A 72,089-nucleotide genomic window follows, 5' to 3' on the forward strand; every position below is an offset into this window, starting at 1 on the left:
CTGACCAGGGTTTTTCAAATGCATCATGCATTAATAAACTATTCCCCTTTTCGATGTTAGCAATAGAAAATAATGCTTTAGTGTTTGTTTTAATATTTATTTTGCTTTTGTTTGACCCTTTTTAAATTATTCTTTTAAGTTACATTTCTGAGAGTGAGATTCCTGCATTAAAAGTAAGGTTTTTATATGGTCATTGCAATGAGTTTCATATTGCATTTCTGCTTTTGTAATGTTTTGAAAAGTCTCATACAGTACAAAAAGGCACCAATTTAAGCACAGTATGACACACATTTAGAATTATCACTTTCTTTCCCCTAATTTAATGACTAAAAAATGGCATAATAATTTTTTAATCTCTTAAAGTATACCTACTCTAGCCAAATATTCTATTCAAATACCTATCATTTTTTAGCAAGACAATTTTACTGCACTACGATGGTAATGGTGTCAGCATTTGCATTTAAATAATATGATAACATTAGAAAAGATTTAATAGAGCAGTAGTTTTCATTGCAAGATTGAAAATGCTTGCTTTGTAAATATAGAAGCTCTTTTTTTTTTCTTTTACCTAAAATTCTTTCTGAGGAACATCTGTGCCCAGAACATTAGGCCAGTTGAAACTTCCTTTTTAAATTTATTATTATTTATGCATACTGAACTGGGGTACAAGCCCGAAGTGCAGAGACAGTGAGAGGATTCACCAGGGACAGAGTGGGGAACAGAGCAGCCAGATCAAGGAAGTATACTGCTGAGGGGAGCAGCAGGCCAGTCAAGAGAAGTTGCCAGCCATATAGATCACCTTGGGGGCCAGGGATCCAACTTGCACTGAAGCGGCTGCAGCTAGCTTGCAGTGCTGTGTCCTGACCTGTTGTGCCACCAGTGAGGGCCCTAAATAGAGATGCTCATTACAGGAAAAAAAAAAAAAAGCACATGAAAAACTAATGAAGTCTGCCAAAATTAAACATTGACCAGACGTACCTACGAACAAAACCCTGGAAATCTGAACATATGCTGAATAGATAAGCATACTGAGAAAGAAGATACACACTGAAATTGTTCCATGATTGCTGGACAATATTTCACTCCTATGAAAACTTATGGAGAACTCAGAGTTAAATAGTTATAATGAGCAAAGAAAAGAGAAAAATGTTGAAATAATTCTTTATAAATGTTTATGAAAATAATCATCCCTCAAACATACGATTATAGTTGATCCTATAAAATCTATAAACATATTAAGAGGGCAATAGAATTTTAAGCATTAAGCAGCATGAGGTTTATTAAGAATAGACATGCCACTGAAGCTTAATAGCTTCTTTTGATTCATTGTTAATTACAAAATTAGGGCATGCTGTGAATAAGCTCTATTTTCAATATTTGGACTTTAATAAGTACTTTAGATTACTGTTTTTAAAGTAGACTTTACCATATAATTCCTGATACATTATTGGCATAAAGCATGTTTAAAGCTAGATATTGTCATTATTTTACTGTGCAGAGACTGAGATAAAGGTTAAGTAATCTTTTATGAGACAAACCAACAATTCACTTAGGATAGAAACTAACAATGTTGTAAGTCTACTGGAGAATTTTTATTAATTTGATTATGCCTGTCATTAGTGTGAATCCACTGAAACAATTTTATTTCAATAAAATATTGTTTTGGGTCAATATGAAATAAATTAATATTGAAAATAATAATTATTTGAATAAGAGTTCACTTGTTCAGGAAAGCCAATATATATCAATATCATAAAATATTGATTAAAGGAGAGTCACATAATGAAAATCTATTTTAATATCATCTTTTCAGTTAAATTCTATAAAATTAGACAATGTTTATGAAACCATGAAGGGAGAATATACTAGTTTCACAAGCAAACTAAACAATGTTGTGTTTTTTAAGAAGGTAGGTATTGAGAAGTCCTACTATCATCCATTGCACTGGATTACCAAAATCACTGATTTTGAAAAGTTGACATTTTTGTTATATAACCCACACATGTAGGCCTGATAAACCTCAGCTATTACTCTTAAAAGAAACAATGGAAATTTACAAAAATTTTTGACTGAACATGAGAAAACTGCAAGGTCAAATTACATCAATGACTATTCAAAAGTCTTCAATAGTTTCTCCCAAAATAACCAATACCATTTTTAGTATATGGCCTCATTTTCTGTCTCTACACTCATTTTGTACTACCTTCCATGTGACATGAATCCTCTGCTATCAGCTCACAGCTTTCCTTCCAATTTGAACCTATCAAACTTACTTCCCCAGGTTATTTCCAACACAAGTTTCCTTCTGTTTCCAATCTTTCTTCAGCCATCTACATAACTCACTGCATCATTTCACTGAAGTCACCACTAATATATTTCTTTCTTCTTAACTTCTTCTCTGAGTACCATTTCTATACTCCTGTCACTCTTGACCCCATTAGCACATAGTCAATAACCCCTAAATATTTGTTGTATGAATATATGAATGAATTTCAGCTTTTCTATTATAGTGCAAATATGTTACATAGTTTTTTGCCCAGACTTCCTACTATTAATACTTATCATAAAAATAAACTCTCATTCACACTTAGTGACTACCACATGCTATATGTATTGACATTCAGTATTTACAAAAAGTTACAAGTTAAAAGGGTAGCATGGTTCAGCAAAACAACAAGCAAATAAAAGAAATGGAATTTAAATTTAAGCTTACTAGACTGTTACTGGGAATTTTAGAAACTATATTTCTTTCAAAAGACTCAGTGCAAGCTGATGTGTGCTATACTGGTCTAGTAAAATAAGGGCAGTTCTAATTGTAGTAAAGGTAGGAGACTCATAATGACTTACCCACAAATTACTTCCCTGCCCCTACAAAAGAGCTTAGAAAAAGAATTTGAAGACCAAAGCATTTCTTACCACTATATCTCAAATATTAACTAAGAAATATCAGTGACAACTATTTCCTGTAGGCTTAAGATATGTCATCTCATATTTTTCTAAGAACAATCTAGTGCCTGGGAAAAATATCTATCAGATAAGTACTGGGAGAATTTAAAAGAACCCAGATAACTGAAGAAGCAAAACATGTAAATGGATTAGAAATTTCAGCTATTAAACACACACACAGACATATTCTTACAAAGCAGCCTACTAATCCAATCAACATACTATGACCAACATTATGTTAGCAGTCCCCGTAGGGTCACAGCCAGGTCTGAGGACCTATGAAAGAGCCTGGAAATGACTTGGCCAGGGTTATGCATGATCCTCCTGCAGCAGAGGGAAGGGATTTGTTTCCTGGGCCCAAAACATCCAAGTGTCCAAAATGGGGATCCTGTCAGTCTCAGACCTACCTCTTCTCTACCTATCAGAACATCAGTGTTTGCCTTTGGCTTCATCTATATGTCCCTACCTTCACTCCAGTTCTTTCATTCTCTAACCTGAGGAAAGTTATTTGTGGAAGTAAACTTCAATAATTGCCTATATGCTCTATATTAATTAATTATTATTAATATGTTAAGAGTTCTAATGGATAAAGTAGACAGCAAACAAGAATAGATGGCAATGTAAAGAGAAAGATGGAAATTCCATGAAAAATAATACTAGAATAAAAAATACACACTGAAACAAAAATGAAGAATGCCTTTGTTAAGCTTGTTGGTATAGTGGACAGACATGACAAAAGATTTGCTGAAGTACAGGAAATATCAAAAATCTTTAAAATCAACAGCCATAAAGTAAAAAGGGGCAGAATGTCCAAGAAGTATTCGTTTACTACAAAGGTATAACATACATGTTATGGGAATACCAAGAGAAAAAAATAGGAGAAGGAATAGGAAATATTTTTGAAAGAGCACTACCTGAAATTTCTCCAAACTATTGTTATATAAATCCAGGAAGTTAAGATAACACATGTAGGAAAAATGCCAGAAAACTAAAAAACAACAAAAACAAAAACAAAACTAGACATATCATTTTCAAACTAGAAAATATCAAATAAAAAAACTTAACCAATAAAAATGTGGTATCGCCTCAGAAACCACTCAAGCGAAAGTGAAATTAAATATTTAAAGTGTTTAGAGAAAAAGAATAGCATCCTATACTGTATGAAGTTCTTCAAAAGTGACATAGAAATAAAGACTCTGAAACAAAAAGAAATTGAGGGCATTTATTTTCCATAGACCAGGTTAATAATAAATATTTAACTACTTTAGAGAGAAAGAAAATATCACAGATGAGATACTCAGATCTTCATACGGTAAGAAAGAATGATAATAGATTATGGGAAGGTAAAAATAAAACCTTATATAGATCTTGTTTTTTTTTTTTTTTCAAAGATTCATTTGCTTTTGCTTACAGAACTGGGGTACAGACCAGAGATGTTGTGGGTGAGATGATTCACCAGAGACATGGTGGGAAACAGAACAGTGTATTGAAATACACTGTTGAGGGGGACAGCGGGTGGGTAAGGAAAGGTCTGCCATGCCATGTGGGTCAGCTCCCTGGCCGGGAATTGAACTCATGCTGCAGTGACTCCTGAGAGCTTCATAATGTGGTGCTTTAACCAGGGAGAGCCCTATGGATCGTATTCTTAATAGATCTAACATCATAGAATTTAAATAATCTACCAATTATGCTTTCAATTATGTATACCTATATGTATATCTTTGCATGTAGAGTAGTTTGCTTCTTATCCACAGTTTGAATTCAGTTGCATTCAATAGTACCTGCCATCAATAATGGTCAGAAAACAATGACTACAGTAAGGTATTAAGAAAGAGAGCCTATTCACATAACTTTTATTATAATTTTACATTTGTTCTATTAGTACTCATTGATGATTTTTTTACTATACATATGTATAGAAAAACATGATACATGCATATATTTATACATATACATGCTTGTGTATATAAGATTTGCTATTATCTATGGTTTTAGGCATCTACAGGAGAACTTGGGCTGTATCTTCCATGGGTAGGGGTGAGGTATTACTATATATGTGTATAAGTACTTAAACATAATCAGAATGAAAAGTATCAGTGATACAAGGGAAAATAGAGGAGTTACAATTATTTTGTTACTATAAGGTACACAAAATAATTGAAAAGTGGTATTGTATTATTTTCAATTGAACTTGGATTAGCTAAAGACATAAATTTCAAGCTCTAGGGCAAACCCTAAAAAGAGATAAAAATGGGTATAAATAACATGCTATGATAAGACAAATCATATAAAATTGTCAACTAAAGCCTCGAAAGGCAGAAATATAATAGAAGAGGAAAATAAGGGGAAAAAAACAATGACAATAAAAATAGTAGCAAATATAGCTTATATTAACTCACATATATCAAAAATTACTTACCCTCAATACTCTAAATAAAGCAATTAATAAAGAGTTAATTGCAAACTCACCTACAAATTGTCTACAAGAAGTCCAACTTAACTATAAAAGACACACAACTGAAAATACACAGAGAGAGGTATATTTAATGTTAACATTAAGCTAAAGAAAGCAGTAATTATTAGATTAGATTTAGAGTAAACTTCAAAGGCAAGGAAAGTTATTAGTGATAAAAAAGGTCGTTACATAATTGTAAAAGAGTCAATACTCCAATATCTAAAAATTCTTAATGCAGGTGCCTTTATTGACAAAGCATCGTTATTATATGAGGTAAATTTAATAGAATTGCAAAGTGAAATGGATGAATCCATAATCCTAGTTGGAAATTTCAATATTTCTCTTGTCAGAAATTGGCAGATCTAGCAAGCAGAAAAACAATGAAAACATAACTAAATTCAATAACAATATGTATCAGCTGTACATAAATAACATCTATGGAGTATTTCACCCCAAAACAACACACGCTTCTTGGATCCACACTGAACATTCAGCAAGATACACCATGTTATACATCACAATGCACAGCTTAATGAATTTGAAAGAAAGGGATAATATAAGGGCTTCTTTAAAATCACAATGGGATTGGGCCCTCCCTGGTGGCGCAGTGGGTTAAGGCACAGCACTGAGAAGCTTAAACCACTTCTGCATGGCCAGGCAGACCTCTCCTGGCCGCCCTGCTGCTCCCCTCAGCAGTGTACTTCATCGATCTGCCTGTTCTGCTCCCCATTCTGTCTCTGGTAAATCCTCTCACCCTCCGCATCTCTGGCCTGTACCCCGGTTCTATATGAATAAATAAATCTTTAAAAAAAAATCACAATGGGATTAAATTAGAAAATGAATAGCAAAAAGATACCTAGAAAGCCCTAAAGTATGTGAAAAATAAAGAGCACACTTCTAAATAATACAAGGGATGAAAGAAATTTCAAGAAAATTTAAAACTGTTTTGAACTTAATGAAAACACAGCTTGTTACATATACATGTGGGGCAAAGCAAATGCAGGGTTTAGCAGGACTTGAAGCCAATGGCAAGGAAAATGAAAGCAAAATAACATTTGGGGTTCACTAAGTTAAAATCCAGAAAATTAAAGAAAATAGAACAAAAACATAACTAACTGAATAGGAAATACTATCTGTATATCATAAATGAAAAAAAAATGGGTTAATATCAATTTATGTAAAGAGCACATACAACAAAAATAGAAAAATAACCCAAGTAATTGTAAAAAGTGGATAGAAGTTCTGAATATACACTATTCCAAAGTTACACAGATGCCCAACAGACACATACAAAAATTCTCATTATCACTTATTACTAGAATATCACACATCAAAACCACAGTAAGATATCATCTGGTACCTGTGAGAATGCTTCATATCATAAAGACAAATATCAAATTCTATTGAAAATATGAAGATAATATAACACTCCTATATTGTTGCTGGCAATATAAATTTCTGCAATCTCTTTGGAAACACTGTGAATTTTCCTTAAAAAGGTACTAGGCTTAAAAAGGTAATATAATCCAGGGCCCTCCCTGGTGTACAGGTTAAAGCAGGTTAAAGCACAGCACTAAGAAGCTAAAGCTACTTCAGCATGAGTTCGATCCCCGTCCCGGAGATGATGTACATGGCTCGGGAAACCTCTCTTGACCCGCCTGCTATTCCCCTCAGCAGTGTACTTTGTCAGTCGGCCTATTCTGCTCCCCACTCTGTCTCTGGTGAATCGCTCACCAGCCCTGCACCTCTGGCCTATACTCCAGTTCTGTACACATAAATATTTTTTTTTTAAAGATTTATTTATTTATTCATATAGAGCTGGGGTACAGGCCAGAGATGCGGAGGGTGAGAGGATTCACCAGAGACAGAGTGGGGTGCAGAACAGGCAGATCGACGAAGTACACTGCTGAGGGGAGCAGCGGGCGGGTCAGGAGAGGTCTGCCTCGCCATGTGGATCTCCTCCGGAGCAGGCGGGAATTGAACTCATGCGTAAGTGGCTTAAGCTTCTTAGTGCTGTGCTTTAACCCGCTGAGCCACCAGGGAGGGCCCACATAAATATTTTTTTTTAAAAAAAAACAAGTAATATAATCCAACAATCCCACATTTGTATCTCTCTAAAACGAAGTGTTAAATTGAAGAGTATATGCATCATAATATTTACTGCAGCAAAGTTTGCAATAGCTTAGCTATAGAAACAATCAAGGTGTCTGTTGATAGTTGAAGGATATGTGTATACACATATATACACAGTGAATACTATTAACAATGGAATATACATAGTGGAACATTATTCAACTGTACAACAAAGACGAAATTTTGTTATTTGCAACAAAATAAAAGCAACTTGAGGGGATTATGCCAAACAATATAAATCAATTGGATAAAGACAAATATATGATTTCATCTATATATGCAAAGCATGAATGATTAGACAAAGGGAATGAGTGGAAAAAACACTTGCTAAAGTTAAACTAATTGACATTGACAATAAAACCAAAGTTAGCAGAAATGTAGGAGGATGTCCCTGGGAAATGGAGGCAAGAGTTGAAAGGTATCTATTAAGTGATGGTGTTTTGTTTAAAAATAAATAAAATGCAATAATGGAAGGAAATCACTAATATAAAAGGATAACAAAATAGTATTGCAAAAGAAAACTATAGGCACATAAGTTTGATAAACTAGATGAAATGGATCAATTCCTTCAAAGACACAATTAAGAACATATCAAAGAATGACTAAGCAAATACTAAAGAAATTAAAATAGTAAAGCTTAACTCAAACAGAGGTTTAAAAAAAGAGGGAAATACAAATATAGAATAGAAGTAAAAAATGAGGGTAAAAGATAATCCAAAATAAATAATTATGCTAAATAGAATTTATCTAAAAATATAATTTAAAGAAAACCCTAAACAAGCTGGATTGATAGCTACACACAAATGGATGTTGTCTGTAAAAAATTTATTTTAATCAGGAAGGGAAGTTAAAAAAATAAAAGCAAAGAAACTATGCTATACAAACACTATGCAAAAAATGCTGAAATGACTGTATAAGTATCAGAACTTTTAGATTTCAGAGTAAGGAAGATTTACAGATGAAGAGAAACATTTCACTTCAATTAAAGGGTCAGTTCATTTAATAATAATCCTAAACTTATAAACCTAATGAGAAATCTAAAACTGAAATACCTGAAAATGAAAATTACAAATCTACAACTATATTGACAATTTTAGTACTTCTCTCTGTTAATTTTAGAAAAGTAGAAAATTTTCTGAAGTTCAAATGGAGCATTGAGCAAGATAAATGAATGATTTATTGCATTATTAAGTAAATTTCAGTATATTTAAAATGAACTGAGATAGTATAGTATCTCTTCTTTTAAATGGAATTATAAAATCCAGAAACTCATGATATTAAATTGCTTTATTTATTTGTTTGTTTGTTTATGCAGAACTGGGGTACAGGCCAGAGGTGCAGGGGCAGTGAGAGGATTCACCAGAGACAGAGTGGGGAGCAGAACAGGCAGGTTGATGAAGTACACTGCTGAGGGGAGCAGTGGGTGGGCCAAGAGAGGTCTGCTGTGCCATGTGGATCACCTCCAGGCCGGGGATCACACATGAACTGAAGGAGCTTTGGCTCCTTGCAGAGCTGTGCTTTAACCCATTGCACCACCAGAGAGGGCTTAAAATGCATTTTAAATAATAGAGAATTTTAAAGAAAAATTAGAAAACATTTATTTTGAATGAAAATTAAAACACAAAATCCAAACTTTGAATTGCTTTCATAGTAGTGGTAAGAGGGAAAATTGCAGCCTTAAATATTTCTATTAGAGGAGAGAAAATGAACTACCAAATACCCTCACACACTAATTAGGAAGATTGGAATTAAAAACTGAAAATAGTAATTTTGTTGGGATTGTAGTTATGGGATACCTAATACATTTCTGGTGAAAAACATAAAGTTGAGCAACAGTATTTTTAAGACATTTTATAGTTTTTTATATCTGTATGTGTGGTTGTATGGGCAACTATAATAAAGCAACAATTCCAAGCCTAGTATTTATTTGCAAAAGTAAAATCATGATCTCTTAAAATTGTATATGGAATGTTTACAGGAAATATAGTCATAGCTGAAAAGTTAAGGACAGGTAGACAAAGAGGAAGACCGGGAAGAAATAAAAAAAAAAAAAAAAAAAAGCCTAGAGATTTTTGAAAGAAAATGGTATATGGGTAGACCATAAAGGGAAAAATGGAGATTTTCAGGAATGAAGTAAGTAGCATTACTACACAGAGTGAAATTCAGTCAGATAAGGATTAGAGAGTGATCTTTGGTTTTGTAACTCTGATGAAATACTGAACACAAGATTCTGAAAGATATAGTAGACATTTTATGGCAAGGTTTCTGTTGGGATTGAGGTGAAAGATTCTAGTGTTGAAATGGTGTCTTATTTAAAAGGGATGTCTTCCAAATAAATACATATGGGAAATGAATAATCACTGCAAAGAAAATAGGACTTAATTCTAAATCAGATTTTTGTAATTTATTTCTCAGTATGTTATATAATGCCTGATCAATGAAAATTCAATTTGTCATATTGAATTTTGCAATCTGAAAGCTGTCTTATATTAACTAATTTCTTAAAGAAGTACTGTCATTTAAGATATATTTCTGATATTATAAGCAAGTAATTTCAACCTACAATGCCTTCATGTCACTATACATCTCTTTCTTGAGAGTGTGACATAATTATATATATAGTATAATATGTATTTGTATTCTACTTGTTAATAACATTAACTTAGGAACAAATAAATTTCTAAGAAATTTTGAAAAAAAAATCATTAAATGAATCAAGAAAGCATCACGATTCATCTGTTTCTGGCATGCAGTTTTAACTTGTCAACAGTGCGACTGACATAGATTGTAGTTTAATGCTTCTGCTAAAGTGATGATCTGAATACCGATTGTGGATTTTGACTGCAGATGTTAGAAGCAAACCATTTCTAACAGATGTATAATCTGATTAAATATGCAATGCAATGATATTGTCAAAACCTATTAATCACTCTTTCAGGACACATTAGTGTAGGCTTTACTGACAGCTGAGAGGATTAGAATGTCTCTGCAGATACAGGTATCGTTGCTCATCCACACCACCCAATGGATCTTACAGGGAAAAATAACTTCAATAGAAAAATGCAAGTTGTATTTAAATGTTGACTATTGTGCTTTCCCATCATTTTAGGGAAGGCATACATGTATTTTTTTTTTCCTCCAATAGTATTTGTTTTACCTACATTGATTTTTCTCCTTACTAAATTTCAGTGAATGCTTTCTGTCATGCTGTGCCTGATTCAAAATGTAGACAGAGTTGTACCTCCAGCATAAATGTATTAAGATACAGACCTATGACTGATGATTGTATAATATGTGTTCACAGATAAATAGTAGTAAAACCTTACCACCCCTCTGAAAATGCTAACAAGTATTGATTCTGAGCTATTGATACAAAGAGATACTGCAATTTTATTTCTATGACTTTCAACCCCAGGTCCTAGTTCATTTTTATTGTTTGAGATTCCTGATAATATAGATGCTCATAAGTAAAACTAAATGAGTCTTTACCTATATGTAGTCCAAGTATTCTCATGTTAAAATATTCTACATTCCAGAACTTTACATCACAGCTGAATTCAAATACACAAGCTACTTCTAATCAAAATTCACACTTCTTCCAATACGCTCATATTTATATTTGGTTTTAACAAATGACCAAATTTCATATTTGGTCTTAAGAAATGACCAAAATTTTAAAAGATCATTGTGCTCAAGTAATATGAGATAAGGAAATATTACAGTGACTCTCTGAGATAGCTAGAAAAATTAAGGGAAGAAGGAGATCAGAAGTTTATTTCAGTTATCAAATCACCCATTAAATCTTAATGTGACCAATTGTCTAAAAGGAATTATAGTAGTAATAGCAGCAGTAATAGCAGTGGTAGTAACAGTAATTGTAGTAGTAGTAGAAATAATAGAAGTAAAAACAGTAGCTGTACCATAAAGGACTACCTACCAAACAGGTGGAAACTCTTATGTTACACATTTCTTCCTTAAGAGACAGATTATTGATCATAGATGTATGTTATATAACAGTTTCAAATATTATGAATTGGTTATTGTGGTCCCTACCAAAGTGTTTTACTTCTGTGGAAATACACATCTCAATTAGCTACAGGATATGTTAGAAAACAATTAAACCCTTCTGAAAAATACTCAACACCTTCATTTGTTTCTCCATAAATGTTGGTAAGGACAGAACTGTGTACTGCAAAGATTCAATCCTTAAAGATTGTTAAAACCAAAAAAGAGGTTGTGTTTTTCACTAATTTTTCAGTATGACTGTCAAGAATTTATTATGCTTAAGAAAATGTTTTTGTAAAAATATAGAAAGGGTTTTCTGTGGTCAATTAAGCAAGAATATTAAAATGGTTGATCTTTTGAAGTAGTTGACATGGAGATAAGCATTTCCTCAGGTTCTGATCACGGCAAACAACATGAGAAATCTTATTGATTGATTAGGAAGATCAATAATATCTCTGTTTCTGCAATACCATTTACAATTGTATCAATAATAGTAAAATACCTACAAATAAACTTAACAAAGGAGTTGAAAGTAATAGAAGACATGAAGAAATGGAAGGATACTTTGTGCTTTTGATTGTAGGGATTAACATCATTGAAATGGCTATTCTACCTAAGGCAATATACAGTTTTTTCAAATCCTATCAAATGTTCAATGACTTTTTTTTAATGGAAATAGGGCCATATTTATTTGGAACCACCAAAATCTCCAAATATTTGAATAGATCATGAGAAAAAAGAATACAAATATAGATGTCTTACTCCCTGACTTGCAACTATACTTCAAAGTTATAGTAACAAGAATTATATGCCATGGAATAAAATTAAACACACAGATACACTGAGTAAATTTGAGAGTTCAGAAATAATTTTAAAAATAAATGAAATACTAACTTATGATGAAGATCTAAGAGCCTACAGTGGGAAAAGAAAGTCTCTTTAACAAAGAGTATTTGGAAAACTAATTGTCACATGTAAAAGAATGAAACTAAATCACTGCCATTTTATACCATATATAAAAATTAATTCTAAATAGGTTAAAATTTTGAATGTAAGGCCTCAAGTCAAATGCTTAGAAGAAAACATACATTTAGTGATGCTGACTTTGGAGATATCATGAAGGATTCAATTCTAATATCAAGGGTATAAAAAGCAAAAGTAAACAAATGAGAATACCTGAAAGAAAAAAATCCATGCAATGAGAGAAGCCAAAAAATACAAAAATGTAAACTACTGTTTAGGAAAAAAATATTAACAATTCTTACATTCAACAATGGATTAATATCTAAAGCATGAAATTTCATATAACTAAGGAAGAAAAAAAAAAAAAAGATGAACAACACAATGAAGCAAAGATAGAAGATCTGAATAGACAATTTACCAAAGATCACATGCAGATGATCAGTAAGCACATGAAAGGATGTTTATATTCTCTTGTTATTAGACAAATATGAGTCAAAACACCAATGACATATCATCTTAAACCTGTGACAATAGCTTATCTCTAAAAGACAAAAAACAAACAAAAAAGTGTTGGCCAGGGTTTAGAGAAAAAGGAACACTCTTTCACTCAACTCTCTTTTCATTATATTCACATGAAATGTAAATTGGTGCAGTCACAATAGAAAATGAGATTTCTCAAAAGTTTAAAATAAGACTACTATATGATCCATCTATTCTATTTTTAAGTATCTCAGCAAAAGATATGAAAATTATTATTTCAAAAAAATTTGCATTTCTGCATTCATTGCAGTATTGCAAATAGTCAGCATTCATTACAGTATTGAAATTACAGCAACCTAATTGCCTTGAAGGATAGATGTAAAAAGAAATATACATATATGCACACACACATATATATATTCATAAACACTGTGGAATACTACATAGTTTTACAAATAATGAAATCTTGCCATTTGTGACAACAAGGATGGAACTTGAGGGAATATTCTAATAAATCAGGAATAGAAAGACAAATACTCACATGTGAAAAAATAAAGGAACAAAGCAAAAGAAAAAGAAAAAGAAAACAAAACATTCTGAATACAGAATGATGCTTAACAGAGAGGGAAGTTGTGGATAAAGAACAAGATGAGTACAAAGAATCCATTGAAGGATGGGGGTTGTGGGGTGTCATTATTTGATTAAGTATGAAGTTGTGCTTATGAAGCTTGTACTGTATTGTAAACCAGCAATCCCTCAATTTAAAGAAAAGAGAGAAACAACATTTGCACAACAATTTCTAGCTTGTTTCACAATTTAACCAATAGCAATGATTTGTCTTCAATGCAAAGTATTCAGTCACATATCCAGATAAATTCTGGGTTTGAATAATTGTTTTAGTGTATAGGTGTTCAGCAATTATACAAACAACTCTGAAACAATTAAGTACCAACATTTTAGAAAATGAAAGGAATATGTCTAGTCTTCCTTTACTATTTAGTTTGTTTCAAATCCTATCATCTGAAAAAAAAAAAGGCCCCATAGAACCAGCTTATATTAAAGGAATTAGAATTGGTTTCAAAATTAATACTATATAAATATCAGGAACTCCAAGAAAGCAGATATAGTGTTTATTACAAAATGAAAACTTACCACTAAGTAATGTCTCTGGAGTATTTAAATCTTCATTATTTTAGGATTTTTCCCTTATTCTCAAAGTTGAAATGGAATGATTTAAACTATAAATGATAAAATGATGATATTACAGTTTAAACTAACTTTTATATTTGGATAAAATTAAAAAGAAAATATTTTTAAAGAACTACTCCTATAGCTGTACATGATAGTGCATATACTGAAATAATATTACATTGTTTTATTTAATTGGAACTCAGGCATAATATTATCACAGATTGTATGTTTGTGTTAAAAGTCATATTTTAAATTGTAAATGGCAAGGCCAAGTCTGTTTAGTGGAAAAGCTCGCTAGGAGAACAAAAAAAACAAACAACTTCTTTTAACAAGTTCTAAGTAAGAAAAATATGATGGAATATTAATTCAAATTAAAATGAATTGTTACTTTTATCAAAGAAATGCATGCACATATTTAAAATGTCAAATATTCTACAAGGCTTAATTAAAAACATTTTCTGTTCCCAAATCCCCCATTATTAATTCCTATTCTTCAAAAGCTTTTACCTTTGGCTGTGCTTGTCTTTCCTTCTGGTATTTAATTCCATATTCTAAGTATAAATTACAGCTATTATCCCTTTTCTCCCTTTAGTTTTAGATATTATTTATTCATTTCCTATAACAGAAGCTAAAAACTGAACTCTCATTTTAATTATCACATAACCATAGGCATATCCCCTGTCAGTATCTTCATCACAACATAGACTCAAATTTCGAGTCTTCCAATATCACAATTTGGGCTTATCACAATTTTATGTCATATCCACTATATCGTGTACTGCATTCTGATTTCCTCTACACGAACAACCTTTGTTTCCTTAATTACCTTTATCTTAACTGCTAACAGAATAGATTAATTTTTCACAATTACAGAATGCTTAAATTGATCATTTATTTGGTCAGATATTTTTATATCCTTGTGCATAATACTCTCAAAGCACGTATCCTATCCATCTAAATTTAGAGAGCTAGGTATTTAGTTTTCATGCTGGTATTTCCTCCACCATCATCCTAAAAATTCTCTTTACATTTTCCGTATTTAATCTTTTTTCATGGATAACATAAATTCGGCTTTCTTTTTTTCCTTTCTTTTTTTAATAGAAACATATCTTCTAGTACGACTCAAGAATGGGTATTATGAGAAATATTGTAAAACACTAAAGATGCATGTGTGTGTACTTGTGATAAATCTATATTTGTACATGTGTGTAATCTTTATGTATCGTTTAAAATAAAATTGCATGTATACCTATCAGTTGTTAATCATTTATCATTAAATCTTGATGCTATTGTTTTATATTTCATAATATCTTTTTACATGCCCAGATCTATTCATTTTCTTACTGCTTTTTCTGGAAGCTTTTGAAATATTTATCAATATTTTTTCTTGCTTTCAATATTTTATTCTTTTTTTTATTAATTTTGCTATATATCAATGAAACCTTTAACTCAGAGACATGACCTTGAATTGTGCCAAAATTGTTATAATTCATAGTTTTTTTCTCCTCTATTTTTTAAATGCTAATTAATGTCATTTTCTCTGAGATAAAGTTCATACAACCTTTCAATTGAAATCTGCTCAATCTTCAATCTGGGAAAAACTAATTTACTTAGTAAAGTTTTCCTTTATTGGCCATAAAAATATTAGTATTTTTACAGTAAAATTGTTTTTACTATACAGGATACTTTTCTTCTATGAAATGAATATTTAAATTTATTTAAAATTGTATATCACCATGTAGACCTGTGAGGTAAAGGAATAAATTGGTCATATCAATAGTACAACATATATCTCATAGTAAATTCTCAAGTACTATCAAATGATATGATTGAATGACTAAGTTGACCACTATTGATAGGAGAAAACTAAACAAGGAGGACTTGTAAGCTGATCAGAGAATACATATTTCTGCATATCTAATACCCTTATTTTAACCCAGACTAGAATCACATTAATTGATTGACGGTTGAGAAATCTTCAACTTTCTTTTTTTCCAAAGTTAAAAGCAGATGGATTTTTAAATGCATTTCATAAATAGATGCATATATATATCATGAAAAAAATTTAAAAATTCTTATGACCAAAACTCAAGGAATATTTTAGTCTAATAGCATCATACTCATAATTCACTTTTCATCTTTACCCAAATTTTCCAGAAATGAACATCTAAGAAAAATTATGTTCATACCAGATAACAAGTCAGTTGCCACTGTAAATTTATGAGTTTTTTTTTAAGCCTTCTCTAACTACAGAATTAATGATATAACAATGAGTATCACATTTGATAAAAGGCTTGTCTTAAAGCAAATAAATATGGTTGGGAGAATTGAATTTGTACCAACTTGAACCGTATTATTGCTTAAGATGAACAAAAGATTCTCTCTTAGTATGCCCAATAACATACATTTTAAGATTTCAACTCCCATAACTTAGCATTGTGTATACAGATATATATTCAGGGACATATTCCATTTAGGGAAATAGAAGCCCCCAGTGTAACATGTTGCTGTAAGAATATTGATAAGAGTGCATTTAGGTGGACTGTAATTTTCTCAGTATTCAATGGCCACACTAGATAAAATCCTCATAGGTCTTAAAACATGAATTACAAGTTATAAATCTACATCAATTTAAGAATCTACAAGGAGTTATATAAATATTCAAATATAAGGTTACTTAGAATTCTATATTTATCTTGATTGAAGTTATCTGAGCACTTTATTTCAAAAGTAATAAAATGCTATCATGTAACAAGTGCATTTTTATTCTCAACTTCTATAATTTAGGATGTCAGAATTCAAAAACTATAATCTATAAGCCAATAAATAATGTTGTAGGGTAAGATAGTCTTGCTTATTTATTTATATATTATCTATGATAAATATACCTATGTTCCATATAAAGATTAAATGTAAGATAAATAAAACTAAAATTTTTACTATGATTCTTAACAGAAACAGAAAAACTTAGTGATCTGGTATAAGTCATTACACTTAATCTGCTCCTTGAATATAAAAATGTCAACCTTAACTGTTAATTTTTGTTAAATCACCAACCTACTTATACAAATAGTCACTGGACTAAGGTACAGACCTTACACAAATACACACTGAGCCCAGGAGGAGTACATATTCAGATTTTGGAGGAATGAAACTAAGTGAGTTCCTTCTCATTCTGGTGTCTATAAATGAAATAAATTTATAAGTAGAGGCTCTAATTTAAAGGGAGTGTTCTAATTTTCCATGAAGTTGAAGTCTCTCAGATAGATATAAATTTTATATTTTGGATAATATCAGTCTCTTGATGACTATGATTTCATAAATATAACTCTTCTAAAATCTTTACACGATTTCTGTGTATTTGATTATATTTTACCCATGTTTTAAAGTCTCACAAGTTAAGAATATCTACTAGATGGCACCTTAACTCTGAAAGGTCTTAATGAAGAATCGCATAAACCATACGGTTGATTTGATCTTTGTCCTGAATCTATGTCTTATTTTTAGAATCTTTGGCTCACTAAATAAGAGATACAGCTCTATTTTTAATCTAATAAGTCCTGATATCTGTAACTTTTTCACACTTTTAATTCCAAAATGTCCAGTTTTTAAATTTTTCTCCCCAATTTCATACATGTCTTCAGTAACAGGTAAAATGTTACTGTTAGTATTTGCTTTCTATATTTTACTGAGACAACTCTTTCCAACCCAAAACACTTCAGAGATATTTTTAAAAAGTTATGATTATTTCAAAGACACAAAACTTTTTAAAAACTTCTTTAAGTGCTTCTTTGTTATTTTTCCAGGTTTCTCTAACCATTTCCTCACTATTTTCCCAGCCTATACTAACACTTTCTTCCTACTATTCTCTAGCCCCCAAACTACCATCACATGTTTTAGGTTTCTTTTAAGGCAGTACTTTCTGGAACCAATTTCTGCATGAATTACTTATTGCCACAAAAATGCTACACAACAAATCACCTTAAATATTAATCATGTCAGCCAATGAATATTAATTTATCTCATGAAATTTGGTTCACCATTCAGGTTGAGAGGACTTCTGGCATCAATTGGGCTCACTCATATTTGAATTTTACTAGATTGTCTATTGGGAAAATGGGCTACTGGTCACCTGTGCCTCATCTTATAGACACTATTATTACTGTCAGCATGATGGTGACAGAGGACAAGAGTGAGAGTTGAAACACATGCTTTTTTCAAATCTATTCTATACATTGATTGAATCTAACATCCTTTTAGTTGAACTCAAAATTAAATAGCTAGGATATACATGTAGTCTCAGTGAACAACATGTAGTCTCAAAAAGAACAACAAAATCACATGGTGGAGAAATCAAGAATCAGTCCATTAATGCAGTCTACATACTGGTTAAAGTTCTGAGAAGAAATTATGGTTTCGCCTGTGCAAGGAATTATTTTTTCCTTTTACGTTTACCTCATGCACTCTATGAACAGTATGCAAGAATATTAGAGAGGATCTGGGTTACATCCAAATTGTAGGATCCTTCTTCCCACTGTTAAGTAGAATGAAATCCTTACATAAATAGTCACTTAACTTAATCTAAAGGTAAAGAGATCAGGAACACTAATCTGATACATGAAGAAGTATTAAGCTTATCCTATTTTAATTGTGACTTTTCTTTTCAATAATTGTAGTACTTTAGTTATCTCAGTCACTCCATCCCATTGCATGTTGCTCTGTAAGGCATTCTATTTGCTATGTCTATGTATTTTCTACCACCCTAATCTGAAGCAAACCTTTTCATCTTAAAATTTCTCTAATAGTGTGAAGAGAATATAAACTTTTGGTTAATTAATGAATCAAGTACATATTTAGAATGCAAATAGTTTTCTATATTAACAGAGACAAGCCTAAAAAGACAATGAGAACAAATCAATAGCTGGTTGGTTTGAAAGAGGCTAACTTTGCCTTGGGTTCCTCAGAAAGACACAAGATGTGGAACATACATGCAATGTTTTGTTAAATAATGAAACCCTATGAGAAGGATAAAAAAGTAATGCAAGAAGGGAGAGATGGTCCAGGAAAAGATATATTATCAAACTATACTTTGCCACTAGTATGACTGATTTTCTATGGGACTATGCACTCAAGGAGTCATATAAATTTTGTGTTACTATTGTCAGTATGAGATAGAAAAGGGGAAGAATTTATTCACTGGATCCTACATCATAATGGTCGTAGTGTAGCTCTTGGAGGTTTAACTTCTTATCATTTCAGCGGTAAGCATGGCCTCCTTTTCCACAAGGAAAGAGGTAGAGTATTATGCAGAAAAGCCCCAGGCCATGTAAGAGTTGTACACAGAAATGTAGGTTGGATCACTCATCACTCCTGCTGAGCTGGGACAAGATGCAGGTGAAGCAGAGATGATCAACAGTCACCCTAAAGAGAAATTTTTCTATCAAGTTCTTAAAAGACAAGTAAAAGGTAAAATTCACTTGACTTGTTTTTGATGAGCATTCATTTATTCATTAATTTATTAATCAATAAGCATGCATTGACTGTCTATTTTATTCCAGAGATGATTTGGTGTGAGTGGATGACTATATATCAAAGACTTCGAAATGTTACATGAAGAGAACTATGTTTTGAAGCGTGGCAACAAGTGAGTTATAACCAGTGGTGACTAAAAGGGAAGAAAAGAAACACATTTGCAGATGGTGAATGATTTCAGATAAATATGAAAAGAAGGACAGCAGAATTAATTAACATTCTGAATAAAGTGGAGCTATTATGAAAGTCTGAGAAAGACAGAACTGAAGAAATTGTCAACAATCCAACCAGGCTTTGTATGTTCAGGTGTCTAAACATAATGTCAAAGGAATGATATCAAACAATATTTCATTCATTTGCAATAAAACCTCTGACAATTAAAAAAAAACAGTTGTGAATTCTAAATACGAACCAACACATAATGCAAAACATTAAAACTGATACATTAAGTAGATGCAGCACACATCAAAAAACTATAAACTATTTGCTATAGCAAATGATTTGTTTACAGTTCATTTCTGGTTGACTTGGCCTACAATCAATTTTGATAAGTACATTTATGTAACATTGAAAAATATTCAATTATCTCTATGTTCGGATAAATGGGAAACAAAAAATAAGTTTTATTTTGTGTGTACAATTGGAAAAAAACATTGAGACTTCAAATGCAGGACACTAATGCTTAATAGCAGAGGGACTAATACAGATTTGGCATACAGAGGGCATAAAATTCATCTAAATTATTTATTTAACAAAGGTTAAAGATAAAACTGAAGTAAGAAATCAGCCTATTTGTTGTACCATTGCAAAAGGAGGCAATTCACTTGTAAGCCCTACTAATTTCAATCCCGAATTTACTGTTACAGTGAATCTATTAGGCATTTCTTCCAGCTTGTCACATATACAATATTTCAGTGGGATTTACATGTAAATTAAAATAAGTATACCCTATGCATGAAGACTTGTTCATATGATTCTCTGCACTCCACTATTTTTTCATTTTTCATTAAACATCTCAGTAAGATAATGAGGACAATACAAGCAATACATCCACAAGAAAAGTGAGGTTTTTCTTTCATATGTCTCTCCATGGTCAAATTGAAGCCCTTCCTTATGTGAAATGCATGCAGTGTTCCCAGTTCAATTTCAGTAAATGAGATCCTATCATGTGGGCACCACACACTACTTTAGTAGTTCATCTGACAGATGGTCACTCCTCAGGAACACATTTTTTTTTTTTTTTTAGATCTGACAGTACCTAGGAGTTGAATTTCTCTTATATGCTAGATTCAGCAGCAGTAAGTTTTTAAATATATATGGCAACATATGCAGCACAGGGATGGCCATCTTTTGATACTCAAGAATATAGTATGACAAAAATGATTGAACACATATTGACACCCTGTGTGACTGTAAACATTTTTATTTCTAGCATGTGAAAAGTAAATTTCCAGTCAATAAGATATATTTCAGTTGTTCAAAAATTGTTTGTCTTTGCTGGCAATTTAAATTGGAATGCAAATGTAGCAATGATATAATTTGTAATATTATATCTTTACAATAATATTAGAAATTCAAGGTTTGCAGAGAAATACCAGTATGTAGTTGGAATTTAGGTGAATACTTAATTTATCAGTACCTTTACTGTTACAAATAATAAAGCATTTATACATTCTTAATTTATTGTAATCTTCAAATAAAACACCCTGTATATAATTATACAACTCTGCTTGCACAAATATAACACTCCTTAATAGACTTGCTTTACAACAGATGAAAGTATAAAACATGCCCTAAATCTCTTGTCAATACTGTATTTTTCCCTCTACTTTCCAATTATTAAACAAAGGAAATCTTGTTATAATCTGTTCTTTGTTCTCTATGTAGTTAAGCATGGGTATTACCACTGGTTTCAGTATTGAGAAATTGAGAGCACAAAGGATTGTCAGTTCAAAGGGCTTTCAACTAGTACAGAGAACAGTTCCACTAGTTAGAAGCAGAAATGTTATATCATTAATAAGACCTTCAGAATAAACAGATAATTTAGTTTTTAAGAGAAATGAGTAGGCTTTTGTTTACAAGTTTAAAAATGTAGAATGATGATATTCTATTGCTATTAGAAATTATCAGGTCTGTCTCGTGTCACTGTAAGGATATTTGTTAAGAAGATCTTTTATATGTGTGTATATCTCTGATGATATATATTTATAGATCTTTAGTTGTTTTTTTTTTTAGTTCATTTGAGAAAGATAAAAAAAGGAAATGAGAGGAATAGCTCAAAGATGACTCTTTAAAATACTTGAATCGTCTGATAGCTAGACATAAGTGTCATCCATCTCCCTACTGGCTCACCACTAAAATCCTTAATGTAGCCTATTAGAAGTAATAGTCATAACACAGTGCATAAAAAAGACAATTCCCTATGTGCTTAAAATACCAATATTATTCTCTTCACTCTCAAAGCCAATATGAAATGTCCATAAAGTATTCATATTTGCAGGCCTCACAGATTATATATCACAATGTAATACTATGTATTCTTAGAAAATTTTATTTTATGAAGAATATATCTTTCTTATGAAATAAAATAAAATAAAAATAAAAAAACATTATAATGCAATATTCGTGATTTTCCCACATTCATTTAAAAAATTGAATTCTTGGGGCCCTCCCTAATGGTGCAGCGGGTTAAAGCACAGCACTAAGAAGCTAAAGCCACTTCAGCATGAGTTCGATCCCTGCCTGCCCCAGAGGAGCTCCACATGGCGAGGCAGACCTCTCTTGACCCTCCCGCTGCTCCCATCAGCAGTGTACTTCGTGGATCTGCCTATTCTGCTCCCCACTCTGTCTCTGGTGAATCCTCTCACCCTCTGCATCTCTGGCCTGTACTCCAGTTCTGTATGTATAAATAAATCTTTAAAAAAAATTGAATTCTTATGGTTTTTAGTTCTAAATATATATTTATTTGATTAAAATATATATTTTACTGGTTTAACTGCTCTATACATAAGCAATAAATTATTGCTGAAAGTCCTTATTGTTTCCTATTTAATCTGATTAACTCATTACTCTGTATTCCAATGTTATGAAAATACTAGTATTTACCTACTATGAGTATGGCCCTCAGACCTTTTGAAGCATTCTATTATTTTTAAAGAATGATAAGAAATGAAATGAATTAAATAAAAATAACAGAAACTGAACAAGTATAAAGTGCAAAGTAGCTGGCTGGGCAATATAGAATATAAGGAGACTGAAAAACTAAACCTTCAGACACAACACTTGAAATGATGATTTTAAAGGTGTTGACCATCTATCAACAAAGGACAATGATTACTACAGAAAGGAGAATAAATGAGATGTGTGCTCTCTAATTGCTCTAACTTAACACCAGAATAGAGTTTCTTTGTACAGCAGCCCAAAAAGGGGATGCAAGACTTAGCAGTTTTCCTAAATCAAGGATATGATGCTAGAAGTCTGATAAAACAGAGAGTGAAACAGTAAGACAGCAAGAAAGAGAGAGTAGAGTTGGGTGAGAAAGACCATGTACAGTATAACCTTGGAAGTCTCCAAGAGCTCTCTTTTGAGACCTCAACGAAACACCACGGAGAGACCATGTTTAAGAAAACTAACTGAAGTGATTAAAAAAAAATCACCTCTTTAGTGGTTCAGGGGGTTAAGTCTCAGCACTACCAAACTATTGCCAGCCATAGTAACATATCATCACACAATGAGAATGACTATTATTAAAAGATAAGAAATAACATGTGTTGGTGAGGATGTTAGGAAGAAAACCCTCTTATTCTGTTGGTGGGAATATATACTGGGAAATACATTGTGGAAAATAGTGTAGATATTCCCCCCAAAATTAAAAATCAAAATACCACATGACCCAACTATCCCAATACTGGATATTATCACAAGAATACAGAAACCCTAATTCAAAGTGGTATACCCACCCTTATGTTCATGGAAGCATTATTCACAAGAGCTAAGGACTTGAAATTCCCAAATGCTGTGGATAGAAAACTAAAGAAAGAAAAAATGGTATATTTGTGCAACAAAAATACTACTGAACTATTATTTTAAAAAAAATCCTTCATTTGCAACAAATGAGTAGACTATGATAAGTGAAATAAGTCAGGTGAAGAAAGACAAACATGATAGGATTTCACTCATATGTAGAAGATAAGGAAACAAAGAAATAAAACACATAAACAATGGCAAAACTTTTAGAATATTAGAACACTATTGTAGTTGTAGAAGGAGAAGATGTAGCTGGGGGTGGTTATTTTACATAAAAGGAGTAAATTTTATAGTGATGAAGGAAAATGTACTTTGGTTGATGAACATTAATATAGTATATGCAATTTGACTTATAATGTTATACATCTGAAATCTACAGAATTTTATTAACCAAAATTAAATTTAAAAATTTAAGTTTCAAGGGCCCTCCCTGGTGGCGCAGCTGGTTAAAGCACAGCACAGAGAATCTAAAGCCGCTTCCTCATGAGTTCGATTCCCGCCTGCCCCGGAGGTGACCACGTGGTGTGGCAGACCTCTCCTGACCCGCCCGCTGCTCCCCTCAGCAGTGTACTTTGTAGATCTGCCTGTTCTGTTCCCCACTCTGTCTCTGGTGAAGCCTCTCACCGCCCCTGAGCCTCTGGCCTGTACCCCAGTTCTGTACATACAAATAAATAAATCTAAAAAAAAAAAAAAAATTTAAGTTTCAAACTAATATTGCTCAACTATTTAAAAGTTATTCAGTGTCAGGGACCTGGAACAACACAAGTAATTATAATAACGCTAACTTACATGATTATTCTTCAAATGGAGTCTAACGACTTTACTAGAAATACCACAAACTTATGAGTATGATAACTGAAAAGAAATAAAAGATGCAAAGTTCATTCCTAAAGGATATAAGCAGGGGTAATATATTCAGAATAATATTCAGGCAACCACATATTTTTTCTAATGCCAATTCTGGTGTTCTTCCTTTCAATGAAATCACAACATACAATCCACACTTTTCCTTAAAAAGTATGCATTTATCTTGACATTTGTTTCACCATAGGTAAAGGCGTATAAAGGGCTTAAGTATAAGTAGATAACTATTCAGTATATAATTAAATTATCAAGAATAAATCTGGAGTACTTTTAGTACCTCTAACAAATCCATGAGAATTTTTTAATGTTATGTGACTCCAGAAGGCAACATACACACTCTGTTTTATAACACACATGAGTGAGAATGGCTCCCCAAAGCTATACACAGTCATGACCATAATGATGCATTGGTTAACTTAGCTATATCTTGGTCACTGTATTATACTAAGATTTACTTCCTGAGTGACTGTCACCTCAGTAGAAAAGTTACATAATCCGCATTTCAAATTCTTCATTTCTAAAATGAAGATAACAGCTTCTTACATTGTATTTTAAAAATATAATAAAGTGGCAGTAGAATGTTTACAGACTGACTAGTTGGACATTAACACAGAAATATTTATTGTTAAAATGGTTAAATGAGAATAAAATTTTTTAAATGAAAATCTTAATCTGAGAATAATCCATGGATGAATTTATATCTTTGATTCTACCTAATTCTGTGTAATATTTTATCTGTGTATCTTTTATATTTTTCTGAGAAATTATCATGGCTGTTACTACATTTTTAAAGCATTTATGGAAAGTGAACAAGCAAGCAAGCAGAAAATATTTTCAACGTGATTTCTGTTACCAGGAAGATGGACTAGATTTTTCCCCCTAGTCCTTCAGTTACAAACAATAAACATCCTAACAGTATTATATAAAACAAACATGAGAAGCCTTTGAAAGGAAGAAAGAAAATGAAGGCAGTACAGGATCCCTTGAACAAGGAATAGCAAAGTGAGTGTGGAACCTGGGAAAAGAGTGAGATCTTCCTGCATAATTTCTTAGAACTGCATGTTAACCAACAATTAAATGAAAACAAATACAAACATTATAAAATTCAATTTTATCCACTTCATTTATTTTTTTTTTTTCAGTAAATGCTGCTATAGTTAGGAATAACTGCTATCTTAGAACAAGTACCGTTATTTTCACAATGAGATTCAGTTTGAAAAACTGTATAGCAGAAATACTATCTGTAAGATCTGGTTCCTGGGTCCTCCCTGGTGGCACAGCAGGTTAAAGCACAGCACTAAGAAGCTAAAGCCACTTCAGCATGAGTTCAATCCCCACCCCAGAGGTGACCACATGGTATGGCAGACCTCTCCTGGCCTGCCGGCTGCTTCCCTCCCTCAGCAGTGTACTTCGTCAGCTGGCCTGTTCTGTTCCCCCACTCTGTCTCTACTGAATTCTCTCACTGCCCCTGCACCTCTGGCCTATACCCCAGTTCTGTATGTATAAATAAATACATCTTAAAAAAAAAAAAAAGATTTGATTCCAAACAAAACAAATAGTTCTTTGAAATCTTGACAACGCATTAGCTAAACCATAGACATAGCCAACCCATCATCAAAATCTTGGAGAAAAACATTTTATTAATTTAGGTGAAAATATAACTTACTGAATTATAGCTACCTGGGAAAATGATCCAAGGAATGAAGAAAATCTTTGGTACTGGCGGCAGATAAGACATAAACTCTTGGGCTGCCCAACCGAGCATTTTGTTAATGATTTTGAAAATAATATAGAGTGAAATAGTTCATTGTGTTTTCTCAGAAACTAATTAAATGATTGAATCTCATTCACTTTGGAGACTTAAAGTGGTCACTGCAGGTGATTCTAGGAATTTTAGAAAATTAGTCTTTAGAGCAAATGGCATCAGATTCTGGCAGCAGATACAAAGAAATGATGCCCCAGAGAGGAGGGAGTGGATGCTCTGTGATCCCTGGACAATAGAGGAAATTCCCAGATGGAGGGAGCATTAAGTAATGGTTTATCTCCCATGGTTCATGCCTCTGCTTCTACACGGTAATTTCAGTAACTCGAAGTTCTCAATATGATCTGTCAAAAGAAGGCCTTGGGAGCATATGTCTTCTCATTCTGGTTTGAATATATTTGGAGACTTTTTGAGAACGTCCTCATGATGAGTTTCAATGTGAAAGAAAATGGAGTATGCTGCTAAGCAGCCTAACTCTTTTCAAGATTGGCCCCCACACATTTTTTGTGCAAGTTTTTGCATAAAGGTTATTTAGAGTTAGAACTGTTTCTTCAGTTCTTCAGTTCTGCAGGGAACTTGGTCTGGAACTGGCAGCAGGAGCCATTACTGTTGCTGAAAGAGCATCTTTAGGCAGCCCTTCATTCGGAGGACAAAATAAGACACTTCTGCCTCCAGCAACTGTAGCACTGTCTGTGTACCGCTTCTTGTTTAATTTTAAATTTTTTGATGATAACACTGATCTGTCTTCCTTGTTTGATTATATTGAATGATTGAAAACATGAATAAACTCCAAACTCCAAGGCAGATAGAGAGCATTTAGCTGTATTATTTGGTTCTAAAATGGTTTATAAAACATAGGTAGAATTTTGAAAGAATTGACTTATTTGATTAACTTCTTTGATGTGTCAGATGGTAAAAAGCATCTAACTTTGAATGAAATTTCACTTTGTACCATTTCTAATGAAGTGTGCCTCAGTAAAGAGCTTGAACATTTATTATTAAAGTAGTGCTTTGTTTTTATTTTTGAGTTACTGACACCTTAGGAGCTTTGCTAAGAACAAACACCCAAGAATGAATCATCAGCTGTCTAGCAACTTAAATAAATCACATAAAATCAAGAAGAAGTTTGCAGAAAAAATGTCTTAAATTTCAGTTTTAGGTATACATTCTTCCAAGTGAATAATTTGTAAACTTACTCCAACAAAGAAGTTTGATTCTCACCTAAAAGCTTTGAAAAGCGTACCTTGAGTATTGCATGCTAACTGCATTTAGTATAATTTCCTTAGAAAGTTTCTTTTTTTCTCTTAATCATTTAAGCAGCATAGGTTGCCTGCATTTTTTCAGCATTCTCAGGAGCTGCATTTTCATAACAGTATCTAGCTCTGAATTCAGAATGTAGCTACTCAACGGAGCACAAAGGCAATACAATGCTTTAGAATATTCTTTAGCACAAAAGTGTTAAGATCTACACTGCAGACCCTTGATTGCTAGCCAGGCTAAGTGTCTCAAGCATGTAACTAAATTAAGATGTGATCACCTTCAACTTTAGTTTCAAATAGAGTAGATAATAGTACCATTACCGACACCATCATTAGTAACAATATACCATTACCAATATACGATTTCACGTAGTAGAACAGATATGCTTTGATGTCCTCTGCTCCAGCTTCCCTAGCTCACTACCTCATCCTCCACCCACATCCCATTCTCTATTTAAATCTGAAATCATTCATAAGCCAATTCAAAATGATAACTGTCATCAAAAAAAGAAAGTAGGTAAAAGAATATTCAAAGAATAACATTCAAAACACTGTAGTTTCATTTCCTCCACGGTAAAAATTCAGATATTCATCTTCTAGAAATTAAACTTTTCAATTATTCACATGTTCAAGAGCTAATCTGACCTTGAATCCCTTTGTTTTAGCATGAGTATTCTGTGACTGCTTTCCACAACTGCATATTTTAATCTTCTCCTCTCCATTTTAGGGGATCGACTGCAAACTTTGTATGTGAAAATAAACAAAATAAAAACAAAAACAAAACTCAAGTAGCAATTTCTGTCCTGGAACTGCAGTCTCTCAGCATATTTTTCCTTATAAGTGACATGAGTTTTTGTGCCAGATTTAGATAATTGACAGATTTATGCATGTGTGTAGTGGCTTGGTACTTTTTCTCTCATGTGAGGAAAAGCTGCTAAAATGTCTAAGGCTTAGCCAGAAGCTTTAGCACATTTGCTAAGCAGGAAGTTGGGCTCACTATAGTCTTAAGCAAGCCTGCTGGTGAATGAAGTCATAATGCTGTGGAAATGAGGCCACTGAAGGTTAAAAAAGAATAAAAAGATTGTTGCTTTGAGGCTGGCAAGCGATAGGTCATAACCACCTTGCTAAAAACAGTTCAAAACACAGCAAGAGAAGATGTAAACCTGATTGTTATTTCCAGCAAATATTCAGTTTTACAGTCTGCTTACTTAATCTCACCAGAAAGTTAAAAGAATATTGTTGTCTCTTTTATTGTGTTTTACTGAAGTAAAAAAAAAAAATAGTAGTATTTAATGACCACCAAATAAATTATATCTTGTCACTCTTAATTCAATTCCATCAGAGGAATGGTGGCAACTTAACATTTTATGTTGGTTACTAGAATGATGCAGACTTCGACTCTTTCCTACACAGTATTTCAGTGTAAATACTTAGGATAAACATAGCACAGTGTTTAACATCTGATTCATAGTAAAATAAATGTTTTGTATTAATAGTAATTTCTTTACAGTACTTGTATATTAGTAATTTTATCTTGAGTCACACTAAGCTGTTTGATAGTCTATGAACTAAGCAATTCTGCATTTTCTTAATGATACCAATGGTTATTTATTTATGCTTACAGAACTGGGGTACAGGCCAGAGTTATGGGGGGTATGAGGATTCACCAGAGACAGAGTGGGGAGCAGAACAGGCAGGAAAACAAAGTACACCACTGAGGGGAGCAGCAGGCAGGTCAAGAGGTCTGCCACGCCATGTGGTGTCAGCTCCCTGGCTGGGGGGTTTGAACTCGTTCTGCAGTGGCTTCGGAGAGCTTCATAATGCAGTGTTTTAACCCATTGTGCCACCAGGGAGAGCCCAATGATACCAATGATAATTTTAATAATCAAATGGGCTTTCTTTTGTTCTAACATAATCTCATAATTATCAAAAAAATTAAAACTAGTAAAGCAAGGGTTTTACTGAGCATCTATTACAGTCAGTAGTGTGATATGTTTCTGAGTAAATCCAAAATATCTAAGATAGATTCCCAGATTTCAGAAAGTTCAGTAATCAAAATAAGTAAAAGTAGCTAAGACGTGGTAAATAATATATTAAAGGGGAGTAGATGAAATGCAAAAAAAAGAACAGGTTTCAGTGAAAAATAATTCAGTTCCAAAATTTATTTCTTCCCACTGTGCTAACTGGTAAGGGAATTTGTAAAAAGAGTAACTCATTGTCACTGTCATGTTGTGTCTCACAGTCACAATTGACAATAACACAATTCCATGTAAATATGGAGTAAAAGTCTCATGGCCATTATAATATTACATAATTTTAAATGTATGACATTATAGTATTTCTAAAAAGGTGAGAATAATTTTGGTTGTAGAAACCATTCATTTTAAAATCTAGGTCAGATGCTAAAACATGATAAAAAGAATGAATTGGAAGAAAAAGTGGCAATCAGTAAAATAGTGTGTAAAAGACATACAGGCAAATTCAGGCATTTACAGGAAAAAAAAACAAAAATTAGCTGGGAAGAGTTTACACAATATACAGTGAAGTTCAATCATTTTTTTCAGGTTTTAGTAAAGAATATTTAAATTTTGGGATAAGGAGACCACATGTTGCCTGATGGAAATAAGTTTATGTCATTCAGTCATGGTAATTCTCTGGTGTGGTGTGGGGCCTCAGATATCCTTGACTTCAGCACAAGAAAGAATTTTAATTGGGAGTGAGAATAGTTGATTTAGAAATAAATCTGGCTCATAGGTGAGAATGATAATGCATGCTCCAGAGTGATTGTGGGCAGATTCTGAAGAGAATCCAGCCTCACTGATATAAATACTTGGTTAGTTTGAGGACCAGGCCTCATAGGTGGGATCTGAAAAACTTTTTACCAGTTTTATTTAACAGGTTTCACAGATGGGGTTTCAGACTCATTTTTGTTTAAAAAGACCAGTGGGCCTAAGCCTACTGATTAAATAAGAGGTTTTACAACAACAACAACAAAAAACCCAATCTGCAATAAAGGCTCCAACACCTTATTCTGTAATATGCATAACTTTTTTCTAGGTTATTGGATAGTGTGAGGATTAGGGGCTGCAGCTTCTTAGCTTTTACCTCTCTAAAAACAAAATTATTTCATAACTGGAATGTACTACAGTAAAAAAATGAAATAAGTAAAATGCAATCAAATATATTTTTAAAACCATATCACACAAAAATACTAAAATAATTTTGAATTACACATGATTCCAATTTAATGCATTCAAGTAGTTATAAATTCAGGAAATAGTGTCAAATGAATTTTTGAAATTTGAGAAGAAAAATTGACATTTTCCCATCTCTTATCACTTAGGTACACTGGGTACACATTTCAGTTGAAGTTCACTCATAGCATGACTGAAATGTCAGGTTTTTAATGTAAATCAAACATATGTAAGAAAAGGAAGATAACAGGAAACTTGAGACTATTTAAATGAAAAAGTCGATTCTAGACCTCCAGTTCAAACTTGTGCACATGATATAAATTTAATATTTATTTACTTTTATATCATGAAGATCTATCAGATCTGGGTGCCATGGGCATTCTTCATGGACAACTAAAATATGATATTTTCTTCCTCCAAAACTCAGCTATAGCTCTATACCCTTTATTGATCATTTGCCTTACCTGCTGAACAGTCTGAATTTTTTTTAAGAAATATGATGAGAAAATACCAATGGCCTCAAAGTACAAAGCCTTTTAACTTGAGTGACCTAATCATTACAGTGGACTTAATAGTGATCCCTTCCAAGTCCTGTTAGTTAAACAGTTGCCTATGTCTCAACAGTTAATATCATTGGTACCACTGGCAGCTTCAGTAGAGGCTATTGAGCTGCCTGCATATAAACTCCCTTGAAGAGGTGAAACTGCCCCTGTGTGCCAGTTGAACTACACAGTAAGTTTACCCAGAATATTTGATCTGCCTAACCAAGAGCTGGGTGTCTTCTACTAGTAGCATTACCTTAGCCCTGAGTATTCACAGGTCTGCCACTCAGATTGCTTAGTTATTGTGGAGGATGAACTTTGCATGAATCTGGGGCTCATTATATTGGCTCTTGTGGGACCACTCCCTACTTTACTGGGTGTTCTGCAATCTGCACCCAAGTGAAATGCAAGAAAAGGCACTTCTTATGTAGGTTTATTCATATGTGAATGTATGTTTTAATTATGTGTGTTTAATTCTTTTAAATCTTCTTTTAAATTTTAATTTATCTTGTAAATTTCTGTCTAAACAATTTACTAGCAAAATTCTCCACTAGCAACAGCTTGTTGTTTGTACCTTCCTTTCTTCCTCTCCTCTGAAAACTCCAAATCATCTACATTTTACAGTATTGTTCATCAAAAAAGCAATCAGTAGGTTGGGATTCTAAATCTTTAAAAGAGAGATTCATAGCTTTCAATGACATCAAAAAGTTAAATAAAAAGGAAAGCTACCATTCCCATGTGTCCTTATTTCCAAAGAACCAAACTTGTGCTTCCCAGTTTCATAAAAGACTATGGTTGAGTAGTTTAAGATTTTCTTTAAATTTTGTGTAGATTCACCACCAACCAATCTTTCTTCCCCAGGCCAAGACAAACTAGAACATCAAAGTAAATCTTTTGAGAACAGTGCAATCCTTCTATTTCTCCTATTTTATCCCTTCCATTTTCCAATGAATACAGTCAGAGGGTTGTTTCTTAAAAGGATTTTGGCTACTGACATGCTTCCTTATCTCAGAGCAGTTTTGACATTTAATCAGGGAAACAGAAGGGAGCCAAAAATCAAAAGCAGAAATCTTCATTTGATTAGGTATGTTGGAATCCATGTCCTGCCTCCTCTGTCCCCATAGGCGTTTCCTGCCTGACACAGGGTATGGAGGAGTGGTCTGGAAGAATCCTACCATCAAGTCTGCTACTGTCACTTGTGCATATTAATGGAACCTGATAAGGACATGTTTTTTGTTATTGTCCTTTGAAATCCAACCCTGTTGTGTTTGTCTTTTAAATTTGGACACATTTGTATAATAATAATCTGTAATTTGTTGTATTTGGTATTATTAGAGGGAAAACTTTGGATTCAGACTTTGCAATTTTTGAATCATTACTATGTTTGTTAAATTCTAGTGGTTTGGTGCAAACCTCATTATTGTTGTATAAGTAAACAGTATTTTTGTACTTGTATTATTAAAAGTGCATTTAACAAAAAAAGAAAGAAAAACTATTACTTATGAAAACATTCTTTTTTCTTAAAATTGCTTCATTGACTGTTTTGTTTTGACCTATCAAACATCTCCAATTTCTACTTAACAAGCCATACAGGCATGTTCTACTGAAAATAATTCATTTTTTTTTTTATTATGTACCTATTCAGCTAAACACATGTGGGTCCCCTTTAAAGAATGAATTCCTTTGGCAAGTAACTATTTTACCCAGTATCTGGAATAGTACCTAACCCTAAAAAAATGATTGATCATTGATCATTAAACAAATGATTCCTCAGATTCTCTGATGATTACATCAAGAACAATTACAAAGACAATTATTCTGGCAGTTGCTTAACTGAGAATCATGAATTATACAACAAGTCTTTCTTCTTTGCTTGTGTAAATGAATCTCTGAGTTAAGACATCTTTTGTTTACATAGTCTTCATTACAATGACTTAAGTTGATTAATTTGCTTACATGACTTGCATATATGTCAAATACTATCCTCAGGGGTATGGAGGATAATCTTTATCATTTTATAGCAAAACTATAGCCAAGTCACTCTAAAATAAGAAAATATAAATTATTTTCTAATACATACACTTAAATGCAGGAAAAAGACCACTAAAATTTAAACTGGAAAATATCCAAGATAAAATATATTTTACAGTCAGATCCATATATCTATATCTACCTCAAATTCTCTTTCTCTTTCTTTAGAGTTCTGTGGTTTTGAGCAACTTACTTTAACTTTCTGTATCTGTTTCATCAACTGTACAATAGAGATAAGATAGCTATTATATGAATTCATATGAAAGGGCCTTATAAAAATTCAAGATGAAAAATGAAAATATAAACCACCATTAATTACCCGGTTTAAATAATATGAGACTCTATTGTGTTGCATTATCAAATTTTGGAAGATGTTTTATCTTAAATGTACATTTCAATATCTTCAAAGAAGTGCACTTCATGGTTTTCAACATCTTTCCCTTGTCAAACACTAATTATAAATTTTATCAAATATGTAATAATGTATACTAGCTTTTAATTACTTAAATATATCACATCTCCAGATAATACAATTATACATATTATAAGTATGAAGAAAAAAATATTTGAAATTTCACATTGGGAAATCTTTAATTGCTAATTTATTGTTTTATAAATGAGAACTCCTAAATTAATAAAAGCACACCAGCAATTAAGATCTTAGTATCAAATTTACAGAGCTACATAATTTGTATTTCCTAGTAAAGAAAATAAAGAGGTTATTTTAACTTGAAGCCCTTACCGTCCTTAGAGATTCTCAGGAACTTTAGATAAGAAAGGAAAATCCACAAGATTGAAGTAATAAACAAGAAGCTAATAGTACCTGAGTATATTATTAACATTAATGTTACATATAAAAATATCATTGTTGAATACAAGTACCACATTTTGAAATTTTTTTTAATATTCAACTCAAACTAATATTATTATAATTTATGTTGATACTCAAGGTTTTATAACATTGAATACCAGTGCCAATGTGATATGGGGAGAAAAAGAGGTTGTGATCTCCATATTACAGGAGCTTTCCAGGGAAATCTGTCTCAAATGTATATAGTTTTGCCAGGTGATAAGAAACATTAAAAAAGGTATATAAGCCAAATTCAACAGGAAGGATTGTTCATTTATTATCATTTCTTTAACAATTTTAAGTTAAATTGCATTGAATACTATGCTTCAAAACTGAGATTAGAAGAAAAGATAGAGCACCCAATTTATTTATTTATGCATGTAGAACCAGGTACAGGCCAGAGAGGCAGGGGTGGTGAGAAGATTCACCAGAGACAGAGCAGGGAATAGAACAGGCAGACTGACTGAAATACACTGCTGAGTGGAGCAGTAGATGAGACTGGCGAGGTCTGCTGCACCATGTGGGTCACCTCCCTGGCTGGGGATTCAACTGGACCTGAAGTGGTTGTGGCTAGCTTTGTAGTGCTGCGCTTCAACCCCTTGAGTCACCAGGGAGGGCCCAAAGTAAACCCAATTTTGAAAAGATTTATTTTGATTGCAAACCTTTTCCACACAATAGGTGTTTAATAAGCGCTGGGATAATAAGTATGTATGACCCTTTAAAAATGCTTCCAAAATTGTGGAGATTTTTCCATTATCAACATTAATTCCCAGTGTTTATCTTTCTTAGACATGCATAAATATGTCTTAATGAAAAAATTGAATCAGTCAGTTGTGCGTCTAGGAAAATTTATAATCTGAGAATTGGGGAATGGAACAAATGTTACTAAAAACAGTATTTTTAACTGAATTTAAAGAACAGTGATGAAAAGAAACACAGGAAACTTCTATTGTAGAAAGGAGTTAAGGATGAGTATTTCAAATTGAAAAACAATATAGAATCAATAAATATAGCTAATAGAATCTAAAACACTGATAAACTTTCTTGCAAAAATATTTCCAAACACAGCAAGAAAAAACTAGGGTTTAGAATACTGTAGTCCTAGAAAGGATAACTGAAACAGTTAAGATAAGACAAAATTGAAGGATCAGTAAGACATGGGTAGAGGTAGGCATTTTCATTTATCAAATAATCTTGGCTTTATTATATTGAAAGAAAATTATCATAATTTAAAATTTTTGTTAAAATTGACAGAATTTGGCCCTCCCTGGGTGGCGCAGCGGGTTAAAGCACAGCACAAAGAAGCTTAAGCCACTTCCGCATGAGTTCGATCCCTGCCTGCCCCAGAGGTGATCCACATGGCGTGGCAGACCTCTGCTGACCCACCCACTGCTCCCCTCAGCAGTGTACTTCGTCGATCTGCCTGTTCTGTACCCCCACTCTATCTCTGGTGAAGCCTCTCACCCTCTGCATCTCTGGCCTGTACACCAGTTCTGTATGAATAAATAAATCTTTAAAATAAATAAATAAAATTGACAGAATGTTATAAATCCAATTATTCAGCTGCAGTACTTAAAGCAATGATTATGATTTACTTTAAAATCTTTGAAGAAGAATATATTTAAACATTTTATTTACTTATACTTACCACATAAGTAGATATATACATATAACATACATATTCCATAATTAAAGGAAATAAGTGCATTTAAGCATAAAAAGCCACAGATGTTGCTTTTTATTTTTATTACTAATTTATTTGTTTTACTTTTTAGATTCATTCACTTTTAGAGCATTAAGTTTTCAAAAATAAATCTAAACAGTGACATTAAAGCAGGGAAGTAGAAAAATAACAAGATCACAGATTCTGATTTGAGTAAAATTTCATTTTAATTTATATCTAATAAGGTCCTTGTGAGTTTCACTAAATTAGACCACATACACTTAGATTTTTTTTGTCAAAAATTGAAAGACCTAGTTTAATCACAATTTGTGATCTTGGTCCTTTAAGATATTTCTTTGCAAAATATTTTCTATAATATACAGTTTTTCTTGGTTTCTGGTTCATTTCAGCAGGTCATTCACTCTTAGGTAGTCTTGTTTTGGCTTTTATAAGAAAATTTTCCAGGAAGTTTTCATTTTTTCATTGTATAATTTTGGGGGTTAATGTTAGCTGTCTTTTGTTCAAGAGAAACAGACTCTTAATGCTATTTACATCCAGAGAGTTTCCAGTTCAGAGTTTCTAATAAATAAGTAACATATTTTACTCAGAAAAGTGTTGATTCACCAACTCTAATTTTTACTTGTGTCTCCACAAAATAATTGATTCAAACAAATGACAGACTCAAACAGGCCAACCTAATATGACTATGGGACCTCAACTGTGGGCTCAAGTTTCAACTGCAGGCAGACACAAAAGGGTTAATAATGGACTTATTTACAAGGGAAAAGGAAAACGAATAACTCAAGGAAAGAGAGAGAGAGAAAGTTGATTAATGCGTCCTACCTGTTCCACTGACCTGGAACCCCAATAGTATGCTGAAAGCTGGTGAAGAGCCAAGAGACAAGCCATGAGCCATGAGGACAAGAGAGACCAGGAACCCACATGCCGTGTTTTATATACAAACCTGGCTGCTTAACTCCACCCTCAGCTCCCAGCTTGCTCTGATTTGGTGTTGATGGGATTTGTAGTTGCAATGTCAGGGGTGGTCATGGAATTCACAAAACCTATGTCTGTAGAGTGCATTCAAAAAATTCTTTCCCCCTTACAAAATGAAATCTCTTTGCCCTGTTCAAAAATGAGCCCTCACTAACCCCAAAACTTTAAAGCATGCTAAAAACAAATAAATAATTTAGCAGATGTCTGCTGATTCCAGGTTGAATCTATTTCTGAAATAATGACTTAAAAAAAAAAAAAAAACTTCCGTTAAACACCCTTTTGGTTTCCTTTGGGGAAAAAAGAAATTCATTGTTCTTTGAACATACGTGGAATCAAAAATAGATGTTTTGACTTGTTGGTGTCTAAGCAAAATACTTTTCCAAATACAACTATGGAATATGATCCTGTTTGAATACAATTTACACAATTTAACATCTTCATTTCTTTTAGTAACCCCCCAAATTGCATTTTCCTCTTCTCTCCCTGAATCTTGCATAGCAAAGCACTTAGGTTTAAATTTCTACTGTCCAGCTGTGTGGAACTGAGCAAATTGATCTGTATTTGATTTCTCCAATGGTTATGGTAATAGCAATAGTTATCTACTTTATATGAATAAGTGGGTTATTTCACAAAAACATCTAGAACAGTGCCTAGGTTAGATGGATCTATCTACGTTGTTGTTAAAATGTAGATAATCTTATTTTTCAAGTATGGCAAAGAACAAGATGACTATTACAGGGCTATTTATAATAAGGCATTGCACATACTACAAGCACCTAGGCTGGCTTTGATATTTACAAAGCATAATCATTTGGACCTGATAGGTTTGCCACCAAATTATCCAGCAAACAGGTCAAAGAATGAAAGAAGGTTATACAGATTATTGGTGCCTCCATGGTCCTTCACAGTGGCTATCCCCAAGCTTCTATTGCCCTGGGGACTGAGAGTTGGGGAGTTTTGAATCACATGTCAAAAGGGTGCTTGAGAAAGCATTTAAAGTCCCTAAAACAAATAAGAAAAATAACATTAAACAGAGGAAAGTGATATGAAAAGTGTTTCAACAGGTCTAAAATGTTATCATATGATATGAACTCCTTAAATTGAGATAAAGCAATCAGGCTTATACTCCTTTTCAGTCACTATTGAAGATAAAGTCTCTAGGAGATAAGGCCTTTTTTCTGGGGGCAATACAAAAGGGATGTCATGTTGCAATGTAGACAATATTCCCACAGGGGCTGGAACATATACCTCAGCCCCAGAGAAGAGATATAGATCTGTTTCCATGAAACCCCTGATATTTGAGTTCTTAGGAAATTACCAATTAAAGAACTTAAAATACCAGCTTACTAACTTTTGTGCAATGTAAAAGGAAACCCACTCAGTGTTACTTCCAGTGTCTGAGAGTACCATGTGGTTTACAAATGGTCTATATCTTACAACAGATTAGATTTAATTCAGCAGTATTCAAACAGGACAAGAAATTTATAATTATGATGTCTACCACTAATTTAAATTAGCACAGAAAAAAGTCATTTTTATGTACAATAAGTCAACAAGAGAATGAGAGAAAATGAAATGAAGATTTTCTATTTTGACTAGTTTTCTATTTCATCTTCTGGAATAAGTGTATAAACTTTCTGATCACATTTGATGCTAAATTTGGAATTTTTGAAACAGGGATAAGTCCATTTAATACTTTCAGAAAATCACTCAGAACTCTAATAAAGCTGCAATTTATTTCTCTATAATTGATTTCTATAGGGGTTTTCGTATGAATATCTGTAGCCAGAACTTACCCCATTTCCTCATCTTTATTATGATTGAATTTACGCTTTACCAATAACTTCAGTGAAGGGTATGATTAAGAATAAATATCTTGTGTATATTTAAGTTAAGTAAAAGTTTTAGTTTTCATGCTTATGAGGCAAAACTACATCTTTGAGCCAATCTAATGCATGACAGGGGCTATTAAAATATAAAATTTATGACTTTGATAAAAAGTTTTCTTAAGCATAAAATTCAGGGAAGTTAAAGTGTTCAGAAATGTTGGGAGAGCACATAAAGGAATAAACTGCTCTATGCTACTCAAATCCCCTTCATTTGTACTTTTACATTTAGTTCATATATATACATAAAAGACAAAGGAGAGTTAATAAATGATATTTTATCAGGCAGAAATAAATAAAAAATGCCATTCCTTCATTTTTGTATAAGGTTAAATTAAACTGTTTGTTTGTTTGAATGGTAATAGGCCGTTACATACTCACATGAATTATGAAAACAGGAACTGCAAGTTCAGAGCAAGTTATTAAAACTGTATTTTGAATTATTCATAAAAAACAATATTTTTTCAATATGCTTTTTTACTTGGAAGTTGAAACAGCAGAATGAAGTGATTTGTAACTGGTACAACCTTCATAGGGAAGAAAACTGGCGTGCTCATCAAACAAGAGAATAAATGTCAAAGGCCTGGATCAGTACCCCCAGACCCCCAAAAAAGTAGTTTAAACAATGGGAGGAAAGGGCAATCAAAACCAGGGTGGCGATCACCAGTGGACTGTGTACAAAGGACAATTTTCAAAGTGGCCCAATTGCAGAATAGGGCGGCACCATCATATGTTGTAGCACCCCATCCACTTCCTACCATGGCTCCTATTCATAAAAATACACTTTTTCCCTATCTAATAGGTGCTCACTTGATGCCTCAAGATTGGATACCAATCCACTTTGTCTCAGAAAAGGTTGTGTTTTATTTATTATGCTTTCTGTTGATACTTTTTTCGGGGGCAGGGGGTGTGGGGCTCAAAGTGGGATCCTCGGGTTACCTTTGAGAAAAGTTTCATCAGAGCTCACCATTCAACGTCACACAGCAAGTCACTCCACAAGGAACAGTCTCTTGGGCAGGCTTATTATAAAAAAGAAAAAGAGAAGACACTTGCACAGACACAAGCAGGCTGGAAGAACTACCTCTGAAAAGGACAGGTTTATTTAAAGACATGGCTGCATAGATGCAAGTCGGCAGTCTTGGGAAGAGAGCTGCATCTTGCTTGTCAGGGCAGAGATTGGGAGATAAAATGTTGGGAGGGGTTTATTCCTTTATGAAATTATCTATTATAATTACTTATAGGGTATAACTAGGTTATTTTGTATGGATATGTAATTCTCTGAATGGCCCTTAATCACCACATCTCCTCTTCTGGTCTGCTCCTCCAGATATTTCTCTATTGGAGTGTGTTATTATTATGGCATTTGGGACCTACAGATCTTTAATTTCTGTAGCTGGTTTAAGGACTATGTTAATCCTTTCTAACCCCACCTCCAGTTTCTGGTCTTGTGATACCTCCAACCTCAATTTTTTCTGAGCTTCCATCAGTAGGAACAGATCAAAATGCTAAAGAAAAGGGAGAATGCAAGTGGGGGTAACATGTTTATTCCTTAGGATAATTTTTTAACTGCTAAATATCTTTACATTGAATACCTCATAATGTCTGGAGAAATAAAATCATTTCCTTTCCAAACATGATTTAGGAGTAGACTGATTCTCCTTTATTCAGAATTAGAATGACACCAACTTCAACTTCAGTTTTGTTTTTTGTTTTTTTTCCTTTTTGATACAAAAGTTTTCTCCATCAGTACAAAACAGAAAAAGAGCCTCATGAACTAAGGTGGATTTTTAGGAGTGAAGTCCACAGACCTAAATCTGATCTTTGGCCCTATCAGCTTTCTGAACCTCCTGGAGCACACAACTTGATGGCACCTTCAAATGAAACTTGACATAATTTAATCCAATTAACAAGACAAAAGAAAAAGATTTTGTTTTGTTTTTCATTATTTTGGGATTTTTTTTGGGGGGGAAGTCCTTTTTTTTTTTTTTTTTTGGCATAATATCTCCTGATTCAGCTTCCTTCTGCTTCCATGACTGCATGGCTTTCTTTGGTAGTTAATCTCCCTCTGCCTCTATACTTTAACATGAGGCTGTGTCCAGTTCTCCTTCCCAAATATTCCAGCTTTCTCTTCCCATCTCAAATCCTTACTCTCACCTGCAAAATCCCCTCAAGCAAGAAACATCCCATGGTCTGGCAGGTGAGATAGCCTTCTAGCCTTATTACCTCAGGCTAATGCTGGCAAGGTTTGTTTTTGATACAGATGTAAATGAATCTGAAAAATTCCTTTTTCTTTAAATTGAAGAGCTCTTTGTTCTCTTTTTTCCTCATAAATATTGCCCTTTTTTCTAGAGACTATTTATTTCACTGAGTTTACCAGACAGTGTTCATTTAATTATTTTCCAAACTATGGCTCTATAAGGGATAGAGAGAAGTTAGCTTTCTCTCCAACACAGCAGATGTCCATTTCTCTCAAAGATAAGTTTTAAAGTTTTTGTTGTTGCCTACATTGATTCTGTTTCCTACAAGTTCAATTTCTGTTCTATTATTTTAATCTCTTCTGTGATTCTTGTTTTTGAATTCATTTATTTCATTTTAATTATTTTATCCAATTTAAATTGTATGTACTCAAATATGGCCGTTGACTTTATTAATTAGAGATTTCAGTTTTGCTTAAAAAGATTTTCTCCATTCCCAATACTTGATAAATTTTTACTAAATATTTGTTAACATTTTTCAAATGATGCAGTAACATTTTCTTAAGTTAAATATTCCCCTTCTTTCTTTTTTTTTAATCCTCCACAAAACCACCCATACCCAAACCCCTTTTGCCACCTTCTCCCTCACTTTTACCCTTCTCTATTCTTTCTAGTAACCATTATCTTCTTTTTGCCAACTCCAAATGTTTATGCCTCCTGTTGTTTGAGTATTACTGCTATTGAAACCATATAAAGTCTGCCTTTCATTTTTTGACTGATTTCACTCAATTACCTCAACATCCATCCATTTGTCATGAACATCACCATTCCATCTTTCTTCACAGCTGCATAATATTCCATTGAATATATGCCCCAGTGTTTCTATCTTTCAGCTGTTAAGGATACTTGGGCTGGCTCAATGAGTTGGCAATTATAAACAGTGCTTCTATGTACACATGAGTAAATATATCTTTAGACATTAAATTTTTCATGTTACTTGAATAAATACCCAATAGTAGTATTCATGGGTCATACAGAAGAGAATATTTTTTTTCTCTGAAATTAAATAGCAAGAAACTCCTTCAGAGTATGTTCTTTGAGTAACCACACGGAGGGATGTGAGACATATAAATGAATTAACTAACTTAACCCTTACCATAAGATTGAACAATGGTCCAAGGGTATGAATCCCAGCCAAGAGAAGGAGTTGAGGTTATTTCCACAAAATGTTTGTCCTTAAGATGCTGATAGGGCATTCATGTCAACAGTGTTAGGAGGGTTGTCCATTAAGTCTCCCCTTTATAACTTTCTAATCTCCAACTTGTCTCCCTTTTACCTGCTAGTCTGTGTTGGACCATAGGAGATAAATGGCCTTCTTTTTTCTCCCAGAAGGTATTGGATAAAGGTAGTCTCTAGGGTGTGGATAGTAATTCATCACTCAATCCCAAATTTAAGAAGCCTGAGGAAGCAAAGATTGAAGTCCTCTTCTTTAGGGTTTCTTTGAGATACTCCACACACTCTCAGTCTCTTTTCTCTGTCTTCATTGGGACAGTTCATTCTAGAAAAGGTAGAGTAAGAATCTTTATCTTGAGATACTTTGATAGCTTTGTCCTCTGTTTGCTGAGGCTGTCCTTGCAGTTGGGGAATTTACCTTGTGGTCTCAGCACCTCTTCATCTTTTGATGGACTTTCCCAATTTTACTTTTAAAACCAAAATGGAAATTTTATGGCAATAGGTCAAAGTGTGTCATCTTTGGGGTTTAATAGAAATGCACATGTTAGAACACTCTAAATGTTTTGGTTAACACTTAAATAATCAGAGATAATGAAATCTCTGATTCATTATGACACCTAAAATCAGCACAGAAAAATAATACTGTACTTCACATTAGTATGGTGTGTTATGTGATTAAACAGGTTAGTTTACAAATAAACTAAATTTAATTTTTCTATTTAATACTGGTATGAGAATGTACCTTTTTAGAGCTTTAAGAGTTTCCAAAACACTAAATTGTAAGATAAATAATCATTATTTAAAAAAATACATAAATTATATAGTTAAGAAGTCTTAATAACAAATAATTATTAGTGTTTAATGATTAGTGTCTTCAAGAATCTGCAAGTAAGCTTGTAAATTAGTGAGAGTTTTAAAGGACTTATAATTAAACTTTTCTAAATACTCTATCCCCACTTAAAATGTTCATTAACAGTTCATTCCTTCCTATATACCAATAATATACTGGGCACATTATCAACTTTTATCTGACTTAAACTTTAGAAATACACAGCGTAAATTATCTCAATTATTTTATACATAATAAAACTAACATTTAATAAGATTAATTCTTGAACTCCAAATAAGAACAGGTTCAAACACAGACATTTTGGATTTTACCATGTTCTTTCTATACATGAAGAACTTCAGTGCTATGTTAAGATTTGGGATGTCTACCTAAAGTATAATTTCTCTAGGAGTTAAAATTTTTATCTTCAAAAAGCTCATAAAAGTAATGCAAGCATCCTGTCTCATTAAGGACATATCTGAGGACAGTCTATCTTGAATTTTCATTAAACATTCCATAAAGTTCTTCTAAACCAGAAGTACCTAACACACTTCAATCTACTTATGTAGCAGTAACAAAGACTAAAAAGTGTCTGATAAATGTGAACAATTCATCAAATAGTTATGTTCACTATATAAGTTCCTATATCTACTCTGAAAAAAGAACTTTTCACATTTGAACAAGACTCAAAAAATTTGAACCTTTTGTTCATAGTAGCATAGTCACTGAGAAGCTGATATTTAAATGTATAAATTTAAAGGACTGAGCAAAAGCCTATTGGCCCTCTCCTTTGCACAGAGAGGAAAATGATTATAGCCAATTTCTACATTTTGAAAATCAAAATCGTTAACCATAAGAAAATAATTTATAATATACATTACCAAGATGAAAACAACTCTGCTGGAAGTCTTACATAGAGCTCTTTCTAGAATGGAGCGTCCTGGTTACTTCAATGCTGTTCAGTTGTTAACCAGCTTCTTAGAGATATCAATGAAAAATATGTGACATACATAGGTCTATCACATTATTTTTTAAAGACTTATCTTATTTGTTTATGCATACCAAGAACTGGGGTATAGGCCAGAGGTGTGGGTGGTGAGAGGATTCACCAGAGATAGAGTGGAGAGCAGAACAGGCAGATGTAATGAAATACCAGCTAAGGGGAGCAGCAGCCAAGACAGGAGAGGTCCATTGTGCCACGTGGGCTAATTCCCTGGCTGATGAACAAACTCATGCTACCGTGGCTTGAGAGAGCTTGATAGCACTGAAAATTCATACCTGCAGCACCAATGAGACCCTACCACAGTATTTTAAAGAAAATTTCAGTTAGTATAATACACCTGAATGTAGTCCTGGAGCTGTGGTAGGCTAAATCAAAAAATTTGTGTCACTGAAAAGCATAAAACCACAAGGCCTGAAAAGCACATCATCAACATAAAATGAGGAGGACTATTTTCTGAATTTTTTAGACCATTATTCATATTTGTCATTGTGTGGATTTTGGCAGTCACTAGCAGAGTATTACTCATACACATGGGAAAAGAATAATGTTCCTTCATGGAATAATGGCAGGACATTTCATAGCTGCTGGAGCAGCACAGAGCAGAGTTAGCACCTGAGGGAGATGGGTGTGAGGCAGCAAAACATTGGTCCTGTTGAGAAAATGAACAAAGATGTCATTGGAATTCTGCATGAATAAGATCCTTTCAGATATGGAGATTGAATTATCAGCCAGAAGCAATACGTGTGTTGAGCTCTATTGCTGCTGTGACCTCATTCGTAATTTAGGAGATCCTTTAATTTCTAATTATATTTACAAGCATGTTTTGACCTACCATTACCTAACTGCATTTTGATAGACTTAAAATAGATTAGTAAACAAATTTAAATTAATGTAATGTTCTCCATGCAAAATTTATTCATACATTTTTAATTCTATCTCATGATAAGAATCTTCAAAATGTTGTAAGTATTGATTATTAATGGTTCACATCCTTCTACTCATATAGCTGTCTTCTGATGTGCTATTCCTATATGTATATTATAAAAAGTCAAAAGGGAAAATTTACAAATAAGTATAATTACTTTTAGATAATTTTTGATTTGATTTAGCTTCTTGGCAAGAATGTTTTCAATGTCCTTGAAAATATTTTTAAATGTCGATATATATATATATATATATATATATATATATATATATAATATATATATGAAGACTATAATATATGTATATTATAGTCTTCAAAAGCATGTTTAAAATATCTTTAAACCATATTTTTTAATTATTCCTTATATGTAATGTGTGTTGTTTGTATGTATGTATAAGATTCATTATAATGCTATAGCTGAATTACATTTGATAAAAACTAGGTATGATGAGGAAATAAAAGATATTAGGTATACTATTTCTCAAATCATTTTATTTTGAGATGACCTAAACATAAATCTTTATTCTTCGCTATAAATGCAGAGTAGTAACAGTGAGTTATTATATCTACAATATCATGGAGCTTTGTTTTTTTACATAAAAACAAAACACTACTTTCCCCACCCCCACCCCAAACTACCAACTATGTAAGTTGCTACCAACTATGTAATTTGGATTAAGCATAAGTTTTATTTCCTGTTTTGAGTTCTAAGTTTTAACAACAGCAAGTCAACAAATAATGCCAGAAAATGATAAAGAACAGGCAATGGTCCTCTGACCTTGCTTTCTAAGGAATAAATTAATTATGAAGCCCAGTAGTTGACCATGTGGGAATGTGGAAAACACACACACACACTTGGTATCAGCTCAAAAGCTATTCATAAATGTGATTAGCAGAAGATACTCAGTTTGATGATAACTTTTCCTAACTTGATAAAAAAAAAAAAAAGGCCTTACTAAGGAAATCAACTACACCTCTCCTGAAAGAAAAGGAAATCAGAAACATTTCTTAGATTGAGAGAAGATGCTAATATCTTGTAGGCAAAAGGGCATTTTCTTTTCCAACTTGTTAAAATAAGAAATAAGTTGCTTCATCAGCAGTTCTTCATGTAGATATAGCTAGGATTCTTTATAATCTGCTCAGATTTATTTTACAGTTTACAACATTGAAATTGGTCAAAAACATATAGAGACATGCTGAAATTTTTTTTAAAAAAGAATCAACCCAACAAAAAAAATCCTTTAAAAAAAAAAAAACAACGAAACAAAAAAAATTAGATTGTGTCTTCCTATTATACAAAGATATGCCTTTAGGGAATCATTCTTAAAAGATATATTTTAAGCTTGTCAAATGACATTCATTATTTTTTACTACTATTGGCTAGCAGTGGTTAGAATGTTAAACACCTGCTCTGCAGTAGTCACAGAATAATGTCGGCTAAGCACTTTGGATTAGATGATAAAAGACTATCTCTTAATAGAGCACATTACCTGGTGGACAAGAGAGGCAAAGAAATATTCAGGAGTAAGTACTAATACGTACTATAATACCTACAATAACAAACATAAAATTTTAATTTTAATTGTAAATTCTGGAGATAATTTCTTTACCCTATGGCCTGTATTTTCTTGAATAAAGTGTCTATGACTATATATTCAGAATATAAACTCATATCACATGTCAGGTACAGGATACTGTAGAGTATCTACAGTAAAGATAATTGGGATATATATATTTATGCACAATGATAATCTGAATATTTTAAATAAAAGAGACATTTTCATATTCTATTGAGATACTATAAAAAATATCTCTGAAATGGCCTGGGAAATCAACAAGATGGTTATTTTCTATATTTTGTTTTGTTTTTATTGCTATTTTACATTTCTAGCATTTGGTCATCTATCAGTACATGCAAAAATTAAAGTATAGACTCCTTTAGTAAATTATTATCTTTTTTTGTCTTATTATTCTTTTCTTGTCACTGCATCTGACATAAATTCAATTCACACGTATATTGAGCCTTAGGTATGTGTCAGACTGGGGTCTAGCTTCAGAGGTCATAAAAATGAAGGAAGCAAGCTAGGCCTTACAAGATCTCAAAGTGAAGCAGGAAAGAAAGATGCATAATTTTAATTACAAAAGAGAGGAATCAAGAGACAATTCCCTTTGGAGGCACTTGGGATAAGGAAAGAATTTCCTTTTACATTCATTTATTTTGTTAACATGGCCTTATGTATTGTATATTCAACTTGCCTCTAAGTACTATAACCCATGTTCTGTTATCTAAAAACCTATAAGCAAGACAGTTTATTGGTATAAATACACTCTTTGTAGTGTTTATTTTCTAGCACTACTACTTTTTAGAATCATCATGATTAGTTATCTATTTAAGTTGGGCAACAATGTATTAAAATAACATAGAAAATATTTCTGGCAACAAAAAATAAATATCCTCAGTAGCATAGAACACAGGTTTTATTTGTGACTATTGATCATATAGGTAATTTTTAGTTATCTTATTTAATAACTTGTCCAAATAAATATAGGTAGATGTAATGCTATAATTTTGTACAAACTACATAAATTAAAAACATAAAGCTATTGTACATCTTCATAAAATGCCAATGATTTCCCATATATACCTCAGATATTTTAAGCAATCATGATAGATTGGAAACTTCACATATTAATTGCATCTCTTACTTTGTTTATATACCACAGAGGTAATATCCTCTGTCTGGCAAATGGTGTTTACCTATACTGATTTTTCATTTTTTAAATCTGTGTGTGTATGAGAGAGAAAATATAGTGTTCCTTGACTTGTTTCCTCTCATCATATTTATGAAAATATAGTTTGACTTATTTTGATTCTGTTTTTGAGATTTATTCCTTTTTCTTATGTCTGTTTGCTTATTTACTCTAACAAATCAATCCTGTATATGAAGGTACAACTACTCATTTCCTAAGCTTGATGAATATTTTAATTGCATCTTTCTATTTGTGAAAAACCTATTTTTAATAAAAGTTAACTACATTTGCATTGTCACTTTGTAGTTGGGTTTATATAGGGTGGTGGGACCTGTTATTTAATTTCAAATAATCATAACAATTTTTTTCAGATACCTCCTCAAAGGAATCTGGACCATATATATATGAATATATGTGTATATGTATATATGTATATGTGTATATATTTAATTGAGTCACCTGACCTGCATGACTTTAAGACCAAGGAAACTTGGACAATACAACTTATTTATGGAAATATTCTTTTCAGAAGAATTGTGGAAACTAAAAATATTCACATTCACATTTACTAGGTAATCTTAAACCATGGGAAGAGAAATTTGTCTTCAAAGAGGTTGTACAGTTTACAAGTTCACAAAATCTCTATGTGAGTTCATATTCTTCAGATCTTGGTATATAAATGATTCTTCTCATTGCCTGGTCTCATTTATTTTCTTTCTCTTGAAGATTTTTATTTATACAAACAGAACTGGGGTGCAGGGGCAGTGAGAGGATCCACCAGAGACAGAGTGGGGAGCAGAACAGGCAGACTGACAAAGTACACTGCTGAGGGGAGCAGTTGGTGAGACAAGAGAAGTCTGCTGCACCTCATTTATTTTCAATCACTCTTTTCTTTTTGATATATCCCACATAACATTTCAACCACTATTAGTTTAAACTTTTACATTTCCAATACCGAACTTCTTCCATTGCAAAGTGAAGTAGTCTATTCTTAAACTATCCTTTTTAATCTAATATATTATTTACCATTGTTCTTCTTTCATGTCTTAGCACTCATTTATCCTTGTAAATTTTTATTTTTTTTCTCACTAATAATATGTCTTATTCTCACTTCTTACACAATATTGATGCTTTGATCCATGAGTATAATTGTTCCTTTCTTATGTAAACTCTACTTGCTGAGTATTGTTGATGGTGATTATGATTATCTTATACAGACTTTTTAAGAAAAGTATAATTATACCAAATTGAGTTCTATTTTTTATTTATATTATTTATTTTTAAGAGATTATGTTTATTTATGAATATAAAAGTGAGGTACAAGCCAGAGGTGCAAGGATGGCAAGAGGATTCACCAGAAACAGATTGGGAAGCAGAACAAGCAGGTTGGCAAGATTACTGACAAGAGCAGCAGGAAAGACAGGAGAGGTCTGCTGCGCCATGTGGATCACCTTAGGGGTGGGCATCAGCTCACACTCAAGTGGCCATTGCTTGGCTTAGCTTCACAGTGCAGCTCTACAACCCACTGCACCATCAAAGAGGACCTGAATTCTACTTTTCAATAAACATCTTATTTAAAAGTTTTTAAGTTATAAATAATGTAATGATAGTACATAAAGTTCCAATAACCATATACATATTGTACTAATAAATATATGTCTTTATTAGTAACATCTTGTATTAAATAACATTTGTCATGATTTATTAATATTAATATTGATGTATTATTTTTAACTAAAGATCACAGTTCATCCAGCTTTCCTTGGTTTTTACCTAAGGTCTTTTTTTCTCTTCTGACATTCTATCCAGAATCCCACATCACAGGTAGCTACCATGACTCCTTGCTTTCCACCTAACTGTGAAATTTCCTGACTTTCTGTTCTCTCTCTCTCTCTCTTTTTAATATCAAAAAAGGCAGGTTTGTTATAAAAAGGTAGGGAAGGCAAGGTTGCTTGCACAGACACAAGTGGGCAGGATGAGCTGCCCCCGAATGGGCCAGATTTCTTAAAAGAGGCCTGTGCTGGCTATTGGGAGGAACTGCCTTTATGCCTCTACTGCTTTGTAAGGAGAACGCTGGAGAAGAGAAACGCCTACATGACGCAGGTGGGCAGAATTGCTGCTGCCTCTGACCTTCCTTATTTGGGGAAACTTTCAAGCTTTGAGGAGTGCTACTGAAATATTTTGTATCCTGTCTCATAATTGGGCTCGGTCTATTACTTTTCTAATGATTAATATGAAGAATTATGTTTTAAGGAGGAATATCAAAGAGGTACACATCATTGCTGATGTTTGCCTTGATCACCTGACTGTAGAAAGTGTTTAGCGTGTATTTCCAACTTACGAATTATTATAACAGCCACAATTTACCTTTAAGACATTTAAAAAAGAAGTTACTATGCATTGCCCATATTTAAAGAGTAAAGAGTTATGCTCTACTTAATTAACTACATAAATCATTTGGAATTATTCTGCACAGAATGGATTTCTATTATCCCAAACTTATTTTTTCATTCAATAATTAGGTTATACTAGAATGTACTCCTAGATATTTATTTTAAACTCTGGGTAATAGCCAAGACTACTTCATTTATTCTGTTAATCAATTTTTTGACAATCTTTCTATTGCCTCTTTGAAATAGCCTCATCATTGTGGTTTTTGCTTTTGAGTGTGCTTAGTTTCAGCACACAAATTTTATCACTTAATCTTTGTCCTTAATCTTTGTCACTGTAAGATGCTGCAAATTCATATTGTATATTTCTTATTCAAGTCCTACTAACAACCATTTCTCCAAGCTGTCCTCCTTTTTTTCGAAAATAGATACTAAAACCAAGATCAGGGTTTAAATGTAGCTGTTGCCAATGGAAATTCATTGTTTCACTACTTCTCAACTGCCAGAACAAGGACTTATATATGTATATGCTATCCTGTATGTATATACATATCTTCAAATACTATTGGTGAAATCATTTATCTCTATATTAATCTAAGTATGAGTTCCTACTGAATTTAATAATTCTGATTATTAGATTACATCATAAGCTATGTTTCCCTTTGTAAGAAACTGTCAAAATGTCTTCTAAAGTAATTGTGCTATTCTGCATTCCTCCTAGCAGTGAATGAAAGGTCTTATTTCACTTTATTCTCACCAGTAATTAGTATTGTCAATTTTTTTATTTTAGACATTCTAATAGATATGTAATGACATCTCTCTGTTGTTTTAGTTTGCAAATTCCTAATGATAAATGAGGCAATACATTATTTCATATTCTTATTTACCATCTGTATGTCATAAATGTTAAGGAATTTATGTAGATCATTTTGCTCATTTGAAGTTGGGTCAATCATTTTCTTATTGTTGAGTTTTAAATATCTGGGTGATATTTAATCACATGTATTTTGTATAGATTTTCTTTTATTATATTTTTATATTTATCATTTTTTTTCTTTTCTCAATCATGCTTCTGAAGCTGTATTCAGAAATTCAGAAATTCAAGGTCACATAGGTTTGCTCCTAAATATTTTTCTAGAAATATTGTAATTTTTACATTTAGTTTTATTATCCATTTTTATTATCCATTTTATTATCCATTTTTATAGAAATGTAATGTCTTTGTCTTAGTTTGTTTGTATTTAGATCTCCAATTGTCACAACACTATTTATCTAAAAGACTATTCTTACTCTATTGAATTTCCTGTCATCCTTTGTCAAAGAACAACTGACTATATAGTTCTTTTTTGTATTCTTTTATCCTTTCAATAATCTACATATTTTCTTCACACATACTATTTTGTCTTGTTTGTTGCAGCTTAATAAGGAGATTTGAATTTAAATAATAGTGCATTTAAATTCTTTTTCTATTTTAGCATTTTTGGCTATTTTAACACAAAATTTTCTACGCTTTAGGATCAGTTTGCAAATACATCCAAATATATCCAACACCTTACCTGTATTTTGAATGGAACTGTGATGGATATAAAGAACACATTATAAAAGCTGATACCGTAACAGTATTAAATTTTACAATGTATGAAATGAGTATATATTTTTAATATTTTTGTTCTTTCATAAAACATTTATAGTTTATTACACTAAATACTCAATAAATATATATTTTAAAATTTATACCTGTAGAGTGGTATTATATTATGCTATTATAATGGGACATTTTTTTATCTAATTGTTCCTTGCTGATATTGAAACAAGGAATAGACAACATTAACATGGAATTCATCAGTCATGTTATATAGCTTATTGATTATAAAATTTTTATTTTGTCAAATTTATTGACTTTTTTAACAGGAAAATATGTGATTTATATAAGAATAAATTATTTTCCAGACAGAATGCATATTATTTCCCTTCTTCTCTCATTTCCTAGCTAGGAAATCTAGACCATTGCATAGGAGTAGAAAGAGAAGGTAGCCTGACCTTGTTTTTGATTTTGGGAGAAAAAATCAAGTTTGAATTTCAGGATTTTCAAAATTTCATTTTTTTTTTGTGAATATACTTCAGTTAGATGGGAGGGTCAGAGGAGGCCAGAAGACACAGAAATGCCATTTTCCTGTTAGTCTTTCAGCCTGGACAGCAAGACTTTTCATAAGAAATGCACTATGCATACCTTGGCAATTATTCTTTCCCTCCCCTGAAGAGAACCACAAGATCTTTCTTGGATCTTCCTCATGATAATCTTTTGTGATTCTTAAAAATAAAGTCATTTCTGGAAATGTTCCTAAGGTTGGGGTTCCCAAGCATTTCTCACTCTCATGCAGGAATGTATTCAGGCTGGTGAGATTCATCAAAATTACTTATAATATTTAAGATTTCCTGCCAGTTTTTGGCCTCAATAACCTCTACTGCAAGTAAACTAATTTCACCAGGTTTCATCTGTCTCTCTAAATTCCGAACAGTGTTTTGGTATCTAACTTTAGTTTTCTTACAGGTGCAAGAGAAGTTGTAGATATTTTTTACATTTCTTAGTTTTTTCTTTTTGTAAGGATAAAAGTTAAAGCTTACATATTCCTTAAATGTTAGAGCTGACACCAAATATTTTCAACAATATTTGGATTGTGGAGTCAGATTATCTGGATTCAAGTTCATACTCCCCTCTTTCTCCCTTTCTCCCTTTTGTTCTCTCTCTCTCCCTGTCACCACCACCCCCACCTTTACCTTTCTCTCTGCACACCACAAAAGTCTCAAAATTCTCATTTTCTTTATCTGGTAAAGTAGTGACCAAAATAGCAACTATTTTCTCTATCTTTAATAACTATAGGTTGCAGCATTTTAAAATGACAACTAAAAATTAAAAAAAAAAACTTTTGTTATAGTAAATATTAGATAATCATAAATGTAATAAGTGACTGACAAACAATATGTTATTTCATTTTGCAAGTTCATATATTAATGTACAAGCCCTCAGGATGCATTGCAAAAGCTCAGGTTCCATATACCTAGCCAAACAGGAAAACTATGTAAGTCATTCCAAACCCCTGGGATGCTATCCAACTTTATACCAATACTTTGGTCTTTGTAGCTGATAAATGGTTATAGGTTTTTAGCCAAATAAATATTGAGAAAACATTTCAGCAAAAAAACAAGGAATAAGAAGATATTCTCTATTTAAGCATTTCAGCTTAAAATTCAGAAAATTCAGAAGTCTGAATTTTCACTGAAAATGTAATTCTGTTTTCTTCCTTTGCTTTTCTTTTTTCCCCCTCTACATATTTTGACAAAATTTTAATTTTGCAACTGCCTTTTAAAAATAAATAGAACATGTGGTATATACACACAATAGAATACCACTTAGCTATTAAAAAAGATAAACTCTTGCCATTTGCAACAACATGGATGGAACTGAAAGAGATTATGCTAAATGAAACAAGCCTGGAGGAAGATTAATACAAAATGTGCCACTTGCATGACAGCTTTAGAGGAACAAAACAAAGGGCCAGATAAAGCCCAAAAAACAGCTAACCCGAGAACTTTGATTTTAGAACTGAGGCTTTGGATGAGTCAGTATAGGAAAAGGGAGAGAAAAAAATAGGGAGAGAGTAAAGACTCTGGGGAAGAAATGGGGGGGGGGGTCCCTAGTGTTGGGCATGATGTGGTAGCCACACCTGAATGAGAGATCCTATATGTTTAAGTCAAATGCAATATTGTAAATCAACTGTATATATACACATGTGCATGTACATGATACACACACATAAAATAAAAAGAACATACCAGATATTTGGATTAATGTCCAAATTCTTATGGATCTTACAAATTTAGATCAGACAAATCTGGGTGCATACTCTTTTCTAATTATAATCGATTAAACATTTGCTGCAGCTGTTCTCTTTAAGCAGGAAATACCCATTCAGTCCACCCCAGTTCTTACCATTTCTTATTTCAGCTTTACCTATTTCCTATTTAAATCACCTCAATATGTTGGTTCACTTTAATATTCCAGATAAACAAGGGGGTTATTGCCCTAACATTTCAACCCTTTGAAGTTTTAATCTGAACACTCATGCTTATTTGACTTGTCGATCAATGTAGCAATGGAAACCATGCATGGATGCCTGAGATAGAGCCAATTGCTGACTTTGTTTTGCATCTCCCTTTCACTAGCAACAGGAACACCAATCATACAACATATATAGCATAGCAAATGAAGAATTGGTCATTTTGACTGGCACCTTTCCAGTTCTTCCAGAACTGAGAGAAACAAAAACTCATTGAGTTAAGCAAAGTAGAGATTATGTATCTCCGTCACCTCATCCTCTCATAAGTATGAAACCCTGGGCTTAGACAGGCTAACTGATTTTTCCAAAATTACTTAGTGGTAGCTATGATCAACTATGTCTTCATAGCCTGGCTAGTATTTTTTATATCTATATAATAGTTTATTTTTACATATTTTTGTGCATTTTTCCATCTCAGTTGCAATCCCCTTGGTGATGTTTCATCACCATAGTCCAGTGCATTTCCATCCCCACCCTCCATCCCCCATTTTACATCTGTATATTCTTGGCAAAATTATTTTAATTCTTTCAAGCTCATACTTCTCTTCTAGAAAATAAAGACATCCATGCACACTCAATAGTGTTATTCTCACGATTAAAATTAGATAAAGCCTAAATCACTTAATCCATAGTTCCTACATATTTAAAAGCAAAAGAATAAAACACAGAGCTACTTTGTTACATTAATTTCATTTATCTAGTTAAATATTTACTCATTGATTCACAATGGTTAGTAAGTGTATTATTCAGGCCTTTATTTTTAAGTGCATAAATAATTAGACATAAGAAGCTGTTACTTTTAATGTAAGATACAGAAAGCACTTATGCAAGTATATAGGAAATACAAAGCAAAACAAATTAAAATCAAAGACTCAAATCAAATGAACCAATGAAGAACCACCAATTTCAAATTTATGTTTACCAGACTCATAAAGCAGCATTGTACTCTTCTGAAGACATATTCAGAAGGAAAAATCCTGCAGTGGTCTGGTGGACCACTGTACCCTCTATCTGCTATCTTAACACTAACAATGGGTGGAAGTATCTGGACATATTAGAATGTGATGTGTCAGTGTGCCACTGTCACTGTGGGAAGTTAACACACAGCATTATGTTTCACTATACTATTGGTAAAAACTGATCAGTAGGAAATATAGAGTGAGTCCACACTGACCATATTAATATTAAAAACATTGCTTTATAGAAAACATACATATCAAGCTTTCCTAATGACAATACAGCTTTGCATTATGCAAACTCAATTAAAACCTGAATCAGGGCCCTCTCTGGTGGTGCAGCGGGTTAAAGCACAGCACTAAGAAGCTAAAGCCACTTCAGCATGAGTTCCATCCCCACTCAGGAGGTGATCCACATGATGAAGCAGACATCTCCTGACTCGCCCGTTGCTCCCCTCAGCAGTGTACTTCCTGAGTCGGCCTGTTCTGCTCCCTGCTCTGTCTCTGGTGAATCCTCTCACAGTCCCTGCACCTCTGGCCTGTACCCAAGTTCTGTATGCATAAATAAATAAATCTTAAAAAACAAAACAAAACAGGCCCTCCCTGGTGGCACAGCGGATTAAAGCACAGCACTAAGAAGCTTAAGCCACTTCCGCATGAGTTCGATTCCCCACCTAACCCGGAGGTGACCACATGGCACCGCAGACCTCTCCTGACCTGCCCGCTACTCCCCTCAGCAGTGTAATGCGTAGATCTGCCTGTTCTGCTCCCCAGTCTGTCTCTGGTGAATCCTCTCACCCTCCGCATCTCTGTCCTGTACCCCAGTTCTGTAAGGATAAATAAATCTTTAAAACAAAACAAAACAAAAAACCCTGACTCAGTGGTCACCAATTTTAGAAGGATTTGTTATGGATTATTAAAACAACATATAGTGCTTTTTTTTTTAATTACATGCTATTTTTTAAAGTTATTTTAAAAAATAATTTCAAAATTATTTTTGAAAATTTATGTAAACTATAATGAAAGCAAGACAGCTAAATATTTTTTATATCACAAATCATTCATTCATCAAAGTATTCACTGATCTATTTCTTTGGCCAAATTGTATTATAAAACTATTATTTGCTTGTTCTAGTCTCTGGAGTAAATTACTAAAAATAGAACCTAAATGGAATTTGCATGCTTAGAGAATAATTCAGACACTGAGCAACAAAACATTCCAAAACATAACATTGTTGGGGGACAAAGAAAGATGAACAAGCCGAGTTATTCTGATAAGCTGGTTAGGCAGGAGATCATACACATTAGCACAACTAGATAAGGTGAGAAGAACTATGCATATATTCAGGCAAAAAATATTCTGGGGGGGGGGTGTAAAGTAAAACAACAGAGAAAGAAATGAGTGCACTTGAGGTCTATAAGCTGCATTAACTGTGAGAGAGTTGAAGAGAATAGATGTGTTACTCAAATCAGGCAAAGGCTGACCTGTATCTGGTCACAGACAATTGGAAAGTTTGTTTCATTTTAACATGATAGGAAGCAATTGTAGGAATGTAAGCATAAAAATAATATAAAATTATTAATTTTTTGAAAGTACATGAAATCGTTTCATGGAAAGAAGCTTGTTTGAGGCAGCGTTGCGTTCCGGCCACCAACCCAAAGGCAGGTCCACGCCGCATGTCCACTCGAAGAGTCTCCCTCCACTGCTGTCGTTGCTAACAAAACTGCCTTGCACTGTTAATTTACCTTTATGCCTTTTGAGAGTGTATCAGATTTTTTCAAATATGTATCTCCTTGAAGCTAATAGGACTGGCATTACGGCTTCATTTTACAAATTGAAAAACCAAGATATGAATATAAAGTCCCTGTCTAAGGTTAATTATAATGTGAGGACTGTGACAAAGCAAGTTTCACTGCTTCTTAGTTCTAAATATATATCTAACTCCACCAAGACCTAGGGAACTTACAAAGACTAAATTGCTCTCAATCCAAACCCTATTAGAATATTTAAAAATTATATATTTAATATTCAAAATCTAAGATAGTCGATATATTTATCATCTTTTATTAAAAATGATATATGGGATTCCTCCCTGGTGGCACAATGGGTTAAAGCACAGCATGATGAAGCTATATCCGAAGCCACTGCAGCTTGAGTTCAATCCCTCGCCACGGAGGTGATACACATGGTACAGCAGACCTCTCCTGACTCGTGACTGCTCTCTTCAGCAGTGTATTTCAGTCAGTTGGCCTGTTCTGCTCCCTACTCTTTCTGGTGAATTCCTTTACCGCCCATATCTCTAGCCTGTATCCCAGTTCTTATATGCATAAATAAATGAATCTTTAAGGAAAAGAATGATAGATGGTTACCCACACCTAGTATTATGCCAGTACATGTTTATGAAAATGCCTATTTATTTTATTTTATTTATTATTAGTTTTAAAGATTTATTTATTTATGTATACAGAACTGAGGTACAGGTCAGAGGTACAGGGGCAGTGTCAAAATGTATAAAAAAGTAAATGAAAAGAAAGAGCCAATTAATTACAAAAAGCTAAGCAATATATCTTTGGTGTAAAATAGAACTCATAAAGACACCTGAAAACTATTTCTCCCTTGTCACTCTAGCTATCTCTTTTTGGGGGTCTCAAACCCTTATCCACTCACCCAGACTTAAATAACAAGCTAACCAAAATTCCTAAGCAAACAAGAAACACAAAAAAGAGAAACAAAGCACACATCTGTCTTTTCAACATGAACACTACTATTTCAATATTTTCCCTTTTTCCTTTGGTATATTTTAGTATATATAGCCTTTATTCTAGAATTATGATTACATGGTCACACACAACTATAAACACATTAAATAATATTGAAATGTAAAATATGTAAAGGACAGTTTTGTTAGTCTGTCAAATTATATTGTACAGAAGTTTAAAACTGTTAATATTTCCCTATACTTTTTCAGGAAATGTTCCATTTATGCTGTGTTAGAATTTTGCATACTTTTTCAGGAAATGTTCCATTTATGTTGTGTTAGAATTTTGCTTTTTTTTTTTTTTAAAGATTTATTTATTTGTTTATATAGAACTGGGGTACAGCCCAGAGTTTCAGGGGCAGTGAGAGCATTCACCAGAGACAGAGTGGGGAACAGAACAGGCAGATCAACGAAGTTCACTGCTGAGGGGAGCAGCAGGCGGGTCAGGAGAGGTCTGCCACGCCATGTGGTCACCTCCGGGGCAGGCGGGAATCGAACTCATGAGGAAGCGGCTTTAGATTCTCAGTGCTGTGCTTTAACCCACTGCGCCACCAGGGAGGGCCTGCTTTTTTTTTTGTAATGATACAGCGAACATTATTACACATATGTATTTGCACTTTATTTAGTGTACCTGATGAATAATCCATTTGTAGAATTTTTATGTGTCAGAATACTTCTGCATTTTATATTTTGTTAGACAATTGTTATTCCCTTCCAAAAGGAGAATAGTAGATTCTCTTTCCCAAGATTAACAGATTAGTAGATGATAGGCATACAAAAGAATAATGGATCATAAACCAACTATGTGTAATTAACTGAAACTGTTACAAGTGGACAAGTTTTTTTTAAAATAGTATCACTTACACATTTTATTTTCTTTGACTTCCCATAGGTAGAGCAGTCATTTTATTAGTTTTTCTTTCAAATCTTTTTTTCAGGAATATTTCTTTCCTACTAGGTTTATTTGTTTTCACTCCTATATATGTGAGTACTTACTCTATAATAATAAAATAAAAATGTATTCTATGATATACATGTAGCCTTACATAACATTGTGAGAAAAGCAAAAATTGTCTTCTTCTACCATTCATCATTGTTGATATATTCAGAGATTGAAATATGTAGTAAAATTAAGAAGGAAACTTGATATTTCGCTTTAGAATGAGAGTTTTTTAAAAGCAAGTTTTTTTTAGAAGGAGCAATACCCAGAGGAGCTCTGGCATCTTTCTGAGAATTCAGAATTTGGGATTTGAATAAAATTTCAGGAAGAAGAAATGATGTGGTAGAACTCTGTTCATCAGGTTGGTACTTGATGGATAATGTCTGGACTAGAAATTACTCTTAACATTTTGCACAATAGTCTGCTTCCAGGATATGAAACTAAACAAAGAATTCTAAAATAACTGAAAGAAAACTTAGACACATAACATGAGTTACAGAAAAAATATCACCCTGAATATATCTTCTCTCATTCCATAAAGAATAAAAAGAAATTCAAAGTAGGTCTATGAGACAAACAAAACAACACCTTTAGACAAAGGGAACAACAGAAAACAAAAAGCGAGAAACTCCTAAATCTTATACTTAAAAAATATAATAGGTGTGGGAGTAAATACTTATGTTAGATGCTAGATCAGTTTTATCCAAAATGCAAATAATTGTTCATGATATAGAATGAAAATAAAGGGGGTGGGAATGTTTATGGTGTGCAAACACAGAGCCTCTGAGATGTGTAATGGTATGCCTGTGTTCACAGTGGGGGAATTCATTACGTAGCTGGTGGGGGCGTGGGGGTGGCGCTGCTGGAGTGGAATCAACGAGACAGCTCTGTGGTTGGATGCATTCTAGCACCCATTGCATGCATGTTTCTTTAGATGTGTGGATTGCTGAAAACCTAGAGGAAATACAGCTAAATTTTGTCTCAAGCAAAGGGGATAATATTGTGCCTAATAAACAGAGAAGCTCTGATGATAGGGTGGTAGTTGACTCAGAAACTACCAACTCTGTATAAAAAACCCAGTGGAAGAGAAAACCTAACTATAAAATAGAAAGAAATACAATAATCTCAGAAAAAGACATTATTGGGAAATATAGGAGGATATCTACCTTTAAAGAGTTATATAATAAAAAGTAGAATTCCCACCAAAAAAAAAGAAAAAGAACAACCAAAAGCTAATGGGTTTTTGTTCAAGATCTACTATAAAAAAAATTCTAAATAAAAGCAAATAAGTTAATTTGTTTACTGATTATACACCTTTAAATTATTGGAAAATAGCTCCTAAGAGACGAATGCTATAAAAATGATCCTAATTTTCTAGGTAGGTAAAAACAATATGGATTTTACTTTTTATTAAATTATAATTGAAATACTAATGTAAGAAAACATCAAAATGTTAACATACCTCATAATGAAGTAGTAGTTTTGGATTTCTCTTTCATATGGTGGTCAATAACTTCTTTGACCTGTCGAGCTCACTGAAATATGTAGCAATGGATAATGCATTAATTTTTGTGCCCTTTCTATGCAAAGAACAGTTACAACCAAACTCATTCATTAATGCTTATTAACACAACTGCCACAGTCTGTCCACCTGGCCTGTGGTACTTCCTAGTAAGCAGGTCACTGTAATTTTACACAATAACAGATGGTCTCACTCAAATATTTCTCCTGTTCAGGTGTTGAAAAAAACATAAGCAAGAAAGAAAATGCACCATTCTAAGTAACTTACATGTAAATTTGGAAATATGTACATAAATGCTATGTGTTTAAAGCAGGTTGCTTAAGTCTATATATTTATGTACATATTTTATGTATGTATATGTGTATTGTAGTATGCATATACTTAAGTGTGCATATACTATATATATATTATATATACAGTTTATAAGAATACATAGCATATCTATACATACACATCTACCTATAAGCAGATACAAATCACATGAATTTAGGAATACTAATATATGTTTATACACGTGCTTAAATGCATGTTGCTGTGCACCAAAAAACAAGAGCATAGACTGAAAAGTATGCACAAATTCATTAACGTTTTATCTGTGTAGGTCAATTGGCACTTTGAATCAACTTTCATGTTATTTGTCAAATAAAATTGAATACTTAATTGGAATTTTCCACTGTGGGACCATGACAATGTAGATATGGAATTCCAAAGCAAGGTGTCCAAGTGCAAGTGTTTAAAACAATTATCTGGCTGGGAGTCATTTTTGTTTAAAGTGCAGTGGAGAAATTGTGTGTGTAGTGAGCTACTGAAAACAGCAGCAGCCTCTGAAAAATTATAATTAAGAGATTCCAGATGGGCAGCCATTAAAAAACTCAGCAAAATACCCATGAGAATGATCTGCTTCAAGCACAACCAGATCCAGAGAGTAAAAAGCTAACTTGGGAGTGAAAAGAAAATGTATCTTTTGATGAAGATCTTCTTCATTCTCTGAATTCTTCTCCCTCATGGTTTTGGAGAGTTAAGTCAAAATTACAAGAGGTAGTTAAAAGAAGTAAAGCAATCTCTTCACCAAATGCAAAGACAAAGCCTGCAATCATCCCTCCCCAGAGTCAACTTGAAATGAAAGTAGAAGTGCTGATTAAAATATTGAGATAGGGCCCTCTCTGTCGGCATTACAGGTTAAAGGGCAGCACTGTGAAGCTACCCACAGCCACCAGCCGCTTCAGCAGGAGTTCAATCCCCAGCCAGGGCAGGGACCCTTGTGGTACAGCATACCTCTCCTGTCTTGCGCATTGCTCCCCCCAGCCTCACTGTTTCTCATGAATTTTCTCACCTCCCCTGCACCTTTGGCCTGCACCCCAGTTCTATATGCATAGATAAATAAATCGTTAAAAAAATACATGGAGGTAGTATTACTGAGATCTGAGCTGACACCCTGTATCTCCACTTCAAGAAACTGTTTTACTTTCTATTGCCTAAGAGCAACCAGAGAAGGACTGTTCTTAGAGATTTTACACAGTGAATGTGGGGAATTTCATTTACAGTGAGAAGCTTGGAAATGAAAATGGGAAACAAAAAAAAAAACTTTTTTTTTTACATTTAAATCTTTTAAACATAAATTTTAACTTTATTTAAGTACATTTACATTGGTGTTTTTCCAAAAACAATTTACAAGAAATGCATTAACTATAATTAAAAGACACATTAAAAGGGCCCTCCCTGGTGGTGCAGTGGGTTAAAGCACAGCACTAAGAAGCTGAAGCCACTTCAGCATGAGTTCAATCCCCACCCCAGAGGTGACCCACATGGCATGGCAGACCTCTCAAGACCCGCTGTCTGCACCCTTCAGCAGTGTACTTTGAAGATCTGCTCCACAACTCTGTCTCTGGTGAATCCTCTCACTGCCCTGGCACCTCTGGCCTGGATCCTAGTTCTGTATGCATAAAGAATAAATATTTTTTTTTAAAAAAGCACATTGAAAAATGGTGATAATTCAGCAGAGCATATGTTCTATATTACATTAATATAGTCAGTAAACATCAGAATTTAGTGTTTAATGACTGTCTCATTTTAAAACAATCATGGGAAAATATGATGCGATTTGTTAAAATATATTTTATATACATATATATGTGTGTGTGCTATCCTAACAGTGATATATATGCAGATAAAATTCTGTTTAAAGAAACTAGCATTAATGATTAGTTGATTATTATTCTTTTAAAAAATTACTTATAGTATCAAACTCCCATTTTTTACATCTTTATTAAATTTTTGACTATAGGATTCTCCCTGTCAGGTATGCTCACTATAGTACTCCCACCACTGACGCACCAATAATTTGCCACCCATAGTACATTGTGATTGATTTCCTGTTCCCTAATTTGGAATGCTATAGCATTTATTTATTTACCTTACTGAATTTTTTATTATTTTAGTGAATATAGAAGGCAGAATTCAATAATGTCCCATACTACATGATTCCCAGCTGTTAGGCACATATTATGTTCCAGTTATCAAATCTGAAGCAATTTTATGTACATAATTAATGACCAAAGTAACTGACCCAAAATCAGAAAAGTAGCTGAACAAATAGCAACTTAAAACTTAAAAGCCAAAGTTTTCTCTGTCTGCTGACAGAAAAGGATGTCAAATATTACAAGGCAAGTGAACAAAGTTGTCCCCTAGGTGCTGAGAGTGATCCTTGGGTTCCAGCTAGGAAAGAAAAAAAACAACCCGGAAACCTCAGTCCTACAACCACAATGAACTTAATTCTACCAATAGTCAATAAGGTTCAAAGAAGACCACAAACCCCATGTGATCACCATAGTCTCCACTTTGATTTTAGCCTAGTGATACTGCCTGAACCAGAAAATCTAGCTATCCTGTACTTAGGTTTATGATCTACATAGAGAGGCAAATTTGTGCTGCTTTGATATGCAATGCCGATAATGTGGACTCTTAATATCTTCTCTTCTCACAATATATTTCTATTGTGTATATTTTAATTCTTTTACAATTGGAAATGTACTGGCCTAATTGATAAAGAAAGAGATGAGTCTTTAATTTATACAATGGTGTTAAAGTGGAAAAGTGCTAAGTTTTGGTATTAGGAAGAAATGAAAATGATTAACTTTTGTATAAACCTTCACTTTTTATGCTAAAAAACTGCTATTACTGTTTCTCAGTTTTTCTTTTTTAAGTTAGATAAACTCTACCAATTACTGTATGTGAGATTCTCCATAGTTAAAATGAAACTTTTGAAATTTTATTTTATTTAAATAATACAAAAAAGTTAAAAGATTCCTATGTGGACACTTTCTTCTAGATATTGAGATCCATTCATTTTCTCCCATTTTTATTGACACTCCTAGCAAATAATAAAATATTAATGCATGCCTGGATTGTCATACCTGAATAATCTCACCTCTACTTCAATCATTCCAAATATACTCTATCCTATAAAAATTTGTCATTAATTTGTATTCTAGGTGTCCATGAACTCCTATGTTATAAGAAAAATTATGTAATACTAGCATATAGTTAATTTGAAAAAAAAATGCTCTTTAGCATTCAATTAAATCTCAAAACTTCAAATGAGTCCTTAATCTAAAATTCAGTCTCAAATTTCAATTTCTAAAAATGTTACTGATAATGCAATTTTTGATTAAAAAAAACCCACAGGCAATTACTCATTTCCAACCAGTTAAATAATTTTTTGACCTTCTATATAGTCTTGTTAGGACTTCTCATGACCTATGTTATCCTTTCCCTTTAGCTGGAACCAAGAATGGACTTATGACACTGCCTATGATATGTGTATTCTATAAACTAACTTGGTTTTAATGATTTATTATTGATGTTCATGCTTCAATGCAATAAAAGTTTGTTGAGTGTTCATTATTTACTAGGTTTGTTCAACAGTTCATTTTTCTTCATTGTTTTCATTATCTTTTTCCATGCCTAACCATATGTACAAAGTCAAAGTCTGTGTTAAAGTATTGCTTTTCATAGCTATATATTTCATCCTACCAATGTAAATTCCATATATTATTCAGAATTAAATTCAGTTACCTTATTGTTTTAACAGATTTTACTCATTTTTGCATAGAAGAACTGGGGTACAGGCCAGAGATATGAGTGGTAAGAGGATTTGCCAGGAAAGAAGAGTGAGTACAGCAAGGGAGTTTACTGAAATGCACTGCTAAGGAGAGCTCCGGGGAAGGGTGTGCTGGGCCATATGTGGGTTAGCTTCCCTGGCTGAGGATCAAATTCAGGCCTTAGCTGTAATAGCACTGAGTCTGGTGACCCCTAGGCCACCAGAAAGGCCCCAGTTACTTTATTTTTAATTATTCTACTATCACATAATAATACTATTCTGAAAATTTCTGCAGCATTTATAGTGAATCCTGCCTTTTGTTATATTATGGATTCCTATATTTTACTGTTATTTTTTAAAAATATATATACGTTCTACCACTATGGAACATAAACTGACTTGTATCATCTGTAACTAGTATAATCTTATACACATTGAAGGAATTTGCTGTTTGCAGATTTGCCTGAAAATAGCAAAATCAATTTTCATCCTGCTTACTATTGTATTTGTTTAAACATAATTTCTTTTATCATAAAGTAAAATAAATTCTCCAGAACTGCTGCTTTATTGTCTGCAACCCTTTAGTACACAGATAAGATTAAAGATAGTTTCTCTTAACCCATACATTAAATAATAAAAACTGAGTTGCTTAAACTTTATGAACTAAAGAGACAACTTATTGTACCATCTTTTGTATTCATTAAACTAGGTTTAAATTCTGTCTCTTGTATTTTAGGTCCTTGAGCCTCACCAACTTTTTATAGCAAGTACTTGACTTAGTTTGTTCATCTATGGAGTTAAAAAATTACTTCTATTGTTGACTGTATCCTTTAATGTGGTTGCAAAGTGCATACCCATAAATATTAACTATTTTCTATTACTTCTCATTTTATATGTGGATCTAGAATGATTTCATTGAGTTCGGTTTTGTTTGTGAGGAGCATCCTCTCGGTGCATTTTTATAAAAGAACATTTTAACCAATAAGAATCACTGTACTCATTGTTTTCCAAATCCAGGAGGGTGAGAATTCTGAAAGATAACTTTCATTATGACTACATGGAGTGTTCTTATTTTAGTTATTGCCACATTTGAAAAATAGTGTTTGATTCCCCATAATCCCTCTGCATGTCCCATTTCTGTTTATTAGTTTTGGAGTGTATTCAAGTTGTATCGAGTGTGGTTTAAGTTTGGAAAAGATCTTACAAACCAAGCAAAGCATAGCTGTTTTACTTTTGATAATCCCTCTGATGGATTACACTTCCCCTGGCCCTACCAACACTTATTTTTCCAGGCTCTGTTTCCCAACAAATGCATAAAATCTAAAGAAGTGAAGCATGAGATCCATTTGACATGATTGCAATATATTTTGTAAAATAAATGCATTCACGGGGTGCAAGGGCTTAAAGCCTGGTGACACAAGGGTTAAAGCACAGCACTATGAAGCTCTTGTTAGCCACTGCAGCACAGGTTCAATCCCCAGCCACAGAGGAAACCCACAAAGTGCAACATACCTCTCCTGCTTTGCCCACTGCTCCGTTCAGCAGTGTTCTGTTCCCCACTCTCTGTCTGTTGTGAATCATCTCACCCCTTGCACCTCTGGCCTGTACCCAGTTCTTGTATGCATAAATAAATAGATCTTAAAAAAATAAATGCATGAATATCAACATCAAAAACATATTAAATATTTTGATAAACTATAAAAAGAAAGCTCTCTTTTGCAATGCAAAATTCTGGGAATAAATTGCCATATAATTACTGTTTTTAGATTAATACAGCTTCAAAATAAATAATGCTATAATATTTCATTTGTAGTGATCCAGCAAAAGCCATTAATTTTAAATCATCAAAGCCCATTTCTGTCAGATTAGTAAAGAACACCTTGCACTGAGTAGGCAGAATTTAAATAAAAAATAATTACAACATATATCATTGTTCAGTCTTTTGAGTCCTATAACTTAACTACATTCTTGAATATTATAATGATGATATGAGAAAACAATATTAGATAATCTCCATATGGAAATATACTCAAGGAGGACAAACCACATATTCAATGTATCATATGTAGTAGGCTCTACAGCTCAAATATGAATTCATCACAGGTTACTGAAGTTTTTTTCATTATTTGTACTGGACAGTATTCAATTAGTTAAATTCCTCCCTGTGTATAGAATCACTTTAATTTCTATTGCATTACATTGATTAAATCATCACCTAAAATGCACAGTGTAGGCAAAACCTTAAATGAAATGAAATACAGGCATAAAAATACTAGCATAAAAAAATACTGGAACTTGGATTATAAATTATTATCTCCACAAACTCAGAAGATTTTTCTATCTCACTTACAAAAGACCTTCCCTATAGATAACCAGTACAATAAGCATAGTTGTTAATGTAGCTTAAATAAATAAAGCAAGGCACCGATAATTCTAGATGCGTCTTATGATTCCATAAACATTAAAAGGTTTGGTCCACATGATCAATTAGACTTCAGTGTTTATCTATTTCCTTGTAAAACATGGACATATATGAACATAGACACTTGAAAATAATTTTAATGATTTATAATGAGACATTATTTATCTAAATCTTAAAGTTACTAGGACCCCCAGTAACATTCTTAGTTAATTAGTTCTGTATGAAATATAGCTTTCTTGCTTCCAATCTGTGTTTTCTAATTTGCATATGACCTTCTGTGACATGAATATTTCAAAGGGTAGTCCAATCAAAATTTGAATTATATCAAATTCAGACACATCTTTCTTTTTCAGATTGAACTCAAAGCTTTTTTCTGCCCTCCATGACTGTTGACATTCCATCGTTGCCAATGTTTGGAGTTGCCTTAGCTGAAACCTGAATGTATCAGATGTGAATACTTAATAACTTTGGTTTCATGGTTGGATAAACTTATATGTTTATCTCCTACTTCTCACAGGAGAGTGTGTAGGGTACAGTAAGGTTAGAAAAAACTAACTACTATCAAATAAAATGATAGGAATTTTGATTCCATAAAACATTAGCTTGTTCAAAGTTTAAGAAACTTACAAATAAAAATCAGTGAATACTGACAAGTTTTTCAAAGTTCATTCTCTGAAGGACAATAAATATATGTCTATCAAAGCTTGTAGGAGCCAGTTATCTAAAACACATTTTTCCAGTAAAATGTGCCCTGTTCAAAATATGTCACCATTTTAAGAGATAATGTCAGTGAAAAGCACTTTGTGTACTCATTCATCAAAAGAAAAAAATATGTATAGACAACCACTGTTATTTAATTACTGAACTAAAAAAGAGAAAATATAGGATCACTGTTGCTATATAGTGAAAGAAACAAAAAATTAGATGTGAGATTAAACACTGAAGATATTGTTAGTATTTTCAACTTTATAAGAATATTGTCCATTATCGAAAAGGGATTTGATGTTGTATTTATATCAGTGAATAGTGAGTGGGAAAAGGCATTGAAAAAGAACTCTCACTAAAAAAAAATCCATATAAAAACAACCTACAGTATTCCCTCAATATTTCCTAATAACTTGAAATTTTAATAAAAGAGGGAAATATATTTCATTTACAAAAGGCAACAGGGCCATTTAATGTTGCCTCCATAGAGGTCACACCTGCTGAAAAGAGTACTCAATTAATGGGCGAGAAGGCACACTTACAACACTAAAATCATCTTTGTTTGTTAGGTAGACTGAAATAGATAAAAAAAAAAAAAAAAAAAAAAGACTGGACTTTATTCCAGTACTGTGTCTATCAGATTTTTAAAATTCATCTGTCAATAAGCTTCATGCAGCTTTCCACAAAGGCATAGATAAGATTGGCATTTCTAAAACCTGGGTTAGTGGGAAAAATTATCCTTTCTCTATTCTGACTTCTTGTGTGGAGGCAGAAAATTGTGGGTTCTGTTGAAAAAGAACTTAAAGCAAAATCCTCGATTCTGAGCTGTGATGAGACTTATTATGTGTCTGTGTAATGGCAGAAATGATTGAAATCAGATGGCTGTTCAAGCATTTCTTTACTCACATTGGTCTGCAAATGGCATTTTTTTAGTTATGTAGAGTAGCATAGGTTTTGGAAAAGTAAAATTACAGACAATATTCTCATGTTTTAATTTGTAGTGAAAGAATAATAATGTTAACATCTTAAAGTCATTGTGCAAATCTAATGCGTATAAGAGAACATTTAAGATGTAGTATCAAAAAGTCCACCTAGGGAAACAGAAATATCTCTCAAAACATTTAAAATAGAGAAGTGTGTCACAGTGGTAATGGAAGAGCAATGATGTCAAATTGGGGATAATAAAGTATTAGCAAAAGACATGGTAAACTCTGTTTTATAAAGTGCAGAGATAGTGACATTGGCACCTAGGGAATGGGTGAAAGTAAAAACAGCTGGAACAGCTTAGAGATTAATCAGAGCTGCTGCAAACAGAGCGGGTAGCAATTGCCTGAGGAATGAGGAATACTGACTTCTCTCTTAGTTATCTCTTCCTACGTCTCCCTACTGCATCCTATTGATTGAACTCAGTCACAAGTCAGCCACAGGTAGCTGGAAAATGTAACCAGGTCCTGTTATACAGAGCTGAGCAACTAACTGATGGGAAAAGAATGGATTTGAGAATACATGCAAAATTTTAATATATGTGCTTAGTAAATGGTCTAGCTCTTCTATCTTCCACTACCTTGAATCAGATGCCATTTATCTTTGAAATATTTATACAGTTTTGTATAATCAAAAAAGTATGTTTCAGTAAACTGATTTTATTGAATGTTAATAGATTTTATATAAGAAAAAACACAACTTTTACTCAAACATATGAGTTTTAAAAGTCAAAATGAGATGATCTACTTCATCATTTTTAGAATCTCATGCTTATTATGACTCTTGACAATTTATTCACTCTCCACTTAATTGACCTTTGAATTCTTTGCTTTGGATTGAACATTTTGGAATCATTACTTTTAACCAAAACCCCACTGACTTTATGTAATTTTTGATCTTGACTTTTACTGATGTTACTCTCACAGAGTTCTCAGCTAATAATGCAGAAAGGAAATTAACAGGATCAGGAACTAATTTAGAACCATGTTATGATTCCAAGTTCTCAAAGTATTCACTGATATATAATGGCAACTCTTTCATAAAATTTGAACATATATCAATTGTTCCATGTGTCTTGATGGGCCTCAGATGGTCCTATCCTAGTTGTGTGCTTTCTTTCCCTACAAAAGCAAGTAAAGGTAGGAAGTAAACCTGACATTCTGTTTTCCCAGCCTCATCTTGCCATTTCCTAATACTCTCCCAGAATTCCTTCTTATCTTCATCCTCATATTACCCGATGATTTGCCTGTCCCACTGAATTTGCCTGAAGTGCTCCCATTGTTGGAACGCTTTGACATACCATAAATCAACTAATGTTGCAATTCTCAATTCTAAAGTCACATGTTTGTGAGATTTGTCCAGCTATACCTCTATGCAAATGAATTGCTTCTTTCCATTTAGTTATGATTGTACTTATGTCTCCATTGGCACTTATCACATTGCATAAGAGTTGGCTAGACACATGTTATTGCCTTAGGACTTCCGATGTAAGCCCTATATAAGCATTTTATGCTTGCCTAAATCCTCAATTTTTTGCATAATGACTGGACATATGTAACAACTCATGAATATTGATTAAAATATTTTAAACTTTGGCCCATAAAAGTATACAAATAACAAAGAAAAACATAGTTTGGAAATTACTATTTGCTATATTGTCTGGGAAACTACTGAATTATATAATCCACATTGTATGTGAAGCCATAACCTTCATCTATACATCCTATTAAAATATTATTCCATGGGCAAACTCATTTAGCCCTCAATCTCTACTAAGCAAATTTGTTATGCACCCCAATACTTCTGTTTTGGTATTCATCTAAGTACTTTCCCTCCTGTGTACAAATGGATAACCCTTTATTTTACCCCCTAGGCATATTCAAGCTTGAAAAGGGCTGTAGTAATCCAAAAAGAGAAGTGTATGCTGTTCATTCCAGCAAATCATGACTATCAAAGAGAATGCCAAAGGGCATCATTCATTAAAAAATGAATTAACAAGCTTTCTGCAATTTTGTTGCAGATTTTTCCCTTACAAAAGACTAAAAGAATGCATGATGCAGTGGATCCAAAAGCAAAAAAATACATTCTGGCAACTATTCAAATGCAAATTTGGCTATGCTGAATGTTCAGGTGACAGCCTGGGTGTTTATATATTGTCTATCATTGTAACAGTGAAGCACTCATACAATCTAATTAGGTTATTAAAGTTACCTGTTTGAGAGAGACTATATTTTCCTGAAAAGCTTCTATATAAGCTATTTATGAATGACAGAGAAAAGTGTATCACAAACTTTTATTCAAAGGGAAGATGTATTTAAAAAACAAGAAAGATAAATAAAAAATGTAACAAAGTGTATTAATAAAGAATTATTGACATAAGAGTGCATACTTCCCTGTGAATTAGTGTTTGTGTACTCTTAGGGTAGACATGTAGTGGAATTGTTGGGTCACATGGTAGATTAATTTCTGTGAAATTATTAATTATAAATTAAGATTATTTCACTTTAACTCATTTATACTGTTTCAAATGTGTGATTCCCTTATGCATTAGTAGCTTGAGCTAATGGTCTAAACCATGTTACGCAGTTTATAATGTATAATTTGTCTATGTCCACACCATTATACTTTAGTGTAATCTTATCTCTGTAATCCTATCTCCTATTAACCTATCTGGAAAATTGAATATTCTCAACAGAAAGTGGAAACACTTTTTTTTTTTTTTAGGTAATACTGGTTTACAATACTATATATAATCAGGAATATAGGATACAACTCTTCAATGTATGTTAGCAAAACACACCTACCACCATGACACCCATAGTCCTCCACCATAGACCACTGTACTCCCTGGCACTTTTGCTCTCAGCTATCCACTTGCCTCATTGGTGACTTCATTCTCATAGTCAGATTTCTAGGGTCTGTTTTTATTTTCACTTATCTAATCTTTGTTTTGCTTCTCTATATTCTACATGTGAATAAAAACATCTGGTAATTGTCTTTCCCCTTCTGACTAGCCTACAGTTTCATCCATGTTGTTACAAATGACAAATTTTTAACATTTTTAACACCCGAGTAATATTCCACTATACATTGCATCATTTCTTAATTCATTCATCTATCCTTGGAAATTTATGTTGCTTCCACAACTTGATGGCTATAAGTAGTGTTGTAATGAAAAAAGGAATGGATATCAACTTTAAATTAGTGTTTTTCATTGTTTGGGTAGGTGGTGAGTTATGGGATCGCTGGAACATATGTTAAATTTATTTTCTTAAATATTTTGAGGAACCTCCATCCTGTTTTTCATAGGGTCTAAACCAATCTCTATTCCAGCCAACAGTGTATGAATTTTTCTTTTTTTCTGCAACCTTGCCAACACTTACTAGTTCTGGATTATTTATATGGGCCGTTCTTCCAAGTGTGAATTGGTATTTTATGGTGGTTTTGATTTGCATTTCCCTAACAATAAGTGATGAGAAT

Source organism: Condylura cristata, unplaced genomic scaffold (assembly GCF_000260355.1).
Source record: "Condylura cristata isolate star-nosed mole 26May11 unplaced genomic scaffold, ConCri1.0 scaffold00012, whole genome shotgun sequence".
Taxonomy (NCBI): domain Eukaryota; kingdom Metazoa; phylum Chordata; class Mammalia; order Eulipotyphla; family Talpidae; genus Condylura; species Condylura cristata.